Below are 72089 nucleotides of genomic sequence, written 5' to 3'. Positions count from 1 at the left end.
TGCTTCAGGCTCAACATCTGATCACGTGGTCACATTTAGAGCTGGCAGGCCCTGCAGCAGCTGTGTACACCTACTTCCAAACCAACAGTTGATTCAGTAGCAGCTTTGCCTCCCTACAGCACACATCTAGAAAGCTACTGGGTCCTACAGCATTCATACAGGTTTGCTCCAGGCTCAACATGTGAGCCAGTGGCCTTATACAGAGCTACCAGGACCTGCTGCAACAGTATACATCTGCTCACTGAACAACAGTGATCACCCACGCCAAAAAATACTGCTGCGGACCCCTCAACCTAGGCCACAAAGGAAACCACAGACAACTCTAAGATTCAATATATTAAATAGGTCACATGAAGACTCCACCACTGCACTCATTCCGATCCAAACCTAAAATGACCATCTTGACTGCTAATATAGAATATGGCAACAGGAAAAAGTCTCCCTCTTCACAAGCCACTCCTACAATTAAAAGAAGTGACTACACCACAAGATACCCAGACAACAATGCAGAGAAATGCAAACCATGAAAAAACAGGGAAACTTGACTCCACCCTAAGAAGACTACATTTCCCCATTACCAGACCCCAAACAATAAGAAATTGATGAATTGAATGAGGAGGAATCCCAAAGGGCAATACTAAGGAAACTCAGAATGATGGATAAAATATAGATAGAAATCACAATGAAGTCAAAAAGAAATTCAAAGACATGTATGAGATATTCAACAAAGAGATATAAATAACAACAACAAAAAAAATCAAGCAGACATCTTGGAACTGAAGAATTTATTCAAAGAAATAAACAATAAAACAGAGAGTATAAACAGCAGGCTACACCAAGGGGAGGAATCTCCAAACTAGAAGATAATCTTTTTGAATTAACTCCATTGGTCCCTCCACAAAAAAAGAAGAAATAATTTTTTGAAAAATAAAGAAAGCTGTAAAATATTTCTGATAACCTTAAGCATACAAACATCTATATTACATGTGTACAGGAAGGAAAAGAGAAAGGAAAGGCATTGAAAGCATATTTAATGAAATAATAGCTGAAAACTTCCCAAATATTGGGAAAGATACAGTCTTATAGATCCAAGATGCTCAAAGATTCCCTAGTGGATTTAGCCCAAAAAAGACCTCTGAGACACATTATTGTCAACTTACGAAAAGCCAAAGAAAGAATTATAAAAATAGCAAGAGGAAAGCATCAAATTACATATAAGTAAATCCTCATCAGGCTGACTGCAGACTTCTCAAAAGAAACCCTACATGTCAGAAAAGAATGGGATGACATAGGGAAACAGAAAAGGAAAAAAACTGCTAGCCAAGAATACTATACTGAATAAGGCTGTCCTTCGTAAATGAATAAGAAATAGTGGATTTCCCACACAAACAAAACCTTCAGGAGTTCATCAGCACAAAAGCTCTACAAGAAATCCTCAAGGGAGTCCTACATCTGGAATCCAAAAAACCAATAATCACCAAAATGAATACATAAGAAAGGACAAAACCCACTAGTAGAGCAGATAATAAATGAGAAAGAGAAAGAAAATATATCCTACCACTGCAAAAATATCTAGGAACTCCAAAGACAAACAATAAAAGAGAAAGAAAGGAACAAAAGATTTTTAAAGCAACCATACAAAAATCAGTTAAATGCCAGGAATAAGACTATACCTTTCAATAACAACCCTAAATGTAAATGGATTGAATTCTCCACTCAAAAGATATAGACTGGCTGAATGAATTGAAAAACTAGACCAAACTGTATGCCACCTACAAGAAACTCACCTCACCTATAAAGACACACAGAATAAGATGGCAGGGATGGAAAAATATATACCACACAAATGGAAACCACAAATGAGCAGGAGCAGTTAATCTTATATAGGATAAAATAGGATTTAAACCAAAAACTACAAAAAGGGAAAAAGAACACTATTATGTAATGATAAAGGGATCTATCCAGCAAGAGCATATAACAGTCATAAACATATTTGTGGACCCAACATCAGAGCACCCAGATATATAAAGCAAACCCTATTAGACTTAGAGAGAGAGATAGGCCCTCAATGCAATAATAGCTGGGGACTTCAACACCCCTCTATCAACACTGAATAGATCATCTAGGCAACAAATCAACAGAGAGACACAGGATTTAAACTGGGCTTTAGACCAATTGGACTTGGTAGACATCTACAGAACATTATATCCAACAACTACAGAATATACATTCTTCTCATCAGTACATGGAATATTGCACAGGGTAGAGCACATGTTAGGTCACAAATCAAGTCTAAACAAATTTTATTTTTATTTATTTATATATTTTTTAAATTTATTTTATTTATTGAATCAAAATCGATTATACATATTTTGGGGGTGGAACATTGAGATATGTTGATTAAATCAATATTACTAGCATATATATCGTTACAAATCATAATTATTCTTTATGCCCCTTGTTCAATCTCTCCCCTTCTCCCATTCCCTCCCCGTCCCTCTCTAATTACCCTAGATTTCTTCTCTCTTTCTGAAAGAATAATGGTTACTCTGTTAATTTGTTGCCTAGATGATTTGTCCAATGCTGAGAGGTGTGATCAGGTCCCCCAATATTATCATAGAGCAGATGCTTCTTCTGTCACACTGAAATGGATTTTATGGAAAGAGACATCCTCTTCTTTTCTTTGTCTCTGCTGGTGACTCTTCTTGTGTGAATGCACTCCAGTGGTTGGTGGACCATCTGCATGGTTGTTGTGGTGTCTAGCCACTTTTGCAGCAGCCATGGTTATTGTGGTGGCTGTGGTGGGCCACCCATGTGGAGGTGCTGTTTTTGGTATGGTCCTTGGCACTGGCAGTATGCCTGGTTGTGGGGTGTGTTTGGTCCCCTTCTCCATGCCTCTGGTCCCTGGGCAGGCCCCAAGGTGCTGGTGCCATGTGCCTAGTTGTGGGAGAGGGGTCCAGTCCCCTTCTCCATGTTCCAGGTCCCCAGGCAGGCCCCAAGGTGCTGGCATGGTGTCCCTGGTTGTGAAAGGGGAGCCCAGTCCCCTTCTCCATGCCTCAGGTCCCCGGGCAGGCCCTGAAGTACTAGTGCAGTGTGCCTGGTTGTGGGAGAGAGGTCCGGTCCCTGACTCCATATCCCACATCCTTGGGTGGGCCCCAAGGCACTGGCTCAGTGTGCCTGGTTGTGGGAGAGAGGACTGTTCCCCTTATCCTTGCCCCAGGTCCCCAAGCAGGCCACAAAGTGATGGCATGGTGTGCCTCATTGCTAGAGAGAGGTCCATTCCCCTTCTCCCTGCCCTTGGTCCCTGGGTGGGCTCCAAGGTGCTGGCATGTTGTGCCTGTTTGCGGGAGGTGGTCCAGTCCCCCACTCCATACCCCAAGTCCCTGGGTGAGCCCCAAGGCGCTGGCTCTGTGTGCCTGGTTGTGGAAGAGAGGTCTGGTCCCCTTCTCCCTGCCTCAGGTCCCTGGGCAGGCCCCAAGGTGCTGGTGTGGTGTGCCTGGTTGTGGGAGGGGGATCCAGTCCCCTTCTCCATGCTTCAGGTCCCCAGGCTGACCCTGAGGCACTGGTGCAGTTTGCCTGGAAGTGGGAGTGGTGTCCGGTCCCCAGATCCAAGCCTCTAGTTCCCAGGCAGGCCCCAAGGTGCTGGTGGCGTATTTGGGCTGGAACTAATTTTTTGTCCTTTGCTTCTAACATAGGGAACTTTTTGTGGGAACCAGTACTTGAGGTGTGTGGTTGTTTAAATTGCTACTTTGCTGCTGTTTCCCTAGGGAAGGCTTTCTGTGCGGCTCAGGGTTTAATGGTTGACCTTATAGGTACTTCCAGCTCTCCAGAGACCCGGTGGATCTGTGTTCTGTAGAATCTCTGATCTGGGCCTGAGTCTTTTCATCACACCGCACCCCATGCAATGGAAATTAAAATGGAAAATAAAATATTTATTGAAACTAATAAAAATAGAGACACCATACCAAAATCTGTAGGATACTGCAAAAGCAGTACTAAAAGGGAATTTTATTGCAGTAAAAACTTACTTCAAAAGAATAGAATGACTTTGAATAAACAACCTAACATTACAACTCCAAGAACTAGAAAAACAAGACAACACAATCTCCAAATCAGCAGATAGAAATAAATGTTTAAAATCAGAGTAGAACTAAATGAAATAGAGAACCCCAAAATGATACAAAAGATCAGCAAAACAAGAAGTTGGTGTTTTGAGAAGATAAACAAAATAGAAAAACCTTTAGCTAGACTAAGTAAAAAAAGAAGAGATGACCCAAATAACAATCACAAATGAGAAAGGAGACAGTACAACCAATTCCACAGAAATACAAGGAATCATTAGAGCCTATTGTGAACAACTATATGCCAAAAAATTTGAAAACCTGGAGGAAACTGATAAATTTCTGGACATGTGCAAACTAGCAAGACTGAGCCAAAAAGAAATAGCAAACCTGAACAGATCAATAATGAGCAATGGGATTGAAGCAGTAATTGGCAGTTTCCCAACAAAGAAAGCCCAGGACCAGATGGCTTCAGTGGTGAATCCTACCAAACATTTTAAGGGGAATTAATAACAATCCCTTTGAAACTATCCACCCAAGTGGAAGCACAGGCCATTCTCCCAAACTCAATACATGAGGCTAACTTCACCCCGAGCCCTTTGATTTAGAAATGAGCCTTCCTGGTATCCCTGAAATGCACTCAAGGAAAAGGAAAGGGGTGGGGGTTAGGTGAATGAGAAGAGGATTGGAAGGAATGGGAGACGATGAATCTTGGAGACAGATGGGTCCTTGTTCCTGAATCTAAATCCCACGGTTGCCTCTTCATGCTGCTCAGATCAGAGAAAGACTCCTGATCTCCCTGAGCTTCCCCTCACTGCTTGTGGCCTCATGATTCCCACGGGTCTGTGGGCAAACCCCAGCTCTGCAGACATCGTCTTCTAAAGGTGGAGAGTTACCTCCTGCAGGAGAAATGACTCCAGGTCTCAGCTGCCCCATGCAATAATGCATGTTGCACAATGTGACACGTGCCCAACATGGCCCCACCTGCCCGTCCTCCCTGCTCTGCCTACTGACTTTCCAGTCAGTTCTAACTTCACTAGTCACTTCATTTCAGTTACACTTAATGGTTTTTCACAGTGGCATTTGGGACAGACAGTCAGACTAAATGACTTCATCCTGGATCAAGATCCACTCCTGACCATAAACATGGGATGGTCATTGCTTAGTCTCCAAGGAAGTTGTGAAGTGACGTAGGCAGGTGGACTCTGGGACAGTGTGAGTCTCCTACTTTGCACCTTCTACAGACACTGGGTGCTGCACATGCAGCCTCCACTGAGCAGAAAGATGCAGGGCTTTTGGGCATCTGAATGGTGCTATTTCAAATGGAGACATGCACATGTAATTTTTACTGTATATCTAGATTATATAATGCATTATTTTAGATATGCAAATGAATGTTGAAGTAACATAATAAACACTCCTGTTTCTATGTGTGTATGTGCACATGACATGAATATGTATTCACGTCCATGTTTACATTTAAGGATACACATGCATATTTGAACATATATTTTCAGCAATTTTGACCTGTGACTGACATATATCAGTGTCTTAACACTTCAGTGCAATGTGTCCCATTAGCACCTCACATTTCTCTCATGCATGTTCTCTCCCTCTGTCTCTCTCCCCATGAAGATAAAGAGCAATGGGTATGGAATCAAAGGTCTGAACACAAGACCTGGTCTTCTACTTTTACCTGCTTGACCTTCAGGCAAGTTAATTAAACTCTCTTAGCCTCAGTTTCCTCTCCTGTGACAGTGGTATAATGACCGTTTCCAGGCAGAAGTTTTGTGAAGATTAAAAATACTGGGAGTAAAGAGCCTGCGCCAATGCCTAATGCAGAGCACAGCTGGGCTATTCTATCATTTAGTATCTATTGAGTCCCAACTATGAGCCTTCCAGGCCCTGGTCTGGGCCCTGGATATGGAGATGGAAAAGGAGGTGTCCCTGCCCTCAAGGAGCACCTTTTCTATGGGGAAAACAAATGTGAAAATAGACACAACAACACAGCAAGATGTGTGCTGGGCCTGGGCAAGGGGCAGGGGCTGTGGGACCCCAGAGGAGGTGCTCATATCTGGGCTATCAGGGAGGGCTTCACAGAAGATATGGAAATGGTATTCCTCATGGAGAATGTGTAGGAATCGGTTCCCAGAGCGAGATGGCAGGAGAGTGACTCAGGTAGATGTGCATGCTGCGAGGTCCCGAGGAGGGTGCGGGCATGTGTGCTTTGGGAATAGCCAGGAATTTGGGTATGGGGGACACCTGATGCACTAGAAAGGATTCCAGGTTCCAGGCTAAGCTTTTCTACAAATTGCTGTGTTTCTTTGGGAAACCAGAAAAAGAAAAAAGAAAAAGAAAACACTCAAAAATTATTTCCAGGCCTTGGTCTATGTCCTTTTTTAGAGGAAAATCCTGAATAAAACAGCTTCAAGGCTCTATTTTGTTCTATGAGGCCATGGAATAAGAAGTTAAATATGTCACATGAGAAGGCTGTGACATGGGAACCGAATTCCTGACAATGCCTTTTAAAGGTCACCTCATCAAGTTTTCTGTAGTCATTATCATAGAGGTTTTCTTTTATTCTTACTTAAAAAAAAATGGACATTAAATTTAACTTCAAACCCTCAAGATACCCAATTAGTTAAACCAGTTTGGGAGGACAGCTCAGCAGCACATGTAAACGTGAAGTTCTCACATCCTCGATGACTTCGTCTCACACTAAACTCCCAGGGATGAGGCTCCGGCAGGTACTGAACACCTGCTGTGTGTCGGGTGCTATTCTAGGCCCCAGGGCCCAGGGGTGATAAGACATGGCATCTGACCCAAAAGAGCTCACCTTTGGGAAGGGACATAGAAGTGACCAGGTCATTAAGATGTAGAATGTTCAGAGTGGTTGAAAGACGTATCTGATGATATGAAAATGCAGTGAAGACCCTCTTTCCCCTGGCTGGGAGCACATATAAGGCCTCGGTGAGAACCAAGCTGAACCCTGAAGGGATCAGGCTGGGTGAGGAGGCACCAGACAGAGGGAGCAGCAGAGCCAGGGGCCACCACAGTCCACAGTGAGGGTGACAGCTCATCTCATGCTCATTTGGTGGTTGCTCTGCCACACAGTGACAGGACAGGAGGGCAGAGAGAAACTGCTCTGAGTCACACTGAGCCTTCAGAGTGCACTGTGGAGACTGTCTGAGGGTTTAGGGTGGGGCAGTGGGCCTGCAGGGACAGAAGTCAGGGCAGCAGAGCTGACAGACGCCCTCTGAGTCACACTGCGTCTCCCTGAAGTGAACCAGGCTTGAGCGTCGTCTCCATCTTTCACAATCACAAGATTTTCATTCAATCAATTTTTAAAGATTTTAAATTCAAAAAATTCCACTATATAAAATTTAAGTGTGTAAACATTACTTTCCCCGTTCTGCTGAGTAAGAAACAACTGTCGAGCCGGAAACGCGCAGGGGCAGCGCGAGGCGGCGGGAGGCGTCGCGCTCTGGGCTTGTCCCTGAGCTGCGGCCGATGGCCGGTGTCATTGTCCTCCGGCAGCGCGGGGCTCGGCGCCCAAGGACGGCGGGGAGCGCTGAGCCCGCCCCCCGGGTGCACACGCGGCGTCCCGGGCCCGTTTTCCGCAGGGGATGCTGCGTGCGACCCGTTCCCGTCGCTCCCGGCTGCTGCTGCGGGCCGCCCTGCGTGACCCTCGGGAGCCCCAGCTGGGCCGGGCTCACTTTGGGACGCCCTCCCAGTGTCCCCATGTGCCGCTGCCAGATGCTGCGACCAGGATCGACCCTCCCTGAAGTCCCCGCAGCCGGCCCTCGCCGGAGCCAGGAGGAGCCGGCCCAGGAGCGCTCGGGCGACCATCCCCGTGGAGCCTGAGGGTCCCCGCGGCCCAGTCCCCGAAGGCTGCTCCCAGAGGAGCCCCGGCTGCAGCTCACCTTGGACGACTTGGCCCGCAGGGTCACCTGTCGAAACAGGACTGTCACTTCTCCCCCGAAGTCCACAGCAGGGGGAGGCGCGACGCGTCCGCTTGTGTCCGCCACCGCCAGCGTCTCTGCGTCCCCGGAGGCCCTGCCGGCCGCGTCCCCGGAGTCCCCGGTGGCCCTGTCGGCCGCGTCCCCGGAGGCCCTGCCGGCCGCGTCCCCGGAGTCCCCGGAGGTCCTGCCGGCCGCGTCCCCGGGGGCCCTGTCAGCCGCGTCCCCGGAGTCCCCGGTGGCCCTGTCGGCCGCGTCCCCGGAGTCCCCGGAGGCCCTGTCGGCCGCGTCCCCGGTGGCCCCTGTCGGCCGCGTCCCCGGAGGTCCTGCCGGCCGCGTCCCCGGTGGCCCCTGTCGGCCGCGTCCCCGGTGGCCCCTGTCGGCCGCGTCCCCGGTGGCCCTGTCAGCCGCGTCCCCGGAGTCCCCGGTGGCCCTGTCGGCCGCGTCCCCGGGGGCCCTGTCAGCCGCGTCCCCGGTGGCCCTGTCGGCCGCGTTCCCGGTGGCCCCTGTCGGCCGCGTTCCCGGTGGCCCCTGTCGGCCGCGTCCCCGGTGGCCCTGTCAGCCGCGTCCCCGGAGTCCCCGGTGGCCCTGTCGGCCGCGTCCCCTGAGTTCCCGGAGGCCCTGTCGGCCGCGTCCCCGGAGTCCCCGGTGGCCCTGTCGGCCGCGTCCCCGGAGTCCCCGGAGGCCCTGTCGGCCGCGTCCCCGGAGTCCCCGGAGGCCCTGTCGGCCGCGTCCCCGGTGACCCCTGTCGGCCGCGTCCCCGGAGGTCCTGTCGGCCGCGTCCCCGGTGGCCCCTGTCGGCCGCGTCCCCGGGGGCCCTGGTGCCCGCCAGACTCCAGGGAAAAGCGCGGATCCAAGTCCTGGCGCGGAGGACACTCGTGAGGATGCTGTGCGGGTGGAACGTCACTCCTGATTCTGGTGATGGTGGCCCCAAGAGGGGCACAACTTTATCGATTTTTACCGTTGAATATGTGCTCTTTTCTGGGGGCACTTCCAATTATACCTCAATAAAGCTGCTTTAAAAAATGTGCTTTCCCAACCGCCCTCGTACCTGTTTGGGCTGATGGCTTCTTTCGCGGATTTAGAACCGTGTTGTCACCCCCGCCCCCGCTTACTGGCTCAAGGACATTAACAATGTCTTCTTATCTAGCCGATGCTAGTCTAGTGGGCAGAAAAGGAAAGCGATTGTCTGTGGAGGTTTCCACGTCTGTCGTGGTAACTCGGGAGCGTCTTCCGCTACGCGCCGGCGTGACTATGGGTTTCCTGTGGCTGCTCTAACAAATGACCACGGACGTAGAGGCTCAGGCGACATAACGCTGTTATCTCCCGTCCCGGGCTCCAGAAGTCTCAAGTGAGGACCTCTGCGCTGAAGGCAGGGGTCCTCTGGGCTGCGTTCCCCTGGGGAGCTCTGGAAGAGAATCCTTCCCTTGTCTCTTCCAGCATCTAGAGGTGCCCACGTTCTTTGGCTCCTGGTCACCATCCACTTGTAAAGGCAGCGATGACAGCCGGGTCCAGTCCTTCTCACACCACGCCTGGACTTTCTGTCCTGCCTGCCCCGCAGGTTAATCAGGGATGACCTCCCATCTCAAGGTCAGCTGGCCAGAACCCTAATCCCATCTTCAACCCTGACTCCACCCTGGTAGGTACCACGGCATAGTCACAAGGTGTGGAGATTCGGACGTGGACATGGAGTGGGGGGTCATCCTGCCTACAGCATCAGCATCAATTATTTCTTTTACTTATATTCTCCGTTGTCCATTTTCTATTGTTATTTTAATCTTTTTTCTTGCTTAAGTGTTTCTTAAATTAAGAAAATTAATGTTCCAATGTACCGCAATTGGATCTTCTAATTGGCATTTGCCCTCAGCTTAATAAACGGTTCCTTAAAACTTATTCCAGTTAAACATTGTTGTGTCCTTCCCAGGAAAGACTTGCGGTCCTACACCTGCATGGGCAGGGCTGGCGTCTGCCTCTGAAACTCCCACCCAGCATTTCCAGGGTCTCTGAAAGGGTGTGAAACAGGAAACTCATAGTTAGAGCACCAGGGACCCAGGATGGGCAGACAAAGCCTTTCCAGGGAGGCGAGCAGACCTGGGGACTCAGGGAATTAATTTCCAGACCCTCACAGTCCACAGGCACTCATGGCTAGAATCAACCAGGCAGAGGAAGTGTCTCAGGGAGTCCCTGCCCCTGCCTCCCTTCTCATTGGTCCTTTTCTCTCCCTCAGGCCACCGCACCTGCCCTGCCCTGGGCAACCGGTACAGGGACCGCAACAGCGACTTCAGCTCGGCGCCATCCATCTGCAGAGGGGGGTGTATCTCCAGTAAGATTGGATTTTACGTTTTATAAAAATTCGATAATGTTTGAAGCATTCATGTTGTTTGGTGAACTGATTTTAGTAAATATTACGTGCATAATTATGTGTGTGTTTACTTATATATGGGGGAATTTGCAGATAAGTAGAATAGGGTTGGAAAAAGAGAAGACTCAGAACAGAAGCATTGAGTTGCTTTAGTATAAAATATGGCGTGAAAAATGAAGTAAATAGACAAGTTCAAGGAGAGGAAAGAGTGGTGTGAAATTCCCAGCTGCTCAAGAAAATATTTCATTTTAAAAGTAGCTGGTCCTTAGTGTCAATCCCCCACTCCGTTTACTTTTCTTTGAATACATTTTTTTAATGTGCTGAGATAATTTTGTTTTAATGTGTCAGTATTTGCAGCTTGTCACAAAATAACATCCTTTGAAATGATTTAAGCTTAGGATGGAAAACTAGAAGTCTGCATAAAAATGTGTGTGCAGATACGCAAAGATTCCTTTCAGGAGATGGAGCAAAAGAGTTTGAAGGCAGCTGGTTTTGAGGAAAGAATAACTGAAAGGAAGTCTGTCAAACCCCTAGACTATCTCACTTTTCCTCTTGAAATACTCAATGGGCCTGTCCTAACCCATGTCTCCAATACTCTATTTACCTACAGGAAGAGAAGACATGATTTACAGGAGGATTTTAGGGACAATGACATACATTAGCATTAAGGAAGCCAGAGGATGTCTTAGGCTAGATGGGCAATTCAAAGGATGATTCTTTCCAAGTCCTATTTTTATGTTATGAATTTCATATCACTAAAACAATGTAAACACCTCTGTCCATATTTTGAAAATACACCATTTGACCCTCACTTATCTGTTGGGTTAGGTTTGCATATATTTAAAGGAGAAGAGACCTATGCTACCGCAGACTTCCTTTCATATTAGAGAGAACTGCATTCTGAGATCATGACATCAGTCCGGGCAGGTCTCTGAGGGCTCAACCCCTCCCTATTATTTACTAAGGTGGTCTCTTTAGCTTTCAGTCTAGTTCTATGGGTTTATAATTTCCTCTTGAACTTGACCTGACTCTTAACTCCACCACCCACCTCCCCCAGTGAGGGGCCACCTGTATAGGACTCCTACAGTTTAGAAGTCGGGTTATCTACTCTGTAATCCCCTCTCCCCTCTCCCCTCTCCCCTCTCCCCTTGGAGTGTAGAGGAAGGTGCAGGAGAGGGAGACATGGGTTGGGATGCCCTGGGCACCCCTCCTGGTTGGGCTGCACCCTGAAAGTGCCCCACCCCATGAAGTCCTTGAGTATATGCTGCCCCTGTCCCAGGACTCTGGGGATGAGGTAGGGCAGTGGCTCCTGAGTCCCCTAGAGGCCCAGGTCCAGCCAGGCTCTCTGCCCCCTCCCCCAGTCCTGGAACTCTCCTGTGGCTGCAGGTCCTGGTCACGGCTCTGATCACAGAAACACCAGGCCTCTCAAACTCCACTTCTCCTCTCCTGCCCTCACCCCCTCCCCAACCCTGGGTCTCTCGGTATCTGTGGGTCACAGGTATGGCCCTATCAGGTCCTCATGCTGGTCATAAGCTGGACTTTTTCTCCACCTTTCCTTTTCACCTGTATTCCACAGGTGGGGTGACCAGGGTCTGCATGGTCGCCACTCCCTATCTCTGTCCACTGTGCATTTGTTCCTGTTTGTCTGGGAGGTGACCTCCATGGGTGACTTGATGCTCTTCAGCTGTGATGGATGTCCCTGGGCAGGCTTGTTGGCACCTTGGCTTATGTCCTATGACCCTGATGGGTGCACAGGGGTATACTAGAGCTCTTAAGTTTGAATGGGTGACACTAGGTGGGGTTCTCTTTCCTCTTTCCTACAGGCAAAGGCTTCTCAAGGGTTCTTGATTTCCCTAGTGGGGGATGGGTTGGTGGTGACTGGGAATTTTCTTTTTTATTCTATTTAGGTATCCTGGGTTCCTGCACTATTAGGTGGTTCCATGTGTGTCTCTCCCTTGATCAAAGCAGTCACGTGGGTTGTACACACACCTCTCACCTCCAAGTGTGCCATCATGTGTGACATCATAATTTCCCCTGTGGGTTGGGCCAGAGGGATGCAGCTCTGCACTTGGTCACCTGTTTCCCTGGGCTCCACTGGGACTCTCTTGTGTCCACTCAGTCAGGTGGTCTGTGGGCTGTCTGCATGGCAGTGGTGGCTGCTGCTGCTGTGGTGAACTGGTATGCAGCGGGGCGGGTGCAGTGAACCACCAGCATGGAAGCAGTGTCCACAGCAGTGGTAGGGGCTGCCGGTGGTGTCTCCTTAGGTCCTTAGGCATGTTTCTGCTGTCTGCTGGGCAGGGGTTGCCTGTGGCATCTCCTTACAGGACATAGCATTTTAGAAGCCAGCCTGAGCGCACTGTGTTTCCAGTTGCCTGTAGAGGACGTCCTGAGGTGGAGGCACTAATGGCCAGCATCTGTCCTCCAGCCAGAGCTTGGGTATGGGGACTATTTTCTTTCCGAGAGAAAAGGGAGTAGAAGAGAAACTATATACACTTATCTTCTTAGTGTTCTCTTTAAAAAAATAAAAGAATACATTTTTAAAAGAATGACCTCTTCTCTCAGGCTCTGTCTACAAGGAATTCTAGGGAGTAATCTAAAATTATTTCCCATTATTTTCTTGTTGTATGTGAGGACTGGGGTGGTTGCTTGCAGGTATAAGCAATAGGTTAATTGCATTTCAAATATTTTTACTTAACAAGGTTCTATAGTTTAAATGTTGTCCCCCAAATTCCATGTATTGGAAACAATCCCCAAATTCATATGTTGATTGAAGTGGGGGCATTAGAGAGGTAATTAGGATTAGATAACATCACTGATGTGGGGCCCCTGAGATGGGACTGGTGGCTTTATAAGAAGAGGAAGACAGACCTAAGCTGACACACACACTCTTGCCCTCTCACCATGTGTGTACCCAGTGTCTGTCCCACCATTGTACTTGGCAGTAGATAAATTTGGTTTTGTTTTTCACGTTCACAGCTGGAAGGACTTTTGCTTTTGGTCTCAGACGAGACTTTAGACTTTGGATTTTTAAGTTGGTGCTGGAACAAGTTAAGACTTTTGGGACAGTTGGGATAGAATGATTGTATTTTGTATGTGAGAGTGACATGAGTTTTGGGGGGCCAGGTGTGGAATGATGGAGTTTGGATGTGTTGTCCCCTCCAAAACTCATGTGGAAATTTGATCCCCAACGTGGCAGTGCTGGAAACTGACTGAGTCATGGAGGTGGATCCCTCATGAATGGATTAATGCTCTCCCTGGGGGAGGGAGATTCAGGAGTGAGTTCTCCCTCAATTACTTCCGGTGAGACCTGATTGTTTAAGGGACCCTGGCACCTCCCTTCTCTCTCTCTCTTGCTTCCTCTTGCCATGTGATCTGCTTGTACCCGCCAGCTGCCTGCCGCTTTTTGCCATGAGTAGAAGCAGCCTGAGGCCCGTGCCAGATGCAGCTGTCCCAGAATCGTAAGCCAAATAAGCCTCTCTTCTTTATAAATTACCCAGTCTCAGGTATTCTGTTATAGCAACACAAAATGCACTAAAACACCATGTGATGCCTTCCTCTACACAGTGATGCAGTAGGAGGCCTTCACCAGATGCTGGCACTGTGCTGTCCAACTTCCCAGACTCTGGAACCATGAGCTAAATAAACTTCTTTTTTTTTTTTTTTTTGTAAATTATCCCGTCTGTGGTATTCTGTTAGTATCAACAGAAAACAAACTAAGGCACAAGGCATCCTGAAATGTTCAAGTCTTCAGTGAAGGAGAAACCACAGACAGTAGGCACCTGTCTTGTCACTCTTTCTAATTCAGAAAATTTGATTGGAAAAAAGTTTCAAGTAACTAATTGTATTAGTCTGTTTTTGTTGCTATAACAGAATACCCAGAACTGAGCAATTTATAAAGAAAAATGATACTTCTTGCTTACAGTTTTTGAGGGTGGGAAGTCCAAAGTCCATCTGGTGGTGATGACAGCAATCCAGGGGTCTCACATTGCAGAACAGTGGAAGCAGAGAGAGCAGAGAAAGAACAAGACAGACTCTCCTCTTCCTTTAAGCCCTCAGAACCACACCCCTGACCACCATTGTTAATCCATTCACTTCTTCATGGTCCTACAATCCAATCACCTCTTCAAGGCCCCACCTTGCAATTACCATAATAGGATCCCCCACCCTTTTAACAGTCACAGTGGGGGCTAAGTTTCTAATACATAAAAGTTGGGGGACACAATTCAAGCTTCAGGGTGTTTGGGGGGGACGTAATTCAGTCCACTACACTAATTCGGGAGATATACTTTGGAGATTTTGGTTGGTTTACTTTTTTCTCTAGCACTATCATGTTTTTGAATGGAACTTATAGATGGCATTTTTTTACATCCATTATTCCATCACTTCTGTACAACAGATGTTCCTGATAAAATACAATTTTTATCTTCTCTATTCTGTTGTTTCAAGGGGAGATTTCTATCAGCAGTTGAACTAACATAAGCATTCATTGACTCACACAGAAAGACTCAGTAAGTTTAAATGACCTGTGTACACTTTTGGTTCCTTTAATATAGCAGAAAAGTAGAGTTGTCTCTTATCATACTTACAGATAAATTACGCAAATTCTCAATCATTGCAAATTACAAAGCACAAAGCTAACAATTTGTACATTGCTAATCTTTGGGATAGGTGCAGGCCCCAGGGTGAGTGTGAGACAAGTTATATGAATGTGTCTTACTCTCCCTTTGCTGCTGGTCACTGTGTTCCTGTCATAGAGGGAACAGCGGCTACCCTGAAGAGGACTGTTGTAGCTGAAAGCAGATGTTTCCTGTGTAAGTCACACTGTAAGTGCACTGAGCACAAGCCATGTTATTTCATTAGTGATTCAAAGCAAGAAGCAGCTCTTTGTTTCTAGTGTTTGAAGGAAAAAATGCCTATATTTGGGTCAGTGACACATGGCATGGCACCTTCAGAAAACCCTTCCTATGGCATTTTTCTCTTATGTAATCACTGTAGATCTCAACTTGCATTTAAGTTATGACTCCACTGTCTATCATCAAATTACATTATTTTCAAGTCAGTATTGCTCATGTGTAAAACAGTTTTTGTAGTCACACAAGAAGCCTAGTATCCTTAATTAGATAGATGTGAAACTGAATTAGCGACTCTTAGTCAGTATTTTATGAGGTAAAACAGTAGGTCTGTGTAAGGCAGAGAAGAGAATATGTATGTATTGAACAAAACATATGCCTTGAATATGTCTTTATTTCTTTATTTCTTACAGGAGAAAATGTCCCCCAGACTGAGAATGCAGCAAATGACCCACCTGATAGGGGTCCTGCAAACCCTTCAATAAGAAACCCTCTGCAAAAGAAAATGAAAATATCAGGGACACTCCTAGGTTCGCCTATAGAAGGGCAGGTGTTGAGATGAAAACTGCAAATTCTGGAACAGAGCCCCCCAAGACAGTATCCAGCGCAAGCAAGTTTAGAAGGTTTATGGTGCACAGAAGGACACAGATGCTACCTACAGAAAGTCATGAAGAAGGAACAAAAGCTGCCATTGCTGAGAGAAGACCTTAGGAAGACATCCAAGGAAGACACATTAGGAAAAAAGGATGTGGAGGGAGCGATGGAGGGAAGTGAGAGACCTTTGAAACATGTGAGGAAAATATCGAGTCCAAAGAGGATCTTCTGAAAGAGGCCACCTGTCAGGAGATCAAGAGGAACTTGGGGGCAGATGCGTGCACCAGCAGGGACCCAGCAGCTCTCGAGAGGCTGCATGATGCAGAACCCTCAAGGGACCCGGCGGGGAGCCAAGGGCTCCTCCAAAGACCAGATCGCACTGAGGAACTGGTGAACAAGGGGGACAAAACCTCTAAAGTCTCCTGAAAACCTGCACAACAAGCACCAGTCGACACCCCCACAAACACAAAGAGATGGCTCAAGACAGCTCTGGGGCAAGTGGATGTGACAGAAGTGCTCTCCACAGTCAGGAAGCACAAACACCCCTCAGCAGAAACCACACACACACACACACACACACACACACACACACACACACACACACACACACACAACCCGTGGGACAGCGAAGGCATCAAAGTGTGTGAGGAAAATCCAACACGGAAGTGCGACCTGGCAGAAAATGGAAGCAACACTTGATCAGGAACACTTAAGGGAAACCCCAACCCCTAGAAGACCTGGCTGGCTTCAGTGAACTGTTTCAAACACCAAGTCACACTGAAGAACCCAGCATGACGCTCACAGCCTTAAGAGCGCTCTACAGCTACACCCAGGCAAGGAGAAACTCTCAGAATATTCATAAGGGCCCCCAAAATAATACCCAAGGAAAACCTGGTGGGCATGGATACCATGTAAAAATGGCAAGTGAAAGGAACAAGGATTCCCTGAAATGTGGAAAAGGTGGAAGTGCCACAGGGACCAGAAAATACCTGCAAATATTTGCAAAAAAAAAATCAATATGTGGAAAACCTGTCATATACCAGAAGAAAACTGAATAAATGGGACACTCCGTTACTCCAAACGGGGTGATGGAAGTTGTTACATACTCATTACATGTCATTGTAAATGGAGGTTCTCCATGTTCACATAAAATGTGCATGGCCCTGAATTTAAGTTTGGACCCTTTCCCAAAGGAAAAGGCTCTACATTCACCACAGCTCATACTTGCAGGCCATGGGAAAGAATCCTTTCAGGATTTATAGAGGAAATAGACTAACTTGGCCAAAGAACTAGTCAAAATGATTGCTGCACACCTTAAGAAGAGTTTCTCAGGGAGTGAATGAGTTATGTTTTTCTTCAAATGTTTGAAAAATTGATCAGAGAAGAGGTGGGAAGTTCACTTCTATGATATTCATGACACTGCAGCCAAGACCAGGACTGGGCACAAATTCTATACATGTCAGTGTTGAAATTAGGCTCTTTCTGTTGCTTATAACAAAGTACCTGGAACTAGGTGATTAGTAAGAAAACAAAATTTATTGTTTTCAGTTTCAGAGGCTGGGAAGTCCAAAGTGCAGGGAACACATCTGGTGAGGGCCTTGTTGGTGGTGGCAGAGACCCAGGGGTCTCCCGTGACAGAAATGGCAGAGAAGACAGAGAGCTAACCTTCTCAGTTGGCTCCTTTTAAAGCCACAAGAAGGATGTTCATGACCACCATTAATCTTTCAACCTATTCATCAGTGAATGGATCAATCAATTCACTAGGGCATAGTCCTCACAGTCCAATCACCTCTTCAGGCTCCACCTTTCAATTACCACAATAGGATTTCCCACCCTCCCAACAGTCACAGAGGGGATCAAACTTGCAATACATAAAACTGGGGGACACAATTCAATCCTTATCAAGTACTTTGAGAATCAGAACTATATCAGTAGGGAGTGTGTAGTCTTTATTTTTCCATGTTTTTTTTAATTTTTATTTTTTAAACTTAATTTTATTTTGTCAATATACAATGTGGTTGATTACTGTGGCCCACTACCAAAACGTCCCTCCCTCCTCCCTCTACCCCCTCCCTCCCAACAATGTCCTTTCTGTTCGCTTGTTGTATCAACTTCAAGGAATTGTAGTTGTTGTGTCTTCTTCCCCCCCACCCCCCCGGTTTTTGTGTGTATTTATTTATTTATTTTTAGCTCTTACAAATAAGTGAGAACACATGATATTTCTCTTTCTGCACCTGACTCATTTCACTTAATATAATTCTCTCTAAGTCGATCCATGTGGTTGCAAATGGCAGTATTTCATTCTTTTTTTTTAATAGCAAAGTAGTACTCCATTGTGCAGATATACCACATTTTCTGTATCCACTCATCTGATGATGGACATTTGGGCTGGTTTCAACTCTTAGCTATTGTAAAGAGTGCTGCAATGAACCTTGGGAAACAGGTATACCTTCGACTTGATGATTTCCATTCCTCTGGGTATATTCCCAGCAGTGGGATAGCTGGGTCATATGGTAGATCTATCTGCAATCATTTGAGGAAACTCCATACCATTTTCCATAGTGGCTGCACCATTTTGCAGTGCCACCAGCAGTGTATGAGAGTTCCTTTTTCTCCACAACCTCGCCAGCATTTATCTTTCACAGTCTTTGGATATTACCCATCCTGACTGGGGTGAGATGGTATCTCAGTGTGGTTTTGACTTTCATTTCCCTGATGCTTACTGATGTTGAGCATTTTTTCATGTGTCTGTTGGCCATTCATATATCTTCCTTTGAGAAATGCCTATTGAGCTCTTTTGCCCATTTTTTAATTGGGTTACTTGTTTTTTGTTGTAAATTTGTTTCAGTTCCTTGTATATTCTGGATATTAATCCTTTGTCAGATGTATATTTTGCAAATGTTTTCTCTCACTCTGGTGGTCTTTTAACTCTGTTAATTGTTTCTTTTGCTGTGCAGAAGGTTTTTAGTTTGATATATTCCCATTTGTTTATTTTTCCTTTGTTTGCCTGTGCTTTGGGGGTCATATTCATGAAGTCTGTGTCCAGTCCTACTTCCTGAAGTGTTTCTCCTATGTTTTCTTTAAGAAGTTTTATTGTTTCAGGGTGTATATTTAATTATGTAATCCATTTTGAGTTGATTTTAGTATATGGTGAGAGGTATGGTCTAGTTTCATTCTCCTGCATATGGATATCCAGTTATCCCAGCACCACTTGCAGTCTCTTCCTCAGTGTATAGGCTTGTTGCCTTTGTCAAAGATCAGATGGCTGTAGGTGTATGGGTTGATTTCTGGATTCTCTATTCTATTCCATTGATCAGTGTGTCTGTTTTTATGCCAGTACTATGCTGTTTGGTTATTATAGCTTTGTAGTATAGTTTAAAGTCAGGTAGGGTTATGCATCTAGCTTTATTTTCTTTGCTCAGGATTGCTTTGGCTATGCCTAGTCTTTTGTTATTCCATGTAAATGTCTTGTTAGTTTTTTCAATTTCTTAGAAAAATGTCATTGGAATTTTGATGGGGATTGCATTGAATTTGTATATCACTTTGGGTAGTATGGACATTTTCACAATGTTGATTCTTCCAATCCAAGACCATGGGATATCTTTCCATCTTCTTGTGTCCTCTGTAATTTCTCTCAGAAGTGGTTTGAGTTCTCATTATAGAGATTTTTCACATCCTTTGTTACCTCAATTCCTAAGTATTTTATTTTTTTGGTGGCTATTGTAAATGGACAAACTTTTTTGATTTCTCTTTCTGCATGTTCACTATTGGAGAATAGAAATGCTACTGATTTTTGTGTGTTGATTTTGTATCCTGCTACTTGGCTGGAATCATTTACCAACTCCAAGAGGGTGTTTTTTTTGTTTTTGTTTTTGTTTGTAGATGCTTTAGGCTGTTTGATGTATAGGACCATGTCATCTGCAAACAGAGACAGTTTGACTTCATGTTTTCCAATCTGGATGCCCTTTATTTCCTTCTCTTCTCTGATTGCTCTGGCTAGTATTTCCAACACTATGTTGAACAGGAGTGGTGAGAGTGGGCATCCTTGTCTAATTCCTGCTCTTAAAGAAAAAGCTTTCAGCTTTTACCCATTCAAGATGATATTAGCAGTGGGTTTATCATATATGGCTTTAATTATGTTGAGATACTTTCCATCTATACCTAACTTATAGAGGGTCTTTATTATGAATGAGTGTTGAATTTGATCAAATGCTTTCTCAGCATCTATAGAGATGATCATATGGTCCTTGTGTTTGATTTTATTGATATGGTGTATCACATTTATTGATTTGTATTTGTTGACCCAACCTTGCATCCCTGGGAGGAATCCCACTTGATCATGGTGTATAATTTTGCATATGTGTGGCTGTATTCTGTTAGCTGGTATTTTATTGAGGATTTTTGCATCTATATTCATCAAGGATATTGGCCTATAGTTTTCTTTTTTTGCCGTATCTTTGTCTGGTTTTGGTATCAGGGTGATGTTTGCTTCATAGAATGAGTTTGGGAGAATTGCCTCTGTTCCAATTTTTTGGAATAGTTTGTAGAGAATTGGTGTCCATTCCTCTTTGACTGTTTGGTAGAATTCTGCTGTGAATCCATCTGGTCCTGGGCTTTTCTTTGTTGGGAGCCTTCTGATAACAGCTTCAATCTCTTTTATTGTCATGGGTCTGTTCAGATTTTCTCCATTATCTTGGCTCAGGTTTGGTAGTTTGCGTGTGTCCAGAAATTTATCCATTTCCTCCAGGTTTTCAAATGTGTTGGCATATAGTTGTTTATAGTAGTCTTGAATGATACCTTGTATTTCAGAGGTATCAGTTGTAATATCACCTTTTTCATTTCTAATTTTTGTTATTTTTGTCTTCTCTCTTCTTTTTTTAGTTAGCCATGCTAATGGTTTGTCAATTTTATTTATCTTTTCAAAAACCAACTTTTTGATTCATTGATCTTTTGTATTGTTTTTTGGGTTTCAATTTCATTCAGTTCTGCTCTGATCTTAATGATTTCTTTCCATCTGCACCTATAAAGAGTCACATAGACAAAGAGTGAAAGGATGGAAAAAGATTTATCATGCAAACAGAAATGAAAAATGAGCTGGAGTAGCTATTCTTCTATCTGATAAAGTAGACTTTAAATTAAAAATGATAAAAAGAGATAATGAGGGCCACTGCATAATGATAAAAGGATTGATCCAGCAACAAGATATAACAATCATAAATACATATGCACCCAATGTCAGAGCAGCCAGATTTATAAAGCAAAATCTGTTAGACCTAAAGAAGGAAATAGACACTTATACCATAATAGCAGGGGACCTGAACACCCCACTATCAATATTGGACAGAGCATCTAGGCAAAGAATCAGCAGAGAAACACAAGATCTAAACAACACTCTAGACCAATTGGATTTGGCAGATATCTACAGAACATTCCATCCAACAACCTTAGAATATTCATTCTTCTCATCAGCACATGGATCATTCTCCAGGATAGATCACATGCTGGGTCACAAATCAAGTCTCAAGAAATTCAAAAAAATTGGAATTATCCCATGTATTTTTTTAGACCACAATGGATTAAAATTAGAAATCAATAACAAATGAAATTCTGGCAACTATACAAACACATGGAAAGTAAACAGCATTCTACTTAATGACATATGGGTCCAAGAGGAAATCAAACAGGACATCCAAAAAATTTCTTGAAACTTCTGAAAACAATGATACATCATACCAAAACCTGTGGGATACTGCAAAAGCAGTACTAAGGGGGAAATTTATCACATCAAATGCTTATTTCAGAAGAATGGAAAGCTGGCAAGTGAACAACCTAATACTTCACCTTGAAAGAGCTAGAAAAACAAGAACAATCCAAACCCAAAGTTAGCAGATGGAAAGAAATCATTAAGATTAGAGCAGAACTTAATGAAATATAAACCCCTCAGAAGATACAAAAGATCAATGAATCAAAAAGTTGGTTTGTCGAAAAGAAAAAATTAACAAACCATTAGCAAGAGTAACTAAAAAAAGAAGAGAGAAGACACAAATAACAAAAATTAGAAATGAAAAAGGTGATATTACAACTGATACCTCTGAAATACAAGGAATCATTAGTGACTACTCTAGACAACTATATGCCAACACATTTGAAAATCTGGAGGAAATGGATAAACTTCTGGACACACGCAAACTACCAAAACTGAGCCAAGATGATGTATAAAATCTGAACAGACCAATAACAATAAAAGAGATTGAAGCTGTTATCAGAAGGCTCCCAACAAAGAAAAGCTGAGGACCAGATGGGTTCACTGCAGAATTCTACCAAACCTTCAAAGAAGAATTGATATCAATTCTCTACAGACTATTCCAAAATATTGGAAGAGGCAATTCTCCCAATCTCATTCTATGAACCAAACATCACCCTGATATCAAAACTAGACAAAGATACAGCCAAAAATGAAAACTACAGTCAAATATCTTTGATGAAAATAGATGCATAAATCCTCAATTAAACTTCTAGCTTGTTTCTTGGGTAATTTTGATTAAATTATTGCCAACTCCAAAGTTATGCAATTTCTCCCCTATGCTTTTTCTTAAGAGAATCTTTAGAATTTACAATTATAATTTGATATAACATAAAATATGAGATGATTGTTATTCATTCATTTAGATTCTAATATTCTATCTAAATTTTGACAATCCATGTTTTCAATAAAGGTACTATGTTTGGTCTCTAGTGACATTAGTGCTTCTAATATGCCAGATTCTGTTGGACAAGTAAGTTGCTAAGACCAACCCAAATTTAAGGGAAAATTTTACCCTATTGGCAGGACTAGGAATTTGTGAATGCCTTTACTCTATTACAAATGTCATTGTTACAATACATTTTGATCAACATATATTCTCATTTCCTTTTACATTTCTTGTTTTATTCACAAATTGTTTACAAGTATATTATTTAATTTTTGAACATTTGAGGATTGTTTGAATTTCTTTTTTTGATTTCTAGTTTCATTTCAGAAAACACGTGTTGTGAGATTTCTGTCTTGAGACTTGTTTCATCACTTAGCATATGTTCTTTCTGGTTGAGTGTCCACATAGTTACTTATAAATCAGTCAGATCAGCACAGTGTCACTCATGTCTATATTCTTACTGATGTTTCATCTGGTGGTCCCATCTGTTAATAAGAAAGGTGTATTAATTGTCCACCTGTAGTAGATTTTTTGTGTTTCTTGATTAGTTCTGTGGCTTTAAAAAAAAAAAAGTCTTTTGAGGCTTTGTTTTTAGGCACATGTGGAGTATACTAACATTTCTAAAGCAAATGTATTTCACAGGGCCTAGCTTCCAAGGCCCTGTAGTTTCGGGTATAACCTAGCTTTTTAAAATTACACATAGAAATGCTAAGCTTGCAAAAGACAGGAAAATTTCCCCAGGCTAAAATCTCTGTTGTAGATAAAGAATTGTAACACAGCAAAATTGCTGTCTCAAAGGGCAGATGTCCTTGGTGCAGATTAACCTACTGATTGATATGTTGAGAAAGTTGCTTGATTGTCGTGTAAATATACTGAGGAAATTGCTGTAGGAAAAGAAAGTGTTTGCTAAGAACAAGCTTTTCTTGGTGGATTGACTTAACCTTTTACAAATTGCATTATGGAATGTCACTTTATTTCACTGATGTTACTAGTTTCCATTGTTAAAAGTATACTTAGCCAAAACACTGCCCATGTCCTTGTGTTCTTTGTAATGATTAAATCAACTGAATATTCTTGTGAAACTTCCTTGTCTTTACAATAAAAGGGAGAAGCTAACTTTGAACCGGGGCTGTCACATTCAGCTTTCTCCTCCTAATGGGGAAATTACTGAAGTACAGTCATTCTGGGCTTCTCAATGAATTCATAGTGCTTTGAGTAATTGAGTAATTCTTTTTTATGTCTCTGTTACACATGGGGACATACATATTTATGCTCATTATAATATCCTAGTGTAAGATCCATTTATTATTATGAAAGGTCTGTATCTGGGGTAACACATTTGAAGTTTATTCTGTCTGGTAGTAAGGCCTAAACTTCAGCTTCTTGTTCATGGACTTTGTATAGTATACTTTTTGTTTTCTGTCCTTTTACTTTCACTCAGTGTCTTTGTATTTAAAGTGTGTCTCTATGGTCAGCATATTGTTGAATCTACTTTTGTCTGTTTTTCTGTTTAATCAAGTCTCACAATCTCTGCCTTTATTTAAATATTTACTCAATTTACAGTAAACTACTTATATCATTGAAGTTAGAACACCAAGAAATGCTCATATGCAGAAATTTTAGTGAATTCTACTGAACATTTGGAGATTTAGTTTCAATTCTTCCTAAACTCTCCAAAATATAGAAACAGCAAAGACACTTTCCAACTCATTTTATGAGGTTAGGGTTATCACCATAAGAAAACCACACAAAAGACAGCAATAGAAAAGAAACATTGTCACCAATATGTTTTATGAATGTAGATATAAAAATCTTCAACAAAGTACAAACAAGCAGAATCCAGCAACATATAAGAATAACTAAACTTTATGACCAAGTTGGATTTATTCCAGAAATATATAAAAGACATCTTGATTGGAAAGAAAAAAATTATTTTTATTCACAGATGACATGATCTCATATTTAGAAAATCCTAAGGAATTCACTGAAAACTCTTAGAACTAATAAATGAGTTTAGAAAAAGGATACAATAATAATATGGAAAAATTAATTGTATTTTTTCAACAACAAATGAACAATAGAAAAATAAAATTAATTACAATTCTAGTTACAATAGTATCAAAATCAAAATACTTAGGAATAACTTTAAGAAAAATGTGTAAATGTGAGCACTTCAATTCATGTCTAGTGTGTAAACACCTAGATATCATCATGTCTGAGCCTCCTCTCCTTGGCTCTGAGGACGTTACCTTCACAAAGGGAGGAAAGGGATTGCACTCTTGGTCTTTACATTATTAGACATTGGCTCAGGGTGACGTGCCCATCTGAATAGGAAAAAATATAACATACATAGAAACTGTATGTTTTTTCTTTGCTCTCACAGCACAATCATCAACACAGAAGAACAATATCTGTGATGAAATGTGTGAGGGTTTCTCCCCACTAACAAGCAAGCCAGCAATTGTGCAGCAGACACCAGCTGAGTGTCCTCTACTTCAATTCAATTCAACAGAAGCTACCTGGAGACAGCATTAGATTCCACAGGATGAGGTCTCAGTCTCCAAGACATCCCCTCATTTCAGGTGCTACCTGCAAGTCCAGGCCTCTGAAACTTCTGACCAAACACCTATTAATTAGGTTTTCATAACATCCTCCTTGGGTTCAATCAGTTTGCTTGAATGGCTTGAAGAACTCGGGGAAACACATACTTACACTAACTGGCTTATTATAAAGAATATCACAAAGGATACAGACAAGGAGATGCACTGGAGGAATTATGAGTGATGGATCATGGAGCTTCCATGACCTCCCCAGGTAGCCACGTTCCAGGAACCTCCATATGTTTAACTATCTGGAAGCTCTTTTAACCCGGTGCTCTTGGGTTGTTATAGAAGCTTCATTATGTTGGCAGGATTGAAGCATGGACCACCGTGTAGAAACGTGATTGCACTGAAAGTGTGTGATCTAACACTAACAGACTGGGGAGGAAACCCAACAAGACCTGTTTGTTCAGGTTCTTCTTGACCTCTCTGTGCAGCATTCCTTCCTCTCTGGCATGGGGCAGAGCCCCTCTGGAAATGGGGGTCTTATCACCTTCAATCAGCTAAGGTGGGTCAGGGGACTTTGTGTCCTAGGGAGAAAAAGGATCAGGTTTAAAAAAAAAGGCAGGAAAAGGTAAGTGTAGCATGAACCAGGAACTGTAGATGAAAAATGATATGTAAATATTATAATGTCTCACCATCCAAATGTGTATTAGTGTCTCCATTTTTATGTACAGAAGACTGAGGTCCACAAAGAGGAGATGACAATCCATAGGTTAGAGGATATCAGTCACTGAGTCACCCCCACTTAACACCTGTCAATCATCATGTATTTAATAAAGCCCAGATATCACTTCAAGAGATCTTTAAGTTAGAGCATGGGATCCACAGGTCTGAGGAAGAGAGGCTTTAGATGATAAAGTCTGAGTCAAAATAGCTCTGTGGAGATCAAGGCTGAGTTCCCTAGATTTGTAGGATAAACACTGAGGGGCAATTTTGGATCAGACAGAACACAGGAATCAAAACATGGCAGAACATCCATCTATGTTAGAAAAATAGAAAACTGGGATCAGTGTCAAGCAAGTGTCAGCCCTCTCACACCCCCGACTCACTCACCCTGAAACATCACACTTTTTAAATTCTAATCTTCATTTTACACACATCCAGCTCAACCTGGGTTACTCAGACAGGCCCTGTTTGAGGAGGAAGAGCAGTAGCTGCAGGAGCTCTGAGAAGCCTTTGTGTGACAGTCTTTGCCTAGTTTAGGCCTTAAACCAGGGAAGGAAATACAAAGCTCAGGTTTACCTCCCCCCACCCCAAAATAATAATAATAAAATAAGTAAAGATTTAATACGTGAATAGATGGACAGGTGGATAGACTTGGTAGTATGGGCAAATAACTTTTAGAAACTGGAGTGTAAACAAGTATGCAGTGCACTTTCCCTGTGTCCTTGGCATTTTATTCTACTATGCAGTATCCACCAGAGCAGAGTTTTCAACTGAGTAATATAATCCATTGCAGACACACAATTTAGTTTTGTGGGTGAGAAGGAACATTTTTATAGTGGATTAAAAGACAGTTACATTAATTACTTGATAGTTAACAAATTAAGAGAAAAAAGAGACTTGATTTTTTTTTTTTTTGCTTTAGAATAGATTGTAAAAAAATACATGTGGGTTGTACAACCACAATACCTTTAACCAAACATTTAAAAAAATTAATCTAATGTTTAATATCATCAACTGCTTTGCCCACATTCAAATTTCCCCCATTCAAGCCACAATGTGTCAGGCTGTCAAACCAGCATTTAATAAAGAAGCAGAATTTCACAAGCTGTCATGTGAGCAGAGACCAGTACTGACCACCAGGTCCTGTCTACAGGCAGCAGGATTCACTCCCCGGAAAATGAACAAAGCTTCCTCCTGTGGTTCATAAGGGACTGGAGCTGAGGCCTGTGGAAATGTGGTCTCTTCCTTCAGTGACGTCACCAGCAGAGGACCATGAAAAAGATCTTTCGTATTTCTTCTGTGCATGTGACGCTTCATCCATTCTCACCATCTTCTGCTGGGACATTTCAGACCCTGCAGCTCTCTGACACTGTCCTGTAGGCTGTGGGGGTGGTTTCAGTGTCTCAGAAGGTAAATGTGAAAATGAAAGAGGAGCTTCTGTGGACCTCGGTATGAGTGTGATGTGTGTCCCACCACTTGGTGAAGTAGAAACCTCGTTAGGGCCAGATCTGATGTGCTGTTGTGAGCTGAGGGGCCAGGCCAGGCCAGGTGGCCAACACTAGCAGATCTGCTTCTGTGAAAGGGGTCCCTCAAGCTGTGCTTTCAGTGATTGCTTTATTAGAAGAAGGTGCACTGCCAGGACACCAGGTGCTTTTGTCTAATTGTACAAAAGCTGGTTCCTGAAGCTGAATGAATGAATAGGGGAAGGTTTTTTTCAGAGAGCGTGCATGTGGGAGGTCTGTAGTCTGAGTTCACATTTCAGCTCTGACTCTGATGGGTGTGGGCAATGTTACTGGCCTAAATAACATTCAGTTTACCTATCTGTAAGTTGTTGAGCATATTAGCAGTACTAGAGAAATGTCCCTGGATTCCAAGAGAAATAATTGTGAAGTGTGTTTAGACCAAGAGTTACTATGTGCAGTTGTATTTGTGGGGTTTCTTGGTGTCTATTCAGCAAGTGAAATGTCTGTTCCCCTCTGGTACTGTGCTGCCTGCCTAGCATTCCTGGTTTGAGTTTACAGAAGATTACACAGGACCTAGTTTCCCAGGACAGTGACTTCTAGGAGAGAAATTTCGGTAATAGATGATAGTCTGGTTTTCTTTGGAGTAAAGGAGGTTTACAAAGTTTGAAGGAATGCACCTTATGAATACACATTTCACATGAAAGAACACTCCTAAGGCTTGAACCCTCTCACTAATGTTTCAGAGTAGAGGCAAAAGAGCCCCAGAAAGGGCAAGACCCTTGCTTTCCATGTCCCAAGCAATTATTGATCCTACTGCCTGCAGTGAACACAAGTTGAGTGATACTACATTTTCTGGAAATTATCAGTGACTTGGTGATATTTGAAGGTTTGAACCAATTTCCTGAAGGGAGAGGTGAGTCTGACTGATAATGATAGACAAGGGCCAAGAAAATGTTACTTTTTGGAGGGGTCTTAAAGATGTGGATTGGGGTACATTGATACCCTGTCACACCCAAGACAATCTCCCTACAGTGCTCTCTAAACACACTTCTATTTTTATTTTATTTTTATTTTTAATTTCCACAAATTTAGTTTAAAAATTTCCCCTCAATGATTGTTTTTAGAGCTTGAGATCTCTTAATCCTAGTCTATCCCGTAATTTGGCATCTAGAGATATGCTTGTGATCCATCCATCCTGAGGTCTTTCTGCTTTTGATTAGTGTTAACAGTTTTGCCACAGTTAACTCAAACAAATGTTTATTTTTGCCATCATCTTTGTGACAGTGAAGTCAGCTTGAGGTCATTTTTGTTACACTGAAGTCAACTTACATACATTGCCTTAAAGTGCTTTAAACATCCATATCTATTTTTAATCCCAGCACTTTCTGGAGATTGTTTGAATATAAAGGGTTGATAACAAGTGTTTTTCCCTAATGTCAGTTATCTGTTCCTAAAAATCATAAATTATGCATGAAAATAATAATAATCCTATTTCCCATTATTTGAAATGGGAAAATCAGACTGCACCACATTTCTGCTCAAAACCCACAAAAAGTAAATAAAACACAGTATAGTGCTCCCATATAAGTATCAAAATTATGTTATAATGTAAAAAACTTAAGACATGCTCTTTTAACCTTCAGGAAATTGCTTTTGTTTTATTCACATAGTTTCAACCACACTGAAGTTTATTAAGTTGATCTCTTTGTGGTTCTCAAAACAGCTACATGTCATTATAAATTTCTACTTAGTGTATTTGGCAGGTAATTGAAAAGGGTCTCTCACACTCTTCAAATGGGTAAAAATGTTTACTCTCACGTGCTTCGATATATCAGCCTTTCCTGTGCAAGAAATCAACAAAAACTTGTTGGCTTAAAAAGAATCATTTAATTTAATCATCTTTCTATGGATCAGAATTTGGGCTGAGCTCAGTTGGGACATTCCTCTGCTAGTGTTGTCTGGATTACAGATGAGGTTGTAGGTACCTTGTGGCTTGACTGAGGATGGCTGGTTCAAGATGGCTTTGCTACATGTCCTGTGTGTGCTGACTCTAGGCTAGACCTTTTTTCTCCAACAGAATAGCCCCAGGCCTCATCCAAATATGAATGCTTCTAAGAATGCAGGCCCTAGTAGCAGGTACTTCTTAAATGTATGTTTGCATCACATTTACTGATGTCCTCTTGACCAAAGCAAGTCCAATGGCAAAGCCCATGTAGTCATAGGGGACTGCATGAGGGTGTGGATAACTGAAGGTTTGTCATTTGGAACCATTACTGGACCAGGATATCACAAGAAATGTAATTATGTATTTTTACTATATAAATTTGGGTGAAAAATATTGAATTGCAACATGCATATGTTCCAAAATATTTACATAAATAAAAACTAGAAGTGGCATAGTGGAAACACTCATTTGGAGTCCTGCATTGAATCATTGTTGTAATAGAAGACCATATAGCCCAAATTTTCTAATTGGTTGCCTTCCCCCCCCCCCAATTTCTCTGGCTAGAAATTTTAATACTATGATGAATAAAAGTGGGGAGGGTGGACTTGATCTTGTTTCTGATCTTCCAGGAAAAGTTCTTAACTTTTCACTATTGTGGATGGTGTTAGCTTTGGGGTTGTCATATGTGGCATGGAACGTGTTAAGGTACTTTTCTTCCATTAACCTAGAAAAAAATACAGTAGAGAATAATAATCTCCAAGTATGTTGAGTTTATTCATGACTATAAAATTGGATTAAGATCTGGAATAAACACCATGACTAGCCATGAAGTCATTCTGTTCGGGAAGGGTGAGAAAAGCTTTTATTGGCATTAAGGGAAAAGTTTACATAAGCTGCTTGGAAACAGAGTTCATTGGTTTTGGAGGCTCAGAGACAGATTTGTCATCAGTTCATTGGTTGAGATGCTATTACCGGGCAGTTTCTTTTCAGAGCATCTGATCTGAATTAGTGTAATGGCAAACAATGTTTAATGATCAACTTTGTTACAGAAATGTGTGTTTGTACAAAGCTGGAGATGCATGGAAGATGTGAAGGGATTTCTGATGGCTTTTTAGAAGTTCCTTGGAAAAATTCTTACTTCAGACAAGTGAGTTCCCCTCTTCTGTGCTTTTTCTGGCTCCTGTTTTTTCTGTGTGTTACAGAAATTAATCTCATCAACTTTTACATTTTCCCTTTTCTTTAAGAGCTTTATTTGAAATCATCACTGATAAATAAGTCTAATGTTAGATTTTATGTGTCCCTCGATGGTGGGATGAACATGTTCCAGTCAGTAGATCTGGTCTCAAATTGGGGGGTAATGGACTGCTGTAAGTCAGTGTCAGGAGGCTTTTAATTACATTTGAGAAATGAAGAGGCCTGAAACAGTTACTTTTGGGCCTGGGTTGTCTGCATTTTAAGTTTGATTTATCTGCTTTTTAGGTATTAGTTATCATCTCAGAGCACTGGGAAAATATTATTTTGCCAGGATTGGTATTTCTATGCAGTTTAAAAAAGAAATGCAAGTAAAAAATACCAGAAACATGAACATTCCAGGTTGTGTAAGGGTTTAAAGCCATTAACCTAGACTTAGTGGCATTTGGTTAAATAAATCAAATGGCAGTGGAGAACTAGGTGTGGCTTGAGGTAGTCTTGTGGCTTGTTCTCTTATTTTATGCAACTGAATCTCAATTTCCCCAGAGGAGTTTACTCAGGCACAGCATGTAGTGTTAGTAATAGCATAGATGACATCTCTCTGAGCTAATAATCAAGAACAATTCTATTATTTAAGACTAGCCTGGCTAGAGATGTTAACGTACTGCTGCTCAGCAATAGTCTTTACAGTGGAATCTGCAAAAGTTCATAGGGCAGCAGCTAGATTATCATTCCTTCATTACTGACTATACTATAAGTGGTTCAAGAGACCCGCCAAAGGAAGCAAATCTACAATCCCATAATTCACCAGGCAAAACACACTTGGCCCTTTGATGTAGTGAGTGGGGACCAGTCCAATGAATATTCCAGTGATCAGCTTTATACTTATTATGTATTAATAACAGAGCAGTCAAACATCCCAATCCACACTGGCCTCCTGCTGTCCGACTGACTAGACATTTAGAGGCCCAAACTGAGGTATCCCACTCACAGAAGGAAATGTGCCTGATAAGAGTACAGACAATTCTTCCATCTCTGAATTTAGTACGAAATTAAAGTAGGAGTTAGTTATATTACTACATATTGCTAATGATGATTCCTTTTGAGATTGGTTTCAATAACATTTTAAAAAATATCTTAGAGAGACCCAAGGAATGTTTTAAGAAGAACCATTACACATTTCTAGGGTCCTGAAACTGGGTAAATCCTTGGCTTGACTCTGCCTGTTGCCCGGGCCAGAGTGCTTCCCAAACCTCCTGGTCTCTGAACTGTTCACATTCTGGTCCCCAAATGCAGAAAGATGAGGCCTGAAACCCTCTCACCATGAGCCCAGAGGGCCTAGAGCCCACCAGACCCTCAGAATTTTTTTTAAAAAGAAGGTGAACCAGCTGCAATCCAAAGCCAGTCAGATTCATGCTGTAGTTCCCACTGGTTTACTGAGAAACAGAAATGTAACTTGAGGCTATGTGTAGTCTGTCCACATATGGGCACAAGATATATAACTGACACTTTTGACAGGAACATGTGAAAAACTGTTAGTGTGCAGAAAGTCGACCAACCTGGCCTGCAATTGTGTGCACCAGAGGTAGGTTTCAAATACCCCAATATACATAAACCCAGTGAAAGCCAATGAAGGGAGTCAAGGCATGCACCTCCTGGGCCCAAATACATTAAGTACAAACAGATTTCTCCTCTGGACAGACTCCCACACCAGGTAGGTGAATGACATAATGTGGTTAATGAGAGAGGCCAACCCAGGCTTCCAGACTGCAGAACACGGTTTCCATGGAAAAATGGGAGAATACGGCATGGTGGCCCAATTCTACAGCCAGCCTGAGACCTTGAGCAACAAACCTAAAATTCAAACTCTCATTTTTCTATCTAGGAGGTGGGGTTAATCATACCTGTGCTAGACATGAAATTTTGATACACTATCAAAACAACTTTTACATCCAGTGGAAATTAGAGAATACACTGAATGAGAATAAATAAATCACATGTACAAACTGGCATTTTAGAGTAACTTCTTCTGCACAGAAAATGAAACAATTAATAAAGTGAGGAGACAACCACAGACTCAGAGTAAATATCTGCAAACTGTATGTCTGATAAATGGTTAATATCCAAAAACATATAAAAGACTCAAAGTACCCAATAACAAAAAAACCCCAAATAACTCTATTCAAAAAATGAGCAAAGAGCCTGGGTAGACATTTATCAAAAGAAGACATGCAATGGCCAATAGAAGTATGAAAAAAATCCTCAACTTCACTAATTCTGAGAAACGCAATTTAAAAACCACAATGAGAACACTTCACACCTGTTAGAATGGCTATTCTCAGAAAGATAAAAGATAACTGTTCATGAGCGTGTGAAGAAAACAGAACACTCGTGCACTGTAGGTGGGAGTGTAAGTTAGAACACCATTTTGGAAAGTAGCATAAATTTTTCTCAAAGTGCTAAAAAACATCTACCATAGATCTAAAAACTCCACTTCTGAGCATATATTCAAGTGAATTGAAATCAGTTTGTCAGAGATGTCACTGTTCCAATGTTCACTGCACCATTATTCACAACAGGCAATATATCAAAACTACAGAAATGAATAAATATCATGCATATAAAAATGGAATTCTATTCAGCTTTAGGAAAAAACAAATTGTCAATTGTGGCAAGATGGCTGAATCTAGAGGACACCATGTTAAGTAAAATAAACCAGGCACAAAAAAAACATGTACCACATAATTTTAGTTATATGTCGTCTATAAAAGTCAAACTAAGAGAAACAGAAAATAGAATGCAGGTTACAAGAAGTTGAGAGTTAGGAAGAGGGTCAAGGGTAAATGTGGATATGTTCAAATCGTACAAAGTTTCAATCTGGCAGGAGAAACAAATTCTGGTGATGTACTGTACAGCATGGTGAATATAGCTAAGAGTAATGCATTATACATTTCAAAGTTGCTAACAGTGGACTTTAAATATTCTCACCATGAAATAATAAGTATGTGATGTAATGAATGTTAATCAGTCTGGTTTTATCATTTCACAATGTATACATGTGTGTTGAAACATCACATTGTACCTCATGAACATATAAAATTATAATCTGTCAATTAAAATAAAATAAAAAATTTAAAGGGCAGGAATTGCCCGAATGAATTTCTAAAAAATACAAACAAGAAAAAACCAAGTATTGTGCATAGGAAAAACACTTTAAATTCAAAGATACAAATAGGTTGAAAGTTAATGGATGGCAAAAGATATGCAATGTAAACAGAACCCAAAGTCAGCTACACAGGCTGGCCATACTAATATCAGACAAAATAAATATTAAAACAAAAATGTTACTGGGGTTAAAGAGGGACATTTTATAATGACAAAAGTGTCAGTCATGAGAACATCATGACAATTATAGACACACATGCATCAAACACTGAAGCCCAACATTAAATGAAAATACTTAGGAAAGAAGTTAAGAGAGAAGTAGACTATTGTGTATAAATATTTGGAGATGCCAGGGCAACTTTCACTAGTGGAATTTGCCTAGTTATTCTATCCAGTAGTGAAAGTTGCCCTGGCATTTCCAAATATTTATACAGAATAGCAAGGAACTGACAATGGTATAGGAGTCCTGGACAGCATTAAAAGCAACTTGACTTTAAAGATATGTATATGTGCAACACACCACCCAACAACAGAAAACACATTCTGCTCAAGAGCACATGGAAGGATTGCAGAAAACACCATTTGCTAGGCCATAAAATAGCCTCAATAAATGTGAGGATTGAAATCACAGAAAGTATGTCCTCTGACTACAATAGATTTGCACTGAATATGATAAACTGAAGGATATTTCAGAAGTTCATAATTATGTGGAAATTAAACAACAAACTCCAGCCAGTAAGCCATAAAATCACACAAAAAAATTAGAAACATTTTGAAACTGAAAACAAAAACATGACATACCAAAACTTATAAAGGGATTAGAATAAAATTTATAGCCATAAATATCTATACTTTGAAAAGATATGAAATCAAAAAGCTAACCTTCCAACTAAAAAACAGGAAAAAGCTAGAAAAATTAAACCCCTAAAGAACAGAAAAAAGAAAATAATACAGAGTGGATAATGATAAAGAAATTATGGTGCAGTAGTTTCTGCCCACTGGTACTAGAGATTCGGGGACAGAAGGGTGGCAAGTGGAAGTCACCTCTCTGCCCACCAGGGCCTGCAACACCTGCATTCAGCCATACCTCAGGTTCTATGCTGGACCCCATTTTGTCTTACTCAATTTTACCCTGACTTGGGACCTGGGTTTCCTTTCCTCACTAGGGCTCTGAGGACAGATAAGGGGCCACTGCAGACTTTAGGAGGCTCCTTCAGTGAAAACAGGCTCTGGGGCCATTGCTAGGTCTGCAGACCTGTGTGCAAGAAGAACCACGCACAAGGCAATACACAAGTGGAACTGGGATTTACTCTGTTGCCTCTCTTAGTGGCAAGATACAAACATAGCACACCATCACTGCAGATGTAAACACAAGATAGTCCTGAAGTACAGAGCATGTGGTACACACAGTCATATCTATTATGTGGTCCCATTTAAAAATATGAGGAATAGGAATAAAGGACACATCTTCCTTCCAGACACTACCTCTCACTAATAAGAATATGATAAATACTACTGTTTATAGCAGCTTAAGTGCTTGCAGATTTAATCTCTTAACACCTTTGTGCCTGATCTGTGCGTTCTCATGGAAGTATTTCTATTGAACTTATTGATTGGCTCTGTGTTAGCTTCAAATATTAGAAAAAATTACTCTTACTTAAGAGAGAGTTTTGTAATAATGGTCATACAAATTTACCTACAATAGAAGTATAGGAATAAAGTAAGAAGCACAGTGCTTTAGATAATAAATTTAACAAAATATAAAGAAGTGGCATTTAATGTCAAAAATTCTGAGGTAAGCCTTCCAATGGCAAAATAGATGGTCCCCAGCGTCACTCTGTCTGACAAATCAACCAATTTACAACCATTAAAAAGCAATGACAGCCAATCTGGGGCTGGTAGAGCTCAGAAGAGGAGGAGACACCTATGGAGTTGATGAAGGTAGGAGAAGCCACAATAAGAGAAAGGATTGCTTCCACCATTTTCAGCCCCAGCCACTTTAAGGCTGAAGCTCATGAACACTTGGAGTAAGAAAAGCCACAGCTGTGCCCTTTATATGAAGTTGCTTGAAAGTGGTAGGAGAGAAGAGGGATTTAGTGGCCCCCCAGGCCAGCAAGACCACTGACAGGGTTTCTGTGGACCCACATAGGAGCGAGGAGCCACAAGCAACAGACAAAAGTAAAAAATGAGAGGCTGGTGAGTCATGACAAGGGACTGGTGCATGGTCTGTCCTATGGAAAGTGTTTGGATTGTGGGCAGTTGAGGGGATGGGTCCACCAGGAGAACATTGGTGCACAGCACAGACAGATCTGCTCTCCAATCAGCACAGGATCATTCAGTGTAGACAGGTAAGGAATATAGAATTGCTGGGGTTGCAGTTTGCTGAAAGACTCAGGCCCAGACCAGAGTTTCCACACAATCCAGGTGTACCAGACCTCACGAGACCAGGAAGTACATACAAGGTCAACCATTAAAATGTGAGCTGCACAGAAAGCCTTCCCTGGGGAATCAGCAGCAAAGCAGCAATTTAGCTCAACCACAGGGCTCAAGTGCTAGTGCCCATAGGAACTTTGTCCATTTTAGAAGTAAGCAGAGGACAACAAATTAATTCCAGTGCAGAGTTTAAGTTGTGAGTACAGCAAATAATCCAACACAGAAGTGAAAGAAAAAAACAAAATACCCACAGATCAAAGTTTGATCTTAACTAGTAAGGGTCTAACACCACCAAAGAACACCTATAAAATCTAGGACTGGAGGCCTCTGGGCTCCCAAGCCAGGGAGGTGGGAGGGCCGAGGGCCTCAGCCATGCCCACCCAACATCCACAACCAGCTCAGTGGTGACCACTGAGGCTCCACAGGAAGCATCCTAAGCCCCTGAGCCAGGGCACTGAGGGGCCAAGGGCCTCAGCCACACACCGCCAACATCTGCATCCAACCAAGCCAGTGCAGGAAGCACCCTAGGCTCCTGATATGGGGCTGTGGGGGACCAAGGGTCTCAGCCACCACCCCCTGGCATCCATAAGCCCAGTGATGACCACCAAACAACTGCTGGTAATGCCCTGGGATCTCAAGCTGGGATGGTTGGAGGGCTGAGGGCCTTGGCCACACCCCTTAATATCTGCAACCAGCCCAGTGATGACCATCATGCCACCACAGGAAGTGCTTTGGTCTCCCAAGCTGGGGCAATGGGGAGCCAAGGGCCTCAGCCATGTCACCTGGACATTGAAACCAGCTCAGTGGCAACCAGTGAACTGCTGTAGGAAGCACCCCAGGCTCCTGAACTGGGGCAGTTGGGGTCCAAGGGCTTGAGCCATACCCTCAACATCTGCATCCAGCCCAGTGACAACCCAGCCACTGTGAGAAGCCCACTGGCCTCCCCTGAAGGAATGAGGGAGGTCATGGGCTTTGATCATGCTCCACCTCATTCTCTCTCTTCCCACCCTATTTCCCCTCCACCTTCTCCTTGCCAACTGCACCAGATGTTAACATGAGGTATGGAGCCAGGGGAAGCTGAACACAGCCACAACTAGGCAAGCAGCCACAACTGCCTGGGCCCTGCCAGGGTTTGGAGGCATGGATCTGGGGAAAGCTGAACCCAGAGTCAGAATTAGGAAAGCCACCACAACCACCCTGGGCCACACCTGGGTACTAAGGCATGGAGTCAGGGGAAGCTGGACCCAGCTGCAACCAGGTACAGAGCATACCAAAAACACCATTATTCATGCAGGTAGCCCACATAACCACCACAATTGCCATGGCTACTGCAAAAGCAGCTAGGCTCTATAGCAGCAGTCACAGCCACTGTGCACCTGGCACACTAGACTCTCAGCTGCATTGACACAAGGAGGGGCACCAGGGGAGACAAAACAAAACAAACCCACTCTCTACACAAAGCACCCTCCAGAGTAAAAGCAGCATCTGATTTATGATAATAGGGGAGGACTTGATCATATCTGTCTCAGTACTGGACAGATGATCTAGACAACAAACGAACAGAGAATCAGTTAACCTATCAGATGGAGAGAACAAATATATGGTGATTAGAGGGGAGAGGGCAAGGGGAGAGATTGGATAAAGGGCATAAAGAATAAGTATGATTTGTAAAAATGAATAGGCTAATAAAAAAATTCTAATTTAAGTCACACTTATTATCCTGTGTGTAAGTATTTCCTATCTGTATTTGTGCTGGCTTCTGTCAAGATAAATTTTAACAAATAATACTTATATGCATAAGTGCAGCATACTTGGGGCTGTATAGCAGCATCTCTGGCTTCTTTCCCCTAGACCTTTGAACTTCCAGTTATGACAACAAAAATGTCTTCAGAGATAGCCAAATGTCCCCTGGCAGGCAATATCACCACTCATATTTAACTGTTATTAGTCAAAACTTTTAAAGCAGTTTTGACCCTACATTTATCAATTCTATTTGAAAATTTACATTCACATTACATAAGTTGACAGTTTTCAAGTTACCTGATATATAAAAATGAAAGTTATCTTGAAAGATTTGATACATTAACAATGTCAATGAAAATAAATTTATTGTCACTATTCAATGAGATGTCCCTGCCTGGTAAGGTGTTCCATATGTATTGCATTGTTTCTCCCCATAACTGAATTTTCCCATAAGCAGAGTTGGGTGTAAAAGGTGACAAAATAGGTTTCTCTTCTGTGTGAATATTCTCATATTCAAGAACTGGTAATTCTCTCAGAAAGTTCATAAAGTCAGCACAGTGGGGTACTTGTAACACAAAGAGATCACACATAAAATGACAAACCATGGGCCGAGCCCGTTGCTCACTCGCGAGAGTGCGGCGATGGGAGCACAGCGGCGCTCCCGCTGCGGGTTTGGATCCTATATAGGGATGGCCGGTGCGCTCACTGGCTGAGCGCAGTGCAGGCAACACCAAGCCAAGGGTTCCAATCCCCTTACCGGTCACACACAAAAAAAGAAATGGCAAACCATAGTAAGCATTTCTTAAAGTATGAATAGAGGACTTGGGGATAGACTTGGGAAGAACTACGGTTCCTTCAATTCAGTCTGTCTTAAATTATGGTGACTTTCTCCCACCTATGGCCCCTGACTCCACCCTAGGAGTCATCTTCCCTTCAATCCCAGAGAATGAGAAATCAGGGACAATTGCATGAACATCTTTTTTAATTGCCTGGCCTGGGAGTAATGTTTATCACCTCTATCCGTACTCCCCTGAACACAGCAAAATTACATGGTTCCACACACAATAATTAAATGCTGAGATTGCAGGCATGTGTACAAGAGAAAAAAAGTATTTTTAGAAAATACATACCCAATCTAATCCATGCAGAATTCTCCCCCCACCCCCATAAATTACCTCATGTCTGCTGCAGTGTGAGTTCTTTTTACTTTACTTTCTTTTTTTTATTCCCAGTGGCTGGCCAGTACAGGGACCCATGGTGTTATCAGCACCATGCTCTAACCAACAATATGCTAACTACAGCCAACCCTGTAACTGCTGAAAAAAGATGTTTTCACAATTACTGACCCCCTTCTATATCTGAGTGTTGCACATTTGCTGATTCAACCAAACACTTATAAAACTATAATACAAGTAAAAAACAACACAGTATAACAACTATTTACAAGGAATTCCTTATTATTCAGTTATATAATGATTCTACTCAAGATGTAAAGGACACAGAAAAAATTTCACAGGTAATATTGAAACAGTACACTATTATAGAAAGTGCTTGATCATTTGCAAGTGTTTTCATCAACAGGGGCTCCTGGAACCAACCTCCAATACCAACGGACAGTTGTGCATTTATAGGGCTTCTTCTTGGTGTAAGTACTCTGATGAAACGTGAGGTGCGATTTACGGCAAAATTTCTTCCACAGTCATTACATTAATTGGGATTTTCTCATGTGTGAATTTGTTCATGTCTATTATGGTGAGATCCAGTAAACTGTTTTCCCACATTCCTCACATTCACATGGTTTCTCACCTGTGTGAGTTCTCTCATGCCTTCTGAGGTCTACCTTTTGGTTAAAAGCTTTTCCTCATTCTTTACATTCATATGGTTTCCCACCTGTGTGAATTCTCTCATGCCTGCTGATGTCTGGCTTTTGGGTAAAATCTTTTCCAGTCTTTACATTCATATGGTTTCTCACCTCTGTGAGCTCTCTGATGAATGCTGAAGTATGACTTTTTGCTAAAAGCTTTTCCACAGTCTTTACATTCATATGGTTTCTCATGTGTGTGAGCTCTCTGATGAATGCTGAGGTTTGACTTTCGGTTAAAAGCTTTTCCACAGTCTTTACATTCATATGGTTTCTCACCTGTGTGAATTCTCTCATGCCTGCTGAGGACTGACTTTTGGTTAAAAGTTTTTCCACATTCTTTACATTCATATGGTTTCTCACCTGTGTGAGCTCTCTGATGAATGCTGAGGTATGACTTTTGGTTAAACATTTTTCCACATTCTTTACATTCGTATGGTTTCTCATCCACGTGAATTCTCTGATGAATGACAAGTTTTGACTTTCGGTTAAAAGCTTTTCCACAATCTTTACATTCATATGGTTTCTCACCTGTGTGAATTCTCTGATGAATGCTCATGTCTGACTTTTGGGTAAAACCTTTTCCACAGTCTTTACATTCATATGGTTTCTCACCTGTGTGAGCTCTCTGATGAATGCTGAGGTTTGACTTTTGGTTAAAAGTTTTTCCACAGTCTTTACATTCATATGGTTTTTCACCTGTATGAATTCTCTTATGCCTGCTGAGTTTTGACTTTCGATTAAAAGCTTTTCCACAGTCTTTACACTCATATGGTTTCTCACCTGTGGGAGCTCCCTGATGAATGCTGAGGTTTGACTTTTGGTTAAAAGTTTTTCCACAGTCTTTACATTCACATGGTTTCTCACCTGTGTGAGTTCTCTGATGGCTGCTGTTGTGTGATTTTTGGTGAAATGTTTTACCACATTTATTACTGTAGAAAGTTTTTTTATATACTTTACATGGTTTCTCACTTGTGTGAATTCCCTGACATACAGTGAGGGCAGACTTATAGTAGAAAAATTTGGTACATCTGTTACATCCATATGGTATTTCACCTGTGTGAATCCTCTCAGGATGGCTGAGGCATGAACTCTCACAAAAGCTTTTTCCACAGTTAATACATACATAGTGCTTTTCTTCTGCGTGAATTCTCTGATGCATTATAAGGTCTGACTTCTGACAAAAAATTTTCCCATGTTCATTACAACCATAAATCTTCTCCTGTGTAGGTGTTCTCTGATGTGAGGTAAAGTATAATTTCTTAATAAAAGATTTCTCATATTCAGTATATTTACAGTGTTTCTCTCCTGTGTGCATAATCTGATGTTTACTAAGTTTACATTTTTTATAGATCATTCTCCCACATACATCACATTGAAAATTTTTCCTTTCTGCCTCATTTATTTCTTGGGCAATGACAGCTGACTTACCACAGTTTTCCTCATAGTCATTATACTTATAGGTGGTCTCACCCATATGAATATTTTTATGTGTAAATATTATTGGCTCTGTGCTGGAGGATTTCCCTTTTCCACTGTATTCTAAAGGCTGCTTCCCAGTTTGAATATTGGGATGCTGACTAAGATGCTCATGATGTCTGGGCAATTCTCCAGTTATATGATGATCATCAGGTTTCTCTCCAGCAGGCATCTCATCAGGCTCTCTAGGAAAAAGTGCATTCTGACATCTGTAAAACTCCTCATGTCCCTTCCCTGAATAGTTTCCATTATTTATAATCTGATTTAAAACATGATATGAATTCAAATAAAATGATTTTCCTAACACAACTCTATCATCAGCTGATGTGTTGCTGTTAGTAATTACAATTTGCTCCAAGCATCTCCCATGACTTTCTTGGTTCCTCTCCACTATGTCATCATCTAACTGGACATCTGAAATGAGAAAAAAATAACTATGAGCCACACATAAGCATACATCATTGATTGCTCAAGCAAAGGTACAGAAGTGGTTACCAAATCCTAGTAACAAAAGATTTTATAAAAAAATCAATAATGGATATTGATTTCATGAGTTTATAGAATTTCTTCTTACTGAGAAAGTAATATTGTACTAATGTATTTTCTAATGTTATATCATGTTTTTCTTTCCTTCTTTGTTCATTTTCAAATTTTAACTTATTAGTAAATATTTGTTAAGAATTTTTACCCTCTGCTTTCTTGTACTTTTCTAAGCACTTTTCATTTCTTTACACCATTTTCTCTCTTTTATTTTTATAACAGTGGCTGTCTCCTGCTGCTGTTTTCTCATTATTTCACTATGAAGATGGCTAGGTTTTCCTTTATCAGCTACTTTCAGGTACAGAAGTGAGCCAACTTTTTATCACATATGCAGCAATATGGCTTGGGATAAGGATTTTGCATTTCTGTAATGGCTATACAAATGTGGAGGCTTTCAAATAATAAAATATCATTTTTGCCCATCCTAAAGATAGCTTCCTCCAAGTTTTTCATTTAAGCTGACTTCCTCTGCTTCTCAAAAATCACTACACTACAGGAACTTCAGTTCTCCACCCTGGACACCCACTTCTGTTCCAAAATATTTTGTTCTGTATCCAAGGCTGTTCCCAAAATCTTTGAAAAATATTCTTTCAACTCCTTCTCAAATCAACTTGTATTCTATTCCCAATGTCTAGTACATGGACTACCAGTTCATAATTCATTTATTGTGAAAGCTTTTGTTTTGTGCAATGAAGTCTTGGTGGTCTTCTATTCTCACAAAAATAGAGTCTCCTGTACATTACTCATTTTTTAAAAATAATTTCCAAAAAAACAGAAAAATGCTAACTTTGAACACTCCCAAACAACAATCTTATCCCCTCAACATGAAACCCTTAGTTCACTTGGACTGGCACCCAGAATCTCCTAGTTTTCCTTCAAAGTCAAGGACCACCCCTTTCCATTCTCCAAAGCAGTGTTCTCCTCAGCTCCATGATTTTTGATGTGGTGGTACAAGGCTCACTGTTGCACCTCTTTTCCTATTTTCTTACCAACTTGCTATGTGATACTCTGCACTACTTTGGGATTCTGTGAAGAGCTGCCACCAGAACAAAGCCCCTCACCAGATGCAACCCCTTGAACTTGGAATGCTAAACCTCTAGAACAGACTTGTAAGGAAAAGGTTTTTTTCTTTATAAATATCCCAGTTGCAGGTATTCTGTTATAAGCAACAGAAAACAGATAAAGTATGAAGAAAAAATGTACATGAGAACTGAGGACACAAGCACACTGAAAATGTTAAGAAAGCAAATAGGAAAAATAAATGTCAAAGCAGAGAAATGTAGGAATTAGATTTTGGGTACATATAAAATAGATTCAGCAAAATAAAATATTGGGATGTACATGGGACACCCCATCTTGGAGATTATGTAATATGAGCTTGCAGATGAGCCATCCTCAGGTTTGGGACTTGGGGAATCATTGCTAGAAAAAGCTGAACACTGCCAACATCTAACGGGTTTTACTTTTGTTGGCTTCTGCCCAGTATGTGCTGACTAACCTTGCAGGATCTGCTTTGGGCATTCTTCTATTGTCCATGGCTCTGCTCCTTGTTCTAACTTGAAATCACCTCAGCTTTGTTAATGCAATGTTCTGTTAATGGGAAGTAATGTAGGACTTTGTAGAACTGCTAAGTCTGACCTTTGGAAGAATGACAAGAGCTCAGCTTCAGATGTTGTGCAATAAAGAAGCCAATTTGAACATCATGATAAAGAGAGCACATTCAGTAATGTAATCTTACCAAAATAGCATGAAATCCTATAAATCGTTCTTATATTTATGAACAAAAAAGAAACTGTTTCTTCTGAAAGTCACTGGGGAGTTTTACTCACTCAGTGACATCAGGTTGTTGTAGGTCTCCAGCATCACATCCCTATACAAAGTCCTCTGAGCATCATTCAGGTCCTGCCACTCCTCCCAGGTGAAGTCCACAGCCACATCCTCAAATGACACCAACTTCTGTAATGACACATAGTTCTCAACTCAAGTCAACATCCCTGGGTAACAAAACAGAAATCTGGAGCTCACACCTGTGTGTGTATGTGTCATATATGTCTCATATAAGATGCTACTTTTCTGTACTCCATAGAATGGGAGTAAGAAAAATCAAAGGACAAACACCCTAGCACTGTAATAAGATTAATTACTAATAACAATATTACAAAACTTAGTTTATGCCTTAAGAAATATCTTTGTTGCTAGTGATAAAAGTGTGAATAAAAATTTTCTTTTCCAAGGAGAGTATAAACAGGCATGAAGACACAAGTATAATTACATACCTGAAATACTGTGTCAGATGAACAAATTTAAACACAAGTTTGATATAGACTGGGATAAGAAAGAAATAGGAAATATAGTTTTATTTTGCATTCAGTTTGCACTTCACTGAAATGTCAAAGAAGTTAAACTCTCCCATGATCTCAGGAATATGAGGCAACAGCAAGACCAGTCACAACACAAGAACACAACCCACATTAATGGAACTACACACAGCACCATGTCTGAGGGAACGATAAAACACAATATTGAGCAACTGATTATAGAGTGATTCTGTACTTAAACATGTGATGTATTTCAAACATGAAAACATTTTATGTAGTCATGGTTATTTTTTAATTACTTATGAATTAAAAGTACATAAAAAAGGCATTCCAAAATTTCCTTCCTATGTGCCAAAGGATTGCTTGTGTCCACACCAGGGTGTACACTGCAACTTTCTAAACCACAGGGAGTAAATAACATCATCCTGTAAGTACATAACTTTATTTGCATTTTTATACTCATCCACTACAAGGAGAATGGAAGAGGTTTTTAGGGAGAGTCAGAAGGGAAGAAAACAGGGTGAGAGAAGACCAACTACATTACACCATAGAGAAATAAACACACAGAATAGAGACATGACAATATGAAAAACAAAAAGGGAAATAAAAAGCAGAAACAGAATGTGGCAGTACTTTGCTGTGCAGAAATTAAAAACAAGAGTTTTACTCTCAGGTTATCTATATAATCACAGCTAGTTAGGTCCTGGCATCATAAAGTAAAGTTTGAAAAATGGAAGAAAAATATAATGGGCAAAAGTGAAACAGACTTGAATACATAACACTTGAAATATCTGTGGAAATGTCCAAGTGGCAATTGGATATATGATTCTAGCATTTAAGAGAGAAAGTTAAGGTGACAATAAAGATATGAAAAGTTTCAAAATTTCCATGTTATCTTAAGACATCAGAGTGAACGAACCTAAAACCTGAAAGTAAAAAAAAAAAAAAAAAGTACAGAATCTGCAGAAACACTTTTTTTTTTTTGTCTTTTTTGTGACCGGCCTGCACTGTGCTCAGCCAGTGAGCGCAGCGGCCATCCCTATATAGGATCCGAACCCGCGGCGGGAGCACTGCTGCGCTCCCAGCGCTGCACTTTAAACACAAAATAGAGAAGAAAATGTGGCACTACATCGTAATATAGAAGTTAGTTCTCCCAGAGGACAATTCTTAATGTATATGTGCCTTACAACAGATCATCAAACTATGTGACACCAAACCTAATAGAACTTCAAGGAGAAATAGAAGAATCCACCATCAAAACTGGAGATTTCAAAATAACAAAAATGAACAAATACAGCAGACAGAAAACTATAAAAGACATAGTTAAACTCAATAACATGACCTGGATATAACAGATATCTACAGACTACTATTTCCAACAACAGAATAGACATTCTTCTCAAACTCACATAAAAATTATCACCAAGACCATATTCAGAGCCACATAACACACTTTAGCAAAATTAAAATAATAAAAAGCATACAATAAGTGCTTGCAGACCACAAAAGAATTTAACTAGAAATCAGTTACAAAGCAATAACTGCAAGATCCCCAAAGAGAGAGGGATTAAACAACACACTCCAGTCAGCTCCATTTTCACTTTCATTTACTTAAAAAATTTTTTAAAAATATTTTTAATTTTTCTTGAGCTTTTTTGAACCCACACTCTAATACATAGGTTAAAAAAAAAACTCAAGAAAAATTAAAAATACTTTAAAATATATTTTTAAGTAAATGAAACTGAAAATGGAGTTGACCGGTTAGCTCACTTGGTTAGAGCACAGCCTTGTAACACCAAGGTCAAGGATTTCAATTCCCATACTGGCCAGCCAGCAGAAAAAAAAAGTGAAAATGACACTTACCAAAATTTGTAGGATACAGAAATAACAGTGCTCTCAAAAAATTTTATGGCACTGAATGCATACATTTAAAAAAAACTACACATCTAAAATCAATAATCTAGGTTTCCACCTTTGGAAACTAGGGGGGAAAAAGAGAGCTAAGTAAATTGAAAGGAAGCAAAGAAATAAAATCTGGAACAGAAATAAAATTGAAAAAGAAAATCTCAAGAAAAGATAAACATCTAAAAAGCTGATTCTTTAAAAAGATCAATAAAATTGATAAGCCTATAACCAGGCTAACTAAAAAGATAATGAACACAAGACAGAAATTACTAATATCAGAAATGAAAGAGATGACATCATTACAGATCCTGTGGACATTAAACAAATAATAAATACTATGAAGAACTCTGTACACACATTTGACAACCTATATGAAATGGACCAATTCCTTAAAAGACAGTTTACCAAAACTTATACACACAAAAATACACAATGTGAATATAGGCCTGTGTCTATCATGAAAATTGAGTAAAGAAATAAAGTTCAAAACAGAAAGCACCTGGCCCAGAAGTGTTCACAGGGGAATTCAAGCCAACATTTAAGGAAAAAATATACCAATTTTCTACAACCTATTGCAGAGAACAGATGATGAAGTACTTCCCAACTCATCATATGAGGACAGCATAACCTCAGCACCAAAATCAGACAAAGATATTATGAGAATAGATACAAACTGTTATCTCTCATGAACATACATGCAAATATGCTCAATAAAATATTGGCAAACCTAATCCAACAAAGTCTAAAGACAATTATGTACCACAACCAAGTGGTATTTATCCCAGGTAGGCAAGGGTGGTTGAACATATGAACATCAAATTATGTAATTTATAACATGAAAACACTAAAAAGAAAAAACAAAATATCACATGATCACCTCAACAAATGTAGAAAAAGCATTTCAAAAAATACAGCATCCATTCATCATAGAAATTCTCAGTAAAGTAGAAATAGAGGGGAACACCATAACTTGATGAAGATTATCTACAGGAAACTGCAACTAAAGTCATCCTTAATGGTGAGAAACTCAAACCTTTCCCAGATAATCAGGAAAAAACCAAGAATGTATCTTTTCATCACTCCAACATCACACTAAAAGTACTGGGTCATGCAATAACACAAGGAACTAAAAGATTTACAGATTGGGAAATAAACAAAATTGTTTTTGTTTTTAGTTGCAGACAACATGATTATCTGTGTAAATACCCTAACAAGTAAATAGAAAACCTCCTGGAAGTAATAACTAATTAGAGCAAGATTGCAGGATACAACATTACTATACAGAAGTTAGTTGCTTTTCTACACCCCAGCAATGATCAAGTAAAATTTAAAACAAAAAACACAATACTATTTACATTAGCAACTCAAGAAAGAGAAAGTAGAAAATCATCTATCTCATAAGAAATTAACATCAAAAATAATTTTAAAAACACCTACAAGTAAACAACAAAATGAATAATCTGATTTAAAAATAAGCAAAGGGCTTCAACAGACATTTCTATAAAATTGATATGCCAATGTCTAACTAGCTCATGGAAAGATGCTTAACATTAATCATTAGAGAAGTGCAAAACCACAATGAAATATTATTTCACATGCAATAGAAAATAACAATTATTGGCAAAATTGGAAACAATTCACATTATGTGAAAATGTAAAATGGTGCAGTGCCTATTAAAAAAAATAGTACAGTGGCTTCTCAAAAAATTAAAAATAGAATTACCATAGGATTCAGAAATCCATGTTTTGTGTATGTATCTAAAATAATAGCAGAATCTCAAAAAGATATTTCCACACCTGTGTTCATAGCAGTATTACTTAGAGATAAGAGGTGAAAGCAACCCAAATGTTCAGCCATGAATGAATGAATAGATAAAATGTGGTATATAAATAGAAAGAAATAATATCCAACCTTAAGAAGGAAATCTTGATATATGCTATAACATGGAACCTTGAGGACATTATGCAAAGTGAAATAAGACACAAAATGATAAGTATTGTATGGTCCCACAGATGAATCAAATTTTTAGAAACACAAAGTAGAATGGTGGCTTCCAGAGGCTGGGAGAAGAGGGAAATTGGGAGTTGTCATTTAATGGATATAGAGTTTCAGTTTTGTGAGATAAAAGAAGTTGTGGGTATCTCCTGCACAACAGTGTCAGTATATTTAAAACTATGTAAAGGTTAAGAAATGATTCAATTGGTAAATTTTATGCTACATTCTTTTTACCACAATTAAAAATAAATTATTTTAAAAGCCAATAGACAAAGCAAAATAAATACTTTTTAAATTAATTAATTGATGAAATGTTAGAAAATAAAAAGCAGAGGATTAAAAGGCAGATGAGGCAAATACAAATAGAAAACTGCAAAATGGCACACAAATTAAGCCTTATCAATAATTAGTTTAAATGGAATTGTATTAAATATTCTACTTAAGGCAAAGACTGTCAGATTTGATAGAAAATTAAGGCCAACAATATGTTGTCCAGAGAACTACATTTTAAATACAAAGAAACAAACTAAATATAAAATAATGGAAAACATATATACCATAGCAACACAAATTATGAAATGCTTAAGTGGAAATATTGATACCGGCAAAAGAATCTTCAAGACAAATTATATTACTAGGAATAAATGGAACACTGAAGGATGTGGGCCACACTATCACCTCCCCTAACATGGAAAATGGAAAGTGTGTCTCACCATCTTGGGGTCTGTCAAAGGAGACTTTTGGGCACAATGGGAAAAGTGCTAACTGTCCTCCTCTCTCTGCCACTGAGAAAATAAAAGAAGGATGTTCGATTTTCAAAAAGAATTTAGAGAAAATACGAAGGAGCTGAGACTTGCTGAGTTTGAAATTAAACTATTTTTCAATACATTTCTCCCAGAAAAATATTTTCAAACTGTTAAACTATTTTGTGGCAAGGATCAAGTCCAGTGTTTTCCAAAAAAGATCAAAGACCAAAAATATTTCTAGCTTTCTAAGTACCTTACGGTCTGACACATAGTGCCTAGTAAACAATAAAAACTTCTAAGGAAACAGCCACTTGGAGAGAAGGGGAGGTCAAAGAACAAAGGGCCTGACTCAGAATGTGTGGGGGTAGCATTGGTCTAATGGATATTAGCAGAATGGAAACCCGTGTTTTTATGGCAGTGATTAAACCAGATAATTTCCTGTATCAAAAGGTCAGAGTCAGAAAAAAAATGAAAAAGAAGGTCATTTGATCCCCCAACATATAATAACCAAAAATAGGTAAAGCAAGTAAGTCAACTGTAAACCCAGGCATTTAAGGAAAAGAGATATTGACAGGGAATGGCAAGTGCCCAGAGGAGACAGTGAAGGGGCACAAAGCATCTTTTCCAGGGACCAAGAATGAGCACTAATGAAATACTAAAACAGGTGCCTGAAGGGAACGAGTAACTACTCAGACCAGTGACTGCAGGGTGCTGCCCCTTCCCACCAACCCTGTCTGAAGAAAAGTGCACACACGGTCATGCCTGTCTGTTCACTGTAAGCAGGATGTGTGTTAAAATGATGACAGGATGCTGGAGCTTCTTTAGTTTGGCTTTTTGCCAACTGCACAATGGTAGGATATTTCTAGGGCTCTTGAGAGTAGCACTGTATATTTTGCATGTGGTAGAAATTTATGGTTAAGAGAGCAAACTGTGCTCTATTAAACACTGCTGCAAAGTCTTTCTATTCCTCTTATTGAGAGGTGGAATCTAATTGCCTTCCCATTGAATCAAGGCTGGTTTCGGTGATGTGCCTGACTAAGAGAATTTGGTGGAAAAGATGCTTTAGTATCTAAGTGGAGATAACAAGAATCCTTGCAGCTTCTGCCTGTGCCTCTTAGGCACTAGCTCAGGCAAAGCCACACAAACCTGACTATCCTGAGAATGCCACTCTGTGAGGAAGTCCAACATGGTCACAAAGAGAGGGCTGGATGTCTGCTCTATGTTCCCAGCTACTAGGATTTTTCTGGCTCAGAGCAGAGACACGGTGTAGTAGCCAACCCACATCACACTGTCCAGTTTACTGAAATAAAATATTGTGACATGTAATAAGATGTTCTTATTTTAAGTCACAAAGTTTTGTGATACTTTGTTGCACAGCAGATCATTGGAAAACCAAAAAACTATTAGATACCTTACGTAGTCCTTTGATTTGAAACATGAACAACGTAGGTTCACACTGAATATTACATTCAAAACAAAGAAAGAAAGCATTTTACATCTTATGTTAGATCTCAAACTACAACTGTGAATATAAATTTTCAGTTAATTAGTTTGCCAATTTTTGTTTTTAACTGGCTGTTAGCTACAGTTCTACTTTATAAACATACTGATGACTAATGCACACATCCGTTTTTCTCATTCATTTTTAAGCAATTACCCAAAACAGGAGAAGAATAAAATACAATCTGTAAGAAAGTTTAAAAACATGATGGGTCTTGTTGAAATGCAAACAGATAACTGTATATTAATAAAAACTACAAATAGAATCACTGAGGTAAATTTACAGAAGCAAAAGGTAGACATTATGAAAATTGTAGTTTCTGTTTTTATTATTTCCATGTCTTTTTATTGACCATTGTTCAAACATGTCCCAGTAACTTCTGAAGGCTTTCTCTCCATGGACTCCTAAGGATGTCACCACAGGTGCTGGCTAGAAGCATAGGTCACCAGACATTGAATGTAACAACCTACCAAACATTACCTTCAGGTTTTTACAAGAATGATATTTTGAATGTAACAAACAAAGTTACTGTCTTTATGAGTACCAGCATCTTCCCCTATATTGGCAGTGTATATAGAAATCAGAATAAAATGAAAAGACTAAACAAACAAAAGTAGCAGGAAGTAACAGAAGAGAAAATTAGACCCAAGAAACAGGGAGGAGTCCAGGAGAAATCTCATTTTGGTGGCTTGTCAGTGGCTGGGTGGTAGCAATAACACATATAAGAGGAGGATGTCATTTGAATTTTAGATTTGTTGACTTTGAGGTGACTTTTTTTCCGACAGCTGGCTGGCATAGAGATCTGAGCCCTTGACCTTGGTGTTAAAACACCATGATCTAAACAACTGAGCTAACAAGCCAGCCACTTGAGGTGCCTTTTGAATAGCTACAAACAAGCACTGAACAGAGTTCAACCTGACATCAATAGACTAGGGAAGAAGTACCACATTGAGAGAAAAAAAGAGTGCAAAATACAGAGAACTGAATCGGTGAAAAAGAATTTCACATGAGAAAAACAGGACCCAGGATAAAGCACTTTGATAAGCTATGTTATAAAAAAGAAAGTAGAAGAATTCAGGAGAAAAGAGCAAAAACCATCAGTGAAGTCATGAAAGAAACTAATAAACACAGAAGAACTTCTAGGAGAATATCATGAACAGTAGTTCAGAGTGTAGCAGAAGACTCAAGTTAGAAGAAGACTAGAGAATAATCATTGGATTTGACTATAATTTAGGTTATAATTCTAGGTTTTATCTATGAATCTAGTACAGTCTTCCAAAGCCATCTGGAACTGGATTTATTTTAAAAACTTTATGTAAAGCTTACTAAGCAACTTGTGCCTTAGAACTAGGTAACTATTTCCACTGCAGGAAGTGAGAAATGTTGATTTCCAGGTCAGCAGTGAAAAACTTTCTAATAGTGACAGTGTTGCAGAATTTGGTGCTACCAAGTCTTCACATCTCAAGAGAATTTGGCAGATTCTCTTCTCAGATTCCATCCCAATCATGTAAACAAGGTGTCTACCTTTTGTCCATGACATCACAAAGACCAGAGACAAAGTTTTATTCAAATTAGATGACTCTGAGGTCTTACAAACTGCTATATCTACATGCCAACTTCATCTTATGTATGTACGTTTCTCTCAAGTTGAGTTTTACTCATTTGTACTTTTCAATTTTAATTTATGCACACCATAAAGCACACATAATACAATGAAGAGTGAGTAATAAATAACCAAAAAAACTCACCAGAGATTTATTCACCTTTTGTTGCTCTTGTAAACCCATAGCACACTCTGACAGCATAGCTGGGAGAAAAGAGAATGGAGTGGATTAAGGAGAGAACTGTTGTGGCTTGGCTCTAGATTCTCCTTTCCAAAACTCTCTACTTATTAGCTGAAAAAGACAAGCAAAAAGCCTTCCTGTGAGAGAACAGTTCTTCATGCCTCAACAAGGGGCAAGGACCCCATTAAAGATACAGCTACAAGTTTATTAATAGTTACACATTACACACACAATTTATTTTTGGGTAATGAAAACATACATAACCTACTGACTTAGCAATGTTATCTAAACATACAACTTAATAACTTAAACCAAAGAAAAACACATTGTGACATCGCTAAAATTAGTGTTATGGAAACAGTTTGGCTATATTAACTGTTACCCTATTAATATATTAAATTCACACATGCCTCCAAAAAAGCGTTTTCTAAATATCTGGATAGTGTGCATCTTGCAACCCAGCACATTTTGCCCAAGATTGTATAGGTAAACAAAATACACATAATCTATATTTCTTCTGGTACACTGATCTCCCTGTACCCAAGCCCTCATATAGCATGCTCTGACAATAAACTAGTCTTTGTCACGTGACCTGGTTTGGACAGTGGCACATCAGAAAATGTCATGCAAACATAGGTTTGAAAGGTACTGGCTATTGGTGCTTGCCTCTTAAATACAGTCATTCTGTTAAGAAGCCTGGGGAGACACAAGGCCCAGCCTGGGGTCAGCACAAACCACAAGACATGTGAGCAAAGCCAACTTTAACCAAACAACCTCAGTCAAGATACCAGGTGACTAAATCCATATTTGTAATCAAGGGAGCACTAGAATGAGAGCTTCCCAGCTAAATGTACCCCAAGATGTAGATCCATAGAACTTCCAAAAAATAAGATGGCTGGGTTTTTCAAGACATTGGGGTGTGATTTGTTTCTTACACGGCAAATGCTGAATGATACATCTAAGTCCCCAGACCACAAAACAAACTTAACAAAATTATGTGGGTGTATGTGGGTGAGAAAGTCTTAAATTAAATTACAAGTCAAATACCATCAATACAACTTTACAACCACAGGTAGAAGTTTTGAAAATCACAACGTTAACTACATGTACTTCAGTGCGGTTTCTCGCCCTAATAGAGGCTATATCAATCATAAAAAACAATTATTTGTACATCAGTAAACCAAGTTGTAAGTTTTGTTTTGTACTGTCTTTTATGTCACATTAAGTTGTTTACTTTAAAAACATGCAACATAAAAATGGTGTTTCTTCTAAGTAAGTAATGCATTGTATCAGAGTATTTTCAAAAGTTCAGGGAAAAATAGAATGGAAAGAGAACAGAAATCTTTCCATGAACTTTTTGAAGCACACTGGCATTTTAGTTACATTTAAGAAATTGGTTTTCATTAGAAGGGAAGTACAGTCTAATTTCCCCATTTTAAATAATGTAAAATTGCCTCCAATATATTCCTGCAAAAGTTATGATTTTAAAGAATAGGTTACTGACATTAAATGAGAAATACTTATATTATTTACCCTTTGAGGTGACATAATCCAAAGAAAGCACTGAAGGGAAATAAAGTAAGCCCACTTACAATTGTCACACAAGAAATAAAATACCTAGGGAACAATTTAACTAAGGAGGTGAAAGACCTCTACAATAAGAACTACAAACCACTTCTGAGAGAAATTTTAAAAGACACAAAAAGGTGGAAAGATATTCCATGCTCCTGGATTGGAAGAATTAACATTGTGAAAATGCCTACACTACCCAAAACGATCTACAGATTCAATGCAATCCCTATCTAAATATCAATGACATTCTTCACAGAAATGTAAAAAATGATCTTACCTTTATATGGAACAACAAAAAAGACACTGAATAGCTAAAGCAATCCTGAGCAAGAAAAAATAAAGGCAGAGAAATAAATTACACCACAAAGCTATTGTAACCAAAACAGCATGGTACTCATATAAAAATAGACATTCAGACCAGTGGAGTAGGACTGAGAATGCGGAAATCACCCCTCAGGCTTATAGCCATCTGATATTGGACAAAGGCAACAAAAATCTACATTGGAGAAAAGACTGCCTCTTCAACAAGTGGTGCTGGGAAAACTGGATATCCATATACAGAAGAATGAAACTAGATATGCATCTCTCGCCATACACTAAAATGAACTCAAAATGGATTAAAGACTTAAGTTTAAGTCCCAAAACTGTAAAATTACTAAGGGAAAATATAAGTGAAACACTACAGCTACTAGGTCTGGGCACAGACTTTATGAACAGGAGCCTGAAAGCACAAGCAGCAAAAACAAAACAAAACAAAACAAAAAACCCAAAACAAATGGGACTATATCAAACTGAAAAGCTTCTGCACAGGAAACAATCAACAGAGGAAAACAACAACCTACAGAGTCGGGAGAAAATTTTTTCTAACTATGCATCTGACAAGGGATTAATATCCAGAATATACAAGGAACACAATTATATAGTAAAGAACCAAATAACCCAATTAAAAATGGGCAAAAGAGCTGAATAGACAATTTTCAAAGGAAGACATACATACAAATGGCCAACAGGTACATGAAAAAATGCTCAACATCACTAGACATCAGGGAAATGTAAATTAAAACTACAATGAGATACCACCTCACCCCAGTTAGACTAGCTATAACCAAAAAGACAGTGAATAACAAATGCTGGCAAGGGTGTGGGGAGAAGTGAACACTCCTACACTGTTGGTGGGACTGTAAATTAGTACAATCATTATGGAAAACAGTATGGAGTTTTCTCAAACAACTACAGATAGATCTTCCATACGATCCAGCAATCCCACTTCTGGGTATATACCCAGAGGAATGGAAATCGTCATGTTGAAGGGATACCTCCACTCCCATGTTCATCACAGCTCTGTTTACAATAGCTAAGATATGGAACCAACCTAAATGTCCACTGATGGATGATTGGATAAGGAAACTGTGGTATATATACACCATGGAATACTTCTCTGCCATAAAAGAATGAAATGAAACACTTGCATTCGCAACAACATGGATGAGCCTAGAGAAACTTATGTTGAGTGAAGTAAACAAAGCACAGAGGGATAAATACCACATGTGCTCACTCATATGTGGGAGCTAAGAGAGAAAGAAGGAAGGGAAGAAAGACCACATTAGTGCATTGTACTTGCAGAGGGAGCGAACGTTCTATGGGCTACAAAGTGGAGTGGGGGGTGAAGGGGAGAGGGGGAGGGAGGTTGGGGATAACTGGGTGGGGGACATGCGGTACAAATGCAATTTGTGGTAGTGGGCATATAGCCAGTATGAATCTAGCCCCCACATCATGGGCACGAGGGGTGACAATCAGCTTCGTATCTCATGAATATACATAACCCATAAAAAAATAAATTAAAAAAAGGATAGGTAGGTTTAAGGCAATGTTAAAGCAACGTTTGCTCTCAGTTGACTTCAGCATTATAAAAATAATCTCAAAAGTGAACAAACACTTGTTTTGACTTAAATGTGTCAAAATGGAAAACGCTAGCCAAACAGTCAGGATGTCTAACATCAACAAATGATGTGACCCTGGGCAAGTCACATTTCCTCATATCCATTTATTTTTACTTCTCTTACAAGGCAGAAATATGGGGAAAACCACTCATGAATGACCAGAAAAGAACTATGAAGATAGAGAACCATCAGCACATCTCTAGATGCCAAATTTGGCCATAGGCTGGGTTTGAGAGCTCAGACACTGGGAACAATGAGGGAAGATTGATGGAATGGGCGTGTGTTCAGAGAGCACTGCAGACAGATCCTCTCAGCTGGGACAGGTTATTCCTGCACTCCACGGAACACCTTCAAACCCTCTTCAATAAGTAACACCTCCTGGTCCTCGACCCTCTTTCTCAGTCTAATTCACCTCTCCCTTCTGATAGTTGGCCCAAACCTTCCGATATCATCCAGTCTCAGATACCTATTGAATGAGGTATTATCAGCCAACTCTGGTGCGCTCTAAGCACTAGACACTATCATTGTGCAGACTGTGCAAAGCTAGGATCTTCACCTTTCTGGGACTCTCTTGCCTCTGCCCTGAAGCAGTACTGAGAGGGTTCCAGCCACAGTGACGCTCCCCCAGTTGGGATTCCTGTTCACAGGACACCATCCTTCAAAGTTTGTCACACCTCCTTCACTCCAAAGAAAACAGGACCGACATCCAGTGCCCCAATCTCCTTCCTAGAAGTCACTGTCCTGGAAACAAGGTTGTGTATCAACTTCATCAACTTCTGTAAACTCAAACCAGGAGCTCTAGGCAGGCCGCACAGGGCAGGAGGGACCAGAAACGCGACCTGCTGAAGAGACACCGAGACACCCACGACTACAGCAGCCACAGAGAGACAGTCTGCACACACCTCACAACCCCAGATTCACCGCTGGGATCTGGGGCATCACACTAATGTCCACACGCTCACGTTACAGATGGTGAAGTAAACGTCCCATAGGTCGGTACCAGGTTCCTGATGGCGAAGCTGGAACTTGACGTCCCCACACCTCCCAGGCTCGCTGTCTTCACACACCCCCACCCACGTTCCCGTCGCCACCTTGGACTTGAGCCCCCGTGCTGGGACACCTGGGACCGGCTTCTGCACACCCGGCAGCGCCGTCCTCTGACGGAACCGTCTGGAAAGGGCAACACGGGGGCCCCTTCCCCGGCCCGGCCCAGGTCCACGCTCGCGCCGCACGTCAGGCCCTGCCCGCCCGAGGCCCGCGGCGCTTCTGCCCCCAAGTACCGGGACACCGTCCCGCTCCCCAGGGCCCCCGAGGCCCGCGGGCTCCTCTTTCACCCTCCACCCACCTTCAGGGACGCACAATCCAACCCCAGGATCTGAGGAGCAGCGCCGGGGGGTCCGCAGCATCAGGGAACTCCTGATAAAAGATGGCGGAGGAGCCGCACATGCGCAGAAGAAACCCAGAAAAGCCCTTCCTGCGCTGGTGTGGTCACTGCAGAGCGGAACCCCACAAGCACTTGGCGTAGCTGTTTAGTGCGCCTGGGCTGGTGACGTCACTGGAGGGCGAGACTACATTTCCCAGAAGCCTCTGTGGTCATTCTTTAGGGACCGAAAGAGAAAATTTTGTTTATTTTCTCGGCAGGGATTCTTGCTAGCAGGAGAACAAGACCTGACGGATGAAGACTGGTCTCTTTCCACGTTATTACGAGGTAGAATTCTGATTCTTTATTAAATCCTGGTTTGGGCCCGGTCCGTGGCGCACTTGGGAGAGTGCAGCGCTGGGAGTGCAGCGACGCTCCCGCCGCAGGTTCGGATCCTATATAGGAATAGCCGGTGCACTCACTGGCTGAGTGCCGGTCACGAAAAAGACCAAAAAAATAAAAATAAAAATAAATAATTAAATCCTGGTTTGACAACCTGGGGCATTGTGAGAATAACGGGGAAATTTGAATGTGGGCCAATTACCGCATGATATTAATAAGTAATTTCATTTTTTTAGTTGTCATATAGGTATTGCTGTTCTAGAACCCATGTTTATTTTTGCAGATGCATTTGAGAGGATGAAAAAATCAAGCATCTATTGTCCTTTAAATGCTTAAACAAATGAGAAATTAATATGATAGCTCCCTTCCAAGCCATTAAAAAATGTTTGTTCTCATCTAATAATCTAACTTGTCTGTCTTCAATGGATTGTACTACACAGTTGGAAAAACTGTTTGTCCCTCTCTCCCAGATAAAGAACTGGTTATTATTACAAGTTTTGATATGACTCTACTAAATTCTAAATTTGAATCCTACAGCCATTGTAGGGCAATGAGCCATGTATTTGCCATCCGTAAGAGACTAATACTTACCGGGTTCATAGTAACCCAACTAACGTGAGAACTTCATTTCTGTTTCATGTTGTGAACACCGCCTTTTCTCCTGGGTCTCCCGATATTCTTACTAGATACAACCTCCTTTGCAGCAAGGCACTTGATACAGTGTTTCAGATTAAAACCACATGTACTTTTGGATTCATATTCTGAGTCTTGTCTGTACACGGCAGTTTTAATTGTATAAATCAGCAAGGCTGGTAATTAAGATTCAGGTGGGAGTTCCAAAAGGAGGTCACCTCAATCACTCTGATCCTACAGAATCTGGTTCATGTCTCTCCTGTAGCTTCTGGCAGTGTACTGGCAACCTGTGACATCCCTTGGCTTGTAGAATCATCACCCTGATGTTTGCCTTCATCTTCCCATAATGTTCTCCCTGTGTGGTCTGTGCACAAATTCCCCCTATTTATAAGGATATCAGTCATACTGGATTAACTAATTACAACTGCAATGGCAGTATTGCAAAATAACATCACATTCTGTGGTAGTGTGGATTAGGACTTTAAACTATAAATTTGAGGGAACAGAGAACACAATTTATAATAGAGACTTATAACTAACTTAAGCAGAAGCTATGAATGATATCACCTCCTCACTAAATGGAGTATAACAAGTCTCCTGTTGGTATGAACAGAGAGAGCCCATCACATTACTCTAGATTTCAGATTGGCTGCTTGTATGGGCTTGCTTGGGCTGCCATACAAAACAACACAAACTGGGCCACTTAAACACCAGAAATGCATTTTCTCCCAGTTCTGGAGGCTGGATGTTGAAGATCAAGCTGCTGCAGGATTGGTTTTCTCTAAGGCTCTCTCCTTGGCTGGCAGATGTTTGCCTTCTCTCTTCCTCTTCACATGGTCATCCTCTGTGCACAATTACCCCTGGTGTGTCTACATATGTCCTAATGCTCTCTTGTTGTAAGGACAACAGTCACAACAGCCTCATTTTAACCTAACCACCTCTTTAAAGACCCCATCTCAAAATGCAGTCACCCTTTGAAATTCCTGGGGTTAGGATTGCAACATAATTTGGGGGGCAGACAAATTAGCCATAGAGTAGTCAGGGTGGTGTCCGTGTCATTACTAATACTTAGATAGTCTATAGCTATGCCCCTCCACTCAGATACCTGCCAGGCACCTCAGGCTGGGCAGGGCATATCCTGAACTCAGACACACTTTTCTTGTACCTCTCTCCTGGAGGTGGCACTGCTCTCTCAAGCAGAAGTCTTGTAAACCCAGATTGCCAAGCTTCCCTACCTCCCACCTAGTGGATGCTGCTCAGTTTCTCACTAGCCAAGTGTCTCCTTTTTTTTTTTTTCTTTTTTTGTACAAACTGTGTTCTGAGAAGTTCATGATATCCTGGTCTAACAAGATCTTGGATGGGGTTGGAGGGTTCCATTGGGCAGGACTGCCCCCTGAGATGATTGGTGGCCCTGCCATTCAGAATCTACTCTCTCTGGCTTCCTAGCAACCAAGTTCCCATGACTCAGAGCCAAACCCTCTACCCTGAAAAGGACCATCTTGGGTTACATAAATAGGGGCTTCCGCCTAAACATCTCTCCTCACCTACTTATGCCACTTCCCACTGGTCACTTCACCCTCCAGGCCCTTCTTCATTTGGAAGGTTCTGGTGCCCCAGAAGGCTTGGTCCCTGGACGTGCAGGACAATGGTGGCCATTTGGGCAGTGGAGTTTCCACCTACAAGGTGGATGTGCTCAGGCTGGACTTCACTGGACAGTGATTACATCAGGCATGGTGGGGTGCAGAAGTCCTGTGTGACTCTCACCATGAGTTAAACACGCTCTTGGATCCAAGAACAAAGCCTGTCTAATTGGCTCTTTCTAGAATGGGATTCTGTGCTGTGAGGGCACCTAGACCTCAGTGGACTAAAATGGCCCTTAAGGTCTTTATCTGAATCTGCCCTTGTCAGTATCCCCTTCTTCAGCCAGCAGGACCAACATCTAATCACTCAGTGGAGACAGATGTCCAGATTTTATCTCCAACACCTCCTCTAGCATCACTGTCCACACCTGTATAGTCACCAGTTCCACCCTACAGCCATCTAGTAAGATTTGGTGGAACTCAGAATGCAGACTTCAAGGGACAACACCAAGGTCAAGGGCTCTGATCCCCATACCAACCAGCTGCAAAAAAAAAAAAAAAAAAAAAAAATCAAAACCAAAAACCCAGAAAACAACTTCAAGGGGACTTAAACTCTCTCCTCATTTGTTAGCATTTATTATGTCTTATGTGAAAACTTTCTCATTCATTTCACAGTAATGTCCATTATTTCTTTTACCATGCTGTGGGACTGATCAAAGGCAATATCTAAAAGCACATCGGTCAGACAAACTATTAAGAGGAGAAAGACAGGAAGTAAAGAACAGGGGAGAGAAACAGGGAAGGAGTCAAACCAGGATGGATTCTTAGATATAAACAGATGACGACCATAGAGCACTTTCCTTCCAGGGAGGGAAAAGCAATAGAAATGTTATCAGTGATCTCGACACCACTTTTCAGCTCTTCTGCTAATGAATAAGGAATGAAAATAAGAAAGAAAAAAGACACAAGGTCTAATATTTGGAATTCTCTACTGAGTGTGAATTTATTTCCTCAACTTCCTGGGTGTGAATCACCCTCAGATTAAATGTCTCTAAGGGACTTTATCTTTAAAACAAGTCTCTATAGTTTTTACATGAAATACAAAAAAGAACGCTGGAAAATTGAAATGAAAAGAGAAAAAAGAATGAGACAGCAAGTGAGTGAGAGAGAGAGAGAGAAGCAGGGAAAACATTCATCTAAATTCCAGCCTCTAACAAAACCACTATCAGTTTATTCAAAACAGTATTTCTCAAACTACTCTTCTTTTTTCAGCTCTAAATGCCTACACTTGCTTTTATTTATCACAGTTTATATTCCTCCCACTGCTTTTATACAAATCTTGAAACTGAGGTGTAAAACAATGTTCATAATGCTGCAGTTAACATGTAAGACACAAAACAGGCCACCAACCCAATCTTAACACACAGCGGAAATAGAGTGGGCTCTGTTTCTGCATGCTGGTCCTGAAAGCTTGGTTTTGTTACATATTGTCACTGTATACACTCCTTTGCTGAAAAGCAGCTTGTGTGAAGCCGCCAGAAAAGCCAGCAAAGCCACCAGCACGTGGCTACAATGAAATAATATGACTCCCAACAATAGTTGATTACTCTGTGGAAATAAATGTCTGTCCTGGGCAACTTGAAATGGGTATGGAAGGATAAGAAAAAGCACTAATCTGCAAATTTTGAGATCTGGTTCTGGCACTGTCTAGATTTATGATCTTATCTAAGCCGATTTGTAGAACATGGACTATGGGACCACGCCCTTTTTCTAAGCAAAAACAACAGATGGCCTAAAAGGATAAAAGGTAGCACCCAAGGGAACTTAAAGGGGAGGGCTATTCATAGAGAGTCAAGGCACGTGCACATTTGACCTTTTCAGGGATTGGCCTAAGCTTGGAAATCCCCACCTGCTGAGCATATAAATATGATCTTTTGTGTTACAATAAACGGAACTGCCTGACAGAACCCCCGCTGCATGTGTGTGTGTTTGTTCCCTATCTGGGAGAGCAGCAGCTGCTCACCCATCTCTTGGAATCTCTTTTTGTCCCACATCCTGGGGGGGAGAAAAGGGCAATCCCTTTGGCCCCAACCCTCTAGGGGAAGGAAAAACCTGTTGGGGTCCCATGCGGCCGCTGGAGATGCCCAACAATGGATGATCTCTATAGAGAACAGCTCTTTCAACTTGGATAGAAAAGTTTGTTCCTTAGCTCTAAAATCCTACTCTTTTTTTCTGGTGGCTGGCCAGGACCCTGGTGTTATACGGCTGTGCTCTAACCAGCTGAGCTAACTGGCCAGCCCATAAAATATCCTATTATGCTAATGCTTTGATTTCACTCATCTCTTGTCACTGGGGCAAAAAAAGAATATTACCTTGGCAATAGTTAATATTAACTTTAAACATCATTTCTGTTTAGCTTCACAGTGGTCGGTTAGCTTGAAGTTAATTATCATCATGAAATAATGATGTGACTTCTCCATGTGAGTTGGGCCTCAATGTCTCCCTCTTTCAATGTCTGTTAATATCTTCCTTTACCAGACTTCAAGCCAGTCAAATCCTATCTGAGGATTAAAGATGAAGTTTTGAGGTGCTTTGTCAGCCTGGAAACTCCCTGTGAGGTCAGACAGATGGCCGGGCTAGTTCATGCTGTGACTCAGCCACACCACCCATGGGAATGGAGTCGGTGTGACCACACACACTACGTGAAAAGCACCTTCATGTGACTCTGTTTTCATAATGGTTATACTTATTGAAAAGCCTTGACTTACTGTTTTCTTCCTTTTTAAATTCATACATTAATAACACATACGGTTGTTACTGAAGGGAATGGTTGCTTATCTTATTGAACCTCCCCTAATGAAAAGGCCCTGGGCTGGACCCTCCCTATGGAAATCGTGGTAGACTCACACTGGCAGTTTGGGGACATCTGCTGAAAGTGTACTGTGGGTGTCCCTGTTAAGCTGTATGTGAATCTAATTTTTGCAAATTCAATTATATATGGTAATGTATTAGCAGAGTTTGATATTTTTAAGGAGTTCTTCAGGGAAAATTCCAACAACAACCCTTTTGTTAGGTAAATAACTGGTTCCTAATTGTTTTGTTTTTGTAGTTTTAATATTTAAAGATATCAGATTTTCTCAAATCAGGGCATAATCCATAAACATCGTAAAAACTGATTTCAGAATCACCAGCAAAGGAAAACAAAACAAACAAGAAAACAGAAGCAGCATCCACAGCACAGGAAGCCAGAGGCCGTCCGCTTCTGCTCTCTTCCCAGGTAGGTTCCTCAGCAGGTACTGAGGAGGGGCCGCAGGGTGGCAGGTGTAAAGGCAGAGCCTTCTGCACTGTTTTGATGGGGTTAGAGCTTGGGCATTTGTGGTAGCAAATAAGAATAACGTGGATAACTAGAAAATAAATGATTTCACAAAGTCCTTGAGCAGTTTAAAAATGTTTAACCTTTAATGATGAACATTGAAGGAGAGTTTCTTAAAAGAATGTCTACATTTCATTAAATACACTTTAGATTTTCTTCTCCAGGTGTCTGTGAGCTCTGATACAACTCATCTATCCTAGCCCCAGTTTTCAGTGCTCACTTGTCACCTGGATCTACATTAAAGCTATTGGGGCACCACCATGTGTTCTGGTTGTCCTGCCCTTTTTAAAAGGGCTTGTGCAGGCCATTTTCCTGTCCCTGCTTCCATGAGCACAACCTACACTATGTAGGTTAAAAGCAATCACAGCAAGTTTCAAGGTCTCGTGCAATTAAAGGGAGGTTCATGATTGCATCTAGTCTGCACCTACTGGATACTCTTGGTCTAATCATTTCTGAGTACAATAACCTCTGGATACTGTGACTAGATACTTCTGCCATGATTCTTTCAAACTTGTTGACTCTGCTGACATTTGGGATGATTGCCTTGGTGAGGAGGCATAACAGAAATTAGATTTACAGCTTCACTCTTTGGGGCAAGTTTTACCAGCCACCATTTTGGGATACTAAGACTAAAGATTAAGAATTACAGCCTGCAAAATGCATGTACACACAAAAACCTGCACGTGGGTGTTTACAGCAGCTTTATCCATATTTGCCCAAACTTAGAAACAGCCAAGATGGCCTTCAGTGGGTTCATGTATAAATAAACTGTGGTGCATTCAGATAATGGAATATAATTCAGTGCTAAAAAGAAATGACCTGTCAAGTCACAAAAGGACACAGAAGGCCTTAAATGCCTAGTACTAAGTGAAAGAAGCCAATCTGAAAAGGCTACATACTGTATGATTCCAACCATAGGAGATTTTGGAAAAGAAAAAGCTATGGAGGCAGTAAAAATACTGGGGGTTACCAGGGGCTGGGAGAAGGGAGGGATGAATAGGTGGAGCACAGAGGAGGTTTAGGGCAGTGAAACTATTCTGTAATGACACTGTAATGGTGGATACACATCATTATACATTTGTCAAAACCCACAGAATATACAACACCAAGAGTGAACCCTAATGAAAACTATGAACTTTGGGTGATGATGACGTGTCAATGCAGGGTCACTGATAATAATAAGTGTACTACTCTGGTGGGTTACTTTGATAGTGGGTGGTGGAGTTTGGATGTGTTGTCCCCTCCAAAACTCATGGAAATTTGATCCCCAGTGTGGCAGTGTTGGAAACTGACTGAGTCATGGGGGTGGATCCCTCATGAATGGATTAATGCTCTCCCTGGGGGAGGGGGGTAGTGAGTAAGTTCTCGCTCTATCAGTTCCCGTGAGACCTTATTGTTTAAAGGACCCTGATACCTCCTCTCTCTCTCTCTCCCTCTCTCTCTCTCTTGCTCTCTCTCGCTCACTCGCTTCCTCTCACCATGTGATCTGCTTGTACCTGCCACTTTCCACCATGAGTAGATGCAGCCTGAGGCCCGTGCCAGATGCAGCTGTCCCAGAATCGTGAGCCAAATAAACCTCTGTTCTTTATAAGTTACCCAGTCTCAGGTATTCTGTTATAGCAACACAAAATGGACTAAAACAGTGGGGGAGACCCTAGGGAGGGATAGACAGGAACTCTCTATACTCCATTCAGTTTTGCTGGGAACCTAAAAAGACTCTATAAAATGCAGTCTGTTATTTAAAAAATTGTAGCCTGAATCCTCACAGTTAATTTAGCTTCCTTTCACAACCAAACTTTTACAGGTAACTGATTTAAGTCATTTCCTCCTTAATTTTGAGGGTATTCTTCAAATGTAAGTTAAAAGTATAAAACAGGACATTTTTTTCATTTAAACACTATGTAATATGCTCTTTTAAAAATAATCTTTGAACTAACAATCAAAGACAACTGCAGCACACAGTACAGAGATGTGGCTGTTACATACTAATTTAAGTGTCTCCCTGAGGCTGCTCTCTGCTCCATCTCATGACAGCCTCTTCCAAATGCCACCTCTGCCATGCCAGTCTCATCATACACACCTGGATGTGGCTTTATTCTTGTTTCTCCTTCGGTTTGAAAACCAGAGGGTGGTGGAGTCTTCGGACACACACTCAGCTAAGGTGACAATCCCAGCTGGTGTGCAGGACCATGGTGAGGCCATGAGAGTCCCGCTGGTGCTGGTGACCTGTTCTTACTGCTTGGCCAGGGGAACAGAGCTGATGACCCTTCTGGAGAATTATCCAAAGGAAATGTTGGTCTTAGGATCAGCAAGTGTTTTGTAAACAACCCTGGGCCTGAGCACACGCAGCATTGGTGGCTGGCATGGCCAGGCAGCACCGAGGTGACTGATAGCCAAGGCCAGAGCACACGTCCACAGGAAGATTGGGAGGGAAGACAGGAATCAGAGTTCCAGGTGGGCCCCCTTCCCTGAGTGACAGCAGGTGGCTGGGGAGGAAGTGGGAGCAGGGATTGGCAGCAGAACCAATGCTAAGGAGGCCAACATGGGCTATTTGCAGCCCAGATGGCCCAGAGCTCTGCTCTGCTCCCAGGCTGCAGTCTGGTGTCTCTGCTCGTGGCTGTCTGCTCGCAATCTGCTGTTCATCATAAAGGAAAGAAGTGGAGGATTAGAGAGAATGTGTCATGGCTGCAGAGAAAACCTGAATGTTTCTGTCCTTAAGTGACAGCTTAGCAGCATCTCCTCCTTCCAGAGCAGCAGAGAGCAGGATACAGGCTACGATTTATTTCAGTTGCAACACCAGAAAACCCCCAGCCACAGCCACTCACAGCCACTGAGCTCATGCCACTAGCCAGGCGCTGTCCTGGACATGTGGGACCCATCAGTGAACAACAGCCAAACAGACAACTTCCTTGCTCTTGGGAAGCTTACATTATGCGGGGCAGGGGGCCTGTACATAATAATAACAGAAAGGAAGGGAGCGGCTTGTTGGAAAGGGGTAAACGTTGTGGAAACACGGAGAGCAGGGTCAGCAGCGACCAGGGCGGAGGAGCCAGCAGGTGTAGGTGTCCTGCCCGATGCTTCTCTGCTGGAGCGAAACACGTTCACGCAAATGACAGGAAACGAGTCATGTGCGCTCCCCATCTTACTGGTCATCTCACTGTAACTTCTTATAAAATTCACCTTTGCTTTTTGATGGTGGCTCTCAAGGCTTAAAAGCTAAGAACGTGCAATTTAAAGCAGATCCTGCTGCCAAATGCCTTGTTCAGTAACGCAGAGGCGGCTGCATTGACACATGCTGACCGCTAGAGGGCGTGGTTCTCACAAGTCGAGGGCTACACTTTTCACCACCACCCCTACGGACCTGCTAAAAAGGGCAAATGCAGCCTGACTATCACAATGTCTCATAATGCACGCGGAGAGCATTTCATTGGATTTCTGAAACTAAAATTCGGAAACGTATCTTTAAATATGATGGGTTTTAAACTTCAACTGTCATACTATTACCAAAATTTTTTATCACCCCAAAGAGAAACTCTGCATTGTAACAACATTAATTAATAAAACACACTTAGTAACTACAAAGTAGCGAGCACTATATAGGTATTGTCTCATTTAAACATCCCAGGAACCCCATGAGTTAGTGTAAAGCTAGGGCTGGGTCTGCAGGTCACAGACCCCTTGGGCACGTTATCCAGACTGGGTCACGAACCATTCACACGCATGTCTATGAGCTCGGTAAGAGGAAAAGGTCCTTGGAGCCATGGGTGAAGAAACAATAGGCTTTATTTTTAGACATGAACTCTGCCTACCAGGAGTTCAGAGCCACTGCCTCACACACTCTGGAGAACACACAAGAATAGCAATAAGGTAAAAATACATGGGTGTGCATGTGCACTAACTCCACTCCCACACGACCCGTTTACAAAGAATGTGCTGCACCACCCCCAACTGGACCTGAGGAGAGGGGGCCTGACTGAACTACTCTATTTTCCCCACAGTTAGGTATCTTCATTTTCATGTTGATAAAGAAGTTGAGGATAAGGGAAATTTATCAAATTCCTCTAAATCTAATAAGTAGCAGAATCACAATTCAAACTCAGATATAGCAACCATATAAGCAAGTGAGATTTGGGGGCCAATGGACTAAGAGGGAAGTCTGATCATGAATGTATATTATGTTTTCTGTTAATAGTTATATTTCGTCTTTATGCATCAAGATGTCAAAATGTAAAAACTCTGAGTTTACAAACTGTGATCAGGGTGAAATTACTAAGATTCTTGGCTCTTAAAATGTTTTCATTAATAGATTCTTTTAATACCAGCTCTGGGGAGAACTAGGGTTGCATTAGATTTGCTCTTGAAGAGACAAGAATCAAACGCTACTAATGAAGGGTTTCAAAAAGGAGAAGAAAGGTTTTTTTTGTTTTTTTTTTTAATTAGAATGTAAGTCAATGAGAAGATTAAATTTGATTAACAGGAATATGGTTTGTTGTTGTTTGTTGGGGTTGGTTTTTTGTCCCAGCCTGCGGGACAGGTAAGAACGTGGGCTCGAGGAGGACTACCTGTAGCTGGTGAAAAGGGGGAGGGACAGGAGCCACACAGAATGGAGGCAAGACAAAATTCTGATCAAGCCTCAAAATTTTATTGTCAGGCGATTGCTTATATACATCGTGAAGAAGGGGTGGGCTGTCACAGAGTGTGGCAGCTTATGATAGGCGGAAAAGCAGTGGGGAGATAGTGGCGTGGTATGAGAAGAGGAGGTGGGGGAGGTGGTGGCTAGGCACACGCGGGCTTTTCTGAGGAGGAAGAGAAAGGCTTACATAAAATGGCTGTTATTTGTTAAAATGGTGGCTATTGTTAAAGATGGCTCCTGACATCTCCTCCCTTTCTGTTCAAAGACAGAAGGGAAGGCGAGCATTAACCGGGCGAGGGAGTAGGGGCCTGGCTCCCCCGTGGATTTTTTGAATCCACCATCGTTGGCTCTTGGTATCTTTTGGGGGGAGGGGCAGAGCCAAAATTGATTTTTGATAGATTAGATACCAACCCCTATGCAAGCCAGGCATGCTCACAGGGAAACCCAGAGGAGGTTGGAGTTCTGTGACCTTCCCTTGTAATACTTTGTTTTACACTCACCCTGGTGCTCATACCCTGTTCTCCCTAAAGGGAGAGGGTAGACATGCCTCTGGTTATCATGTCGTCCCCGTAGGGAAGGAGCCCTAGTAGTCTTCTCCCGCGTCCTTTGATGCCAGCCGTTGATAATGAATTTGGATAGGTTTAGAAAGGACGGCATCAACTTGTTTCTTAATTAGGTTGGTGAGATGGCGAAACACCCAGGGACCGAAGGTTATAAGTAAAAGGAGGCAAAGAAGGGGGCCCAAGACAGGGAGGAGGTAAGGGAGGAGTCCATTAAGTCCAGTCCAGAGCGGGTTTTCCAACAATTCTTTTCTTCACTTGATGAGGTCTTCTTGTAATTTTTTGATTTTGTCTCGGACAATGCCAGACTTGTTGGCATAGAAACAGCACCGTTCCTGTAAAGCTAAACAGATCCCTCCCTGTTCTGCAGTTAATAGGTCTAATCCTCTGCGATTTTGTAAAACTACCTCAGCTAAAGAATCAATTTGATCTTGTAAATCATTAACAGTTCCAGAGAGGGTTTGAACATCATCAATTAACTGACGAGATAACTTATTATAGGTGTCAACAGCGACCCCTATCCCTGCCCCGCCGGAGGCCACAGCGGTTGTAATCCCCAAGCCTATAAGCAAGGAAATGACTTGGAGAGCACGCCTGGTGGCATCCTGTTATAAGGTCAAGGCTAGGAAGAGGGACGGGCTCATCTCCGGGGATGATAGAAATGTCAGGGAGAAGGCTCGCTGGAACGCAGAGGCCTGTCCAATTAATAGGGAGAAAGGTATGGGCAAGGTTGCCTCCACAAATGAATACCTGTCCTGGAGAAGAGCAGATGGGGGTGGAAATGTTAGTTATGTAATGACAATGGGAAAAGGTGACAAATCTGACATCAACGTCATAGGAATTATTTTGTGAAGGTCCCTGGAGGCAATCAGAGAGATTGAAACCCGAGGGCTGTACTCTGAAGGGGGATGATAGTGAGCAATTGGCAGTTTCACTAAAGGGGATATACAAGGCATTGAACATAGGAATGGCAGTAGGTAGAGGCATACCAACGGTTAAACATAGCCAGTAGTCTTGTGCAAGGGAGGGGGTAAGGGGGGGGTTGGTGGGGAGCGGAGGGCGGCGGATGAAGAACTGGCGCAGTAAGCTGCCAGGGATCCTCGTTATCATGATAATGAGCTGCCTGTTCGTCTAAGGTCTCTTGGGGGGGGAGTTGATCGTTATGAGGGGCAAAGGAAGTGAGGGAGGGGTATAATTTTGCAGCTGTTTTACGAGTTTTTTTAGAGGGGTTAGTTTCAGGGCAGATTGTCTGAAGGGTCTTTTCAGGGGGATCAGCATCATGGCTGTTAAGTCCCTCCGGCATGCCTATTACGACAGAGGGGCAAGTTGAGGGGGGGTGAGAACCGTCCTTAAGGGCTGTCTCCCCCACTTGTATTATGTTTTTGATATCCGGGTCCTGAGAATGGGTTTGTAAAATGTCATTAATTAAATTCCAGTAGGAAAAGGTAGACACGGGGACCTTGCTGGGGCCAAAAGTACGATAGTAATCATTGAGACAGTCACCAACCCGTTTCCAGTATTTATGATCAATGGTGCCCTCTTGAGGAAGCCAGGGGCATACATCAGTTAAGAAATTGAAAAAACTTCAGAGATCTTTCTTTTTAGCCTTAATTCTGCGCATCTTGAGGGAATCCTTAAGCCCCTTAAGGAAGAGCTCGTGAGAGCTCAATTCCTGTCCCATGATAATACCTACTCACCAGTCCGATGTCCACTGGGGCGGCTAGTCCAGCGACGATCAAAATCGAGTCTTGTCCCAAGGATTGATCACCCACGGGCTCGAAATGAGCTCAGGAGCTCAGGGTATGCCTGGCCAGGCGTCTTCTGAGTAGGTGCCAGCAACGTTGTTCCATGCCTCGGGCCCCACGTTTGGGCGCCAGAATGTCCCAGCCTGTGGGACAGATAAGAACGTGGGCTCGAGGAGGACTACCTGTAGCTGGTGAAAAAGGGGGAGAGACAGGAGACACACAGAATGGAGGCAAGACAAAATTCTGATCAAGCCTCAAAATTTTATTGTCAGGCGATTGCTTATATATATAGTGAAGAAGGGGCGGGCTGTCACAGAGTGTGGCAGCTTATGATAGGCGGAAAAGCAGTGGGGTGATAGTGGCGTGGTATGAGAAGAGGAGGTGAGGGAGGTGTTGGCTAGGCACGCGCGGGCTTTTCTGAGGAGGAAGAGAAAGGCTTACATAAAATGGCTGTTATTTGTTAAAATGGTGGCTATTGTTAAAAATGGCTCCTGACAGTTTTTCAGCTTGCTGGTGCTGGGATCTGAACCCTTGACCTTGGTATTGTGCTCTAACCTAATACCGTGCTCTAAACAACTGAGCTAACCGGCCAGCATGTGTTTAATAAACATACTTTTAACTGGAAGATATATATTCACATGGTCATTTCACGAGTCCCTGATTCTTCAGTTATCTTATAAAACTCTCAGATTCCCCAGTAAACTCTCAGAACAATATCCTCTCACTCCTCAGCTCAAACTCTCAGTGGATTCCCATCTTAACTTTCCACAGAAGGAGCCAACTTGCACAGAATGGCATTCAATTTGATCCAGTGTGTTTTACCTGATCACCTCCTGTGGCTTTTTCTCTCTGTGGCCTTTTGTCTGTGCTTAGACAAGGTTTCAGTTACCATCTTGTCACCAATAACTCATCAATAATTCCTACCCCCAGCCTAGATTTCCACTCTGAGCACCAGACCTGCGTATCCACTGTCCAATGGTGGCAGAACTCGTCCCTACACTGCTCTTCACCCAGGGTCACCCCAGCTTCCCCCAGGGAATCCCCTCCAGTCTGGTCTGCAAGCCAGAAACTGCACACAGCCCCACACTCCCTCCCCCTCACCTACAGCTGCTCTGTCTCCACAGCCTGCTTTTCCTGCCATAGGCAGGGTGACTGCACAATCTGGCACCCAAACATGAGCACTTCTGAGAGTGGAAAGGGTGAAGGTTAATAGTTACACTGGGACCACATGCGTGCACTGGGATTGTGTGATTACCCATTCCACGGGGCCCTGGTGTTCTCCAAGCCCAGGCTACCACCAGTCCCAAATCCTCATTGTCTCTTGCCTGCGTTATTCCAACCATCCTCTGAGAAACCGGTTTTCAGGGATGCCCCCAGCTGACCCCTGGGTTCCACGCTGCATGGGCAGCCAGGCATCTTTCTGTAATGCCGTTCTGATAGAACCATCCCTCCCACCCGCCTTGTGCTTGAAGCTCATCAGCAGATCCCCATGGCTCTGACATGAACACTGCAACCTCTGAGAGGGCCGGCACCGCACAGACTAAACCCCTCCTCACCCTGTTCTGCAGGCTGGTCCACCCGCACCCTCCTGCGCCACCGACCTGGCCCAGCGCCGTGCCAGCTGTGCCCCTGCACCTGCACCTGCGCTCTGGCCTTTGCAGGGAGCACGCTTCTCTCTCCTCTTCCCATAACTGGGGTTATTTGACCTTCAGATGTCAGCTCAGTCATCACACCCTGAGGAAAGCCTTCCTTGAAATCCTCAGTGAAGTTGTGACAGCCTGTCAGGAGGACGCCTCCCACTCTGGAGGTCTCAGCTGGCTCCAGTCTGCCAGGCCCCAAGATGTCCTAGTAGCATCTGTCCGTTTTTGCCCACTGGGGGATGCAGACAGCACGTGAGAGGCTGGGGCCATGGAAACCTCATGATGCACGGTTAGTTCACGGCTGCCCCTGGGGGTTTGTGCAGCTCAGAGCCAGGCCCAAGTCTTCACTGACACAACCTACTTCTGGTGTGGTTGACTCCATCCTGGGTCCCACGGGTGGGCCTGTGACCCAACAAGGCCCAAGAAAATGCAACAGATTTTCCTAGAGTTATTGGCCAAAAGGCAGTCACGTCCTCTCTGTGGAGCTCAAACAGAAGATGTGCAAGGTGGGACTTCTGGAGCTGCCTGTGTCCTGGAGGGAAGAAGAGGCCACGTCTCTCCACTCCCACGTCACCACTGCACTGCTGTCTCTGTCATCCAGGACTTCAGGGTCGGCCTTTCCCACATTCCCTCTAGAATTGTAGATAAGATTCAGTGACAGCCATGCGAGTGGTGATGGTGCTGGCGGGTCTGGTTTTCTGTTTGTGTGTTGGAAGGTTATTTTCATTTCTGCTGTTCACCCTCATTTCCTTATCCCACCTTCTCCTTTTCGGTTCACTTTGTTGCTGGAGTAT

General features: G+C 41.8%; 1 protein-coding gene across 2 annotated transcripts; it reads right to left on the bottom strand.

Annotated features, from left to right (window-relative positions):
* Positions 1-38727: 38727 nt before the first annotated feature.
* Positions 38728-56782, bottom strand: LOC134363975 (zinc finger protein ZFP2-like). Of its 2 annotated transcripts, none has more exons than XM_063079836.1 (4): positions 56715-56782; positions 51822-51880; positions 43437-43563; positions 38728-41481 (listed from the first exon to the last, which is right to left on the bottom strand). In XM_063079836.1, exons 1-4 carry the CDS (start codon positions 56773-56775, stop codon positions 39632-39634), a joined length of 2097 nt encoding a protein of 698 aa, XP_062935906.1. In that variant the 5' UTR covers positions 56776-56782; the 3' UTR covers positions 38728-39631. The 2 variants fall into 2 exon arrangements, with proteins under 2 accessions (XP_062935906.1, XP_062935907.1); XM_063079837.1 differs by having other exon boundaries at positions 51837-51880.
* Between the last annotated feature and the right edge of the window lie 15307 nt (positions 56783-72089).

This window comes from Cynocephalus volans, chromosome 15, assembly GCF_027409185.1.
Source record: "Cynocephalus volans isolate mCynVol1 chromosome 15, mCynVol1.pri, whole genome shotgun sequence".
Lineage (NCBI taxonomy): Eukaryota > Metazoa > Chordata > Mammalia > Dermoptera > Cynocephalidae > Cynocephalus > Cynocephalus volans.
Note: the sequence above shows the minus strand (reverse complement) of the source record. Positions and strands in the feature narration are given on the sequence as shown.

What these genes read in the sequence shown, in the direction of transcription:
- LOC134363975 (XM_063079836.1), bottom strand. Translation starts at nt 56,775, where the DNA reads ATGCTGCGGACCCCCCGGCGCTGCTCCTCAGATCCTGGGGTTGGATTG. An exon ending in TGGATTGTGCGTCCCTGAAG is followed by an intron (nt 51,881 to 56,714) that starts GTGGGTGGAGGG and finishes CTTTTCTCCCAG; the next exon opens with CTATGCTGTCAGAGTGTGCT. An exon ending in AAAAGGTGAATAAATCTCTG is followed by an intron (nt 43,564 to 51,821) that starts GTGAGTTTTTTT and finishes GTGTCATTACAG; the next exon opens with AAGTTGGTGTCATTTGAGGA.